At 32.2% G+C, this 72089-nt stretch overlaps 6 protein-coding genes and 1 pseudogene across 7 annotated transcripts in view; 4 read left to right on the top strand and 3 right to left on the bottom strand.

The window, feature by feature from the left end:
• Positions 1-620: 620 nt before the first annotated feature.
• On the top strand, positions 621-4944 carry LOC128174905 (uncharacterized). The gene is made up of 5 exons (XM_052840331.1): positions 621-633; positions 3110-3247; positions 3765-4000; positions 4567-4722; positions 4933-4944. The coding sequence occupies exons 1-5, from the start codon at positions 621-623 to the stop codon at positions 4942-4944; spliced, it is 555 nt and encodes a 184-aa protein (XP_052696291.1).
• A 7745-nt stretch (positions 4945-12689) lies between these two features.
• On the top strand, positions 12690-15915 carry LOC128174906 (uncharacterized). The gene is made up of 4 exons (XM_052840332.1): positions 12690-12750; positions 14878-15090; positions 15329-15574; positions 15767-15915. The coding sequence occupies exons 1-4, from the start codon at positions 12690-12692 to the stop codon at positions 15913-15915; spliced, it is 669 nt and encodes a 222-aa protein (XP_052696292.1).
• Positions 15916-18125: 2210 nt separating this feature from the next.
• Positions 18126-19335, top strand: LOC128171845 (uncharacterized). Its single transcript, XM_052837618.1, has 4 exons — positions 18126-18258; positions 18417-18655; positions 18977-19132; positions 19309-19335. Exons 1-4 carry the CDS (start codon positions 18210-18212, stop codon positions 19333-19335), a joined length of 471 nt encoding a protein of 156 aa, XP_052693578.1. The 5' UTR covers positions 18126-18209.
• A 4117-nt stretch (positions 19336-23452) lies between these two features.
• LOC128174907 (uncharacterized) lies at positions 23453-30833 on the bottom strand. The gene is made up of 13 exons (XM_052840333.1): positions 30830-30833; positions 30402-30623; positions 30004-30255; positions 29608-29751; positions 29193-29417; positions 28434-28688; positions 28258-28323; positions 27756-27986; positions 27220-27474; positions 26599-26730; positions 24674-24693; positions 23849-24004; positions 23453-23543 (listed from the first exon to the last, which is right to left on the bottom strand). The coding sequence occupies exons 1-13, from the start codon at positions 30831-30833 to the stop codon at positions 23532-23534; spliced, it is 1974 nt and encodes a 657-aa protein (XP_052696293.1). The 3' UTR covers positions 23453-23531.
• Positions 30834-35294: 4461 nt separating this feature from the next.
• LOC128171843 (uncharacterized) lies at positions 35295-41518 on the bottom strand. Its single transcript, XM_052837617.1, has 11 exons — positions 41392-41518; positions 40404-40547; positions 39658-39882; positions 39065-39319; positions 38498-38563; positions 38083-38310; positions 37529-37783; positions 36953-37084; positions 36159-36397; positions 35539-35694; positions 35295-35381 (listed from the first exon to the last, which is right to left on the bottom strand). The coding sequence occupies exons 1-11, from the start codon at positions 41516-41518 to the stop codon at positions 35358-35360; spliced, it is 1851 nt and encodes a 616-aa protein (XP_052693577.1). The 3' UTR covers positions 35295-35357.
• Positions 41519-46260: 4742 nt separating this feature from the next.
• On the top strand, positions 46261-55350 carry LOC128171844 (uncharacterized; annotated as a pseudogene).
• A 9240-nt stretch (positions 55351-64590) lies between these two features.
• The window catches only part of LOC128171842 (multiple epidermal growth factor-like domains protein 10), an 11737-nt gene continuing 4238 nt past the window's right edge, over positions 64591-72089 (bottom strand). Inside the window, exons 4-16 of one of the 2 annotated variants that reach the window (XM_052837615.1) lie at positions 72001-72089; positions 71555-71692; positions 70825-70962; positions 70360-70497; positions 69625-69762; positions 69178-69315; positions 68448-68585; positions 68022-68159; positions 67769-67906; positions 66198-66257; positions 65932-66047; positions 65754-65807; positions 64591-65389 (exon numbers count right to left, since the gene is read on the bottom strand). The exon at positions 72001-72089 is cut by the window's right edge and continues 40 nt beyond it. In XM_052837615.1, the coding sequence (XP_052693575.1) occupies positions 66031-66047; positions 66198-66257; positions 67769-67906; positions 68022-68159; positions 68448-68585; positions 69178-69315; positions 69625-69762; positions 70360-70497; positions 70825-70962; positions 71555-71692; positions 72001-72089 (1270 nt within the window). In that variant the 3' untranslated portion in view covers positions 64591-65389; positions 65754-65807; positions 65932-66030. The remainder of the gene's footprint in view (positions 65390-65753; positions 65808-65931; positions 66048-66197; positions 66258-67768; positions 67907-68021; positions 68160-68447; positions 68586-69177; positions 69316-69624; positions 69763-70359; positions 70498-70824; positions 70963-71554; positions 71693-72000) is intronic. The other variant, XM_052837616.1, reaches the window with a different exon arrangement.

Below are 72089 nucleotides of genomic sequence, written 5' to 3' on the forward strand. Positions count from 1 at the left end.
GTACTTCAACTGGCAGTGGACATGAATTAGCATTGTGGCGAGTTGATCTAGAACAGATTCAATGGATTGAACGCATCATTGTTTACGCTAGAACGGAAAATAAGGAATGGGGTATTATCACGTTACCAATTCGATTGTTTCCTAATGATCAAATTTAATAATAAACCCATTTCTTATAAAAAGCTCTTGTTGACTTTGTAGATGGAAACTATTTAAGCAAACGGTTTCTTGGATTTTCAATCATTGTTTCGAATACCACCGATCACAAAAAAGGTGTTTTGTGTTTTCATGATAAAAAATACAACATAACAACCATACCTCCAGTGGTGGATATACTTTGTTCTGTGGTTGGTCGATATGTAACTTATTACAATGAGAGGTTGCCTCTACAGACCTACCCGAAGAACTACAGTAGATACGCTTATGTTGATCTGTGTGAAATAGAAGTTTACGGTGAGTGTTTTCTTTAAATATCACATTAACAGATAATACTGAACTGAGCAGGAATCAATCACCTGTTTGCTCTGCGATCTGTTCAAAGTCTGTGATTCATTTGTTAAGGATGTCCTCTATCGGAGTTTGGATATGATGATCCCGGGTGCAAAGTTCCATGCCACGAAATGTGCAAAACAAGTGAGTAAATTAGTTTTAGGATCTATTTTCGATTTTATAAAAGATGATCAAACCCCTGTAAAACTTAACAATGTCTGTTCACGCATTGTTGAATTAAAAGATGACACGCAATAGAAATTATAGTTTCTGAAATCGTCACAGTAAATGTGCATTTTCGTGTTTAGATTAATGTATATGTGTGTGTGTGTGTTTAGAACCGTCATGTTTTCAGGTGTTATATAACTTCCTTGATAGAAAACAATATGGCATACTAATAGAATTAGCAGCTTTCAATGAAGAAAACAACTATACTTATTATAAAAACGAAAAGTAAAGATGTGCCATATTACAAAGATTCAGAAAGAAACATTGCTAATTTAAGAAAATACTAGATTTTGACTCCTGCGATCATGGGTTGACAAAGCATATGATATCGGACGTTTACGAAATAGATACATCGACACACCGTATATTGTTGACATTTGCATAACCAAGCTTTAAGCCTACAATAATGCCATTAATTTCACACCTCACTGCTGAGTTAATAATGTAAACTGTGCTTGTGGTTAGGCCTTTACAACAGTTTATTAAAATACCTCCCATATACCCGTAATGTAGCAGAAAATTACAGAATCGCTCCAAAACGGTTTTGGAGAAAATTTATAAAGTTGCATTAAAAATAACAGTTATATTGTTCAAAACAAACCATTTGAAACTGTAAATAACTTACTTCTATAATTGCAGAATTCAACATTTCTTCAAAAACGTTTTTAACACAACATTTTGACATTCCAAATTCTCGGGATTTTTTTAATTGTAAATGCACTGTGTTAGAGTTATATCCCGTATTTGTTTTTAATGAACAGAAAAAAAAATCAATAAATATTTACACGCATTTGTTTTTATCATCTTTGAGTTTATCCATGCAAATGTGATATTGTGGAAACATAAAATGAAGAGCCTTCGTGATTTTGTGTGTATGTAATGCGCAACTGCAAGATTGTAAAATCCAGAAAATTCAGATGATTTCCGAAATTGTTTAAGGAATTTTCGATAATCATTAATAAGCAAAGCTTGATTGAAAAAACAATGAAAACAAATTAGTTATCTTCAAGTAAAAATGATGTTTAAAATATATAAAACAAACAACAGCACTCTTCCGATTAATCGGTATTAAACCCAAAAATTCGAGTCTATTATTTTCATACAGTAGTATAGATCAAGCATATCAGTGGCCCTTTATTTATTTTTACACAGGTATTACGCTCAATTATAGTATCAATGCCAAAGCTAACTTGAGTTAGTACTTATAGGAGGGCAGTGAGCTCATTTTTTAGATTAGAAAAATAATGATAGAGTTTTCAAGAGGTACGTATTTTTATTAATAAATGATTTGGACAATATCATGTTTATCAATCTTTCCAATACTTTTGATATTTACACTAAACAATAGAGGAAACACATGGCCCAAAGGTCACGGACGTTATATAGGCCAGGAACGGAAATGTTGATGCTTCAAACCAAAAGGAGTCACTCGACCTTGTTAAGTCAAGGTGTAAAGATGTATACTTCTAATAAAATCCGTCTAATTAATTATTACTTTCATTATTTTAAACCGGATTTTCAACGGAAAAATTCGGTTAATGAAATGGTGAAAATGGTGATCGGGCGGCTCCCAGAGGGGAACCTTTATAGTATGGATAACTTCTCCTACAGTTTTTAAGCTAGGAAGTGCAGATTATTTGTACATATATTAAGGTGTGCAGTTTCCTAGATGTTTGATTTCTGATAATTTATGACAAAAATACCAGCTTTTGAACTTCGTTATTTAGGAGAAAATATAACCTATAGGGTACCCTTATTGTACGAGTAAACCCTCCTATAATTTTCAAAATAAGAAGTTCTTCTTTGCAGATTAATTGTACATATATCAGAGGCGTGTATATTGCAAGGAATTTGATTTACTATTATGTATGAAAAATAACAGCTTTTGAATATTGGAAAATATTGCATATAGGGTACTCCATTTCACTTGATACGGTAAGTAATGTTTATCAATTAAGGGTTGACATGGATTATGAATACAGTTCATATAAAAAAAATCCCGGTTTGCTGTCACATTAACTGCTTTAAACTTGTTGATATTGTTGATAGAGTTTAGGTTTAATAAAGAGTTGTTTGTAATAACTTACACTGTTCCTGAATTCCAGGGTTGAATGTACAAGGTCATATATGTTAAATTCATAGAAATATTTCTAAGGTATAACATTTTCATTAAAGTAAATATAAATACATTGCATTGGGATTTCATGCTTGTTTTAAAATGTATATTAAATACATATTTAATAAACTATGTATTTTTTTAAAAAAGTAGAAGTCAATACTAAACAATTTTAAACGCATGCTGAAACGCTAACATTCTTTCAGAGGAGACTTATAACGTTGTGTAGAAGTCTTTGATGTGACACGATACAGATTAAGTTTTATGTCAATAAAGTTTCAGGCTGTCCATCGGATGTGGATGAATTGCCACAATGTTCAAAACCTTGTCCTTCTAACTGTGAGCAATGTTACCCCAAAACAGGGATATGTGCAAATTGCCAACACGGTTATAAAGGATATGCCTGTGAATTAAGTGAGTATTATTAATTAAATATTGAGATTATTACATTTAAAAAGCATTTTGAAATTTAAAAAAATATGCATTTTCCTGATTTTACGTAGCGTTCATTTTTCTCGTTAGCTGTGATTTGAAATACACTCCCTTTATAAAAATTACCGATAAAACACATGCTTCTGGTAGTCTTTAGCTGATCTTTAACACGCAGAGATAATAAGAAGTAATAAAGCAAGCAATTAACCAAAGAGTACAACTATTGTACGAATTAAGTTATAAATATGCAGGTCCCCAGACTCTTAAATTCTTTTTTATCAAATGTTAATCAACATTTAGTACCACATACATATATTCAAAATCAACACATACAGATGTTCATTTCTGTTGATGTAATATTTGAGGAAAATCAATGTTTACTATTTTTAATTATTTTTTTAAGAATATACATGTACATAGTTGATCTGCTAGTTTTTCCTAAAAATGCCAAATACTCACAATTTTGGCTGCAGTATATATAGTAATATCTTTTTTGCAGTGTGTATCGCTGTTGCAAATGTCATTGTAACCCCAGCAAGCGCTATAAATAGTTCTTACGATGCGATGTTTTCATCCAGTGGTCTGACATTTCCGTCATCTGGAGATGTTGAAGTTGTGGATATCTACATGACCTTATCCGACCAGTTTAATGATATTTCAAATATGTCTGTCAGAGTTGACAATGCAATGAATTTCGATGTTGTTCTGTTGGAAAATGATATACAATCAACAAAGGTAGATTACCTTTTAACAGTCATTTTTAATCGTTAGGCTGGAAAACATTATTAACCCCTTCACGGTAACTGCGGAACTGCTCTTTTGCAGGGCAAAATGACATAGTTTGGTGAAAAAATGACGTAACGTCAATTGTTTCATTTACGTCATTTAATTATCTACCTACTAAAACTTCGGCAAAGTATATCACTTTGCCCTGTAAGAGAGCAGTGCAACAGTTATCGTCAAGGGGTCTATTATTCTTGGGTAAAAAGAAGTGACAGGTTTATTTTCACTTTCATTATTAGTTTTGTTCTAATTATTCCACTTCTGTTGTTTACAACAGCCCCCCCCCCTTTGAAATTACTTAATTGATCCTGTTATTCAGCTTGAAAGGTTATTTTCGCTTATTCTTTAGGCTTCACTGTAGCTGCTATTTAGTTTAATTATTTTGGTGAATCATGTAATAAACTTTTGCAATGTTGACTCCAGTGTATCATAGAATGCACAACGATAAATAAGATAAAAATAAAAAGAGATAAGACCGTGTAAGTTTATGTTAAGCTTATTCTGACTGTCTTTACAAGTTCCACGTTCCGAACTATGGTCCACCACAAGGGATATTGACTGTTCAGAATAGTATGAACACCAAAGTGTATGCCATACAGATAAGTGTTTTGTTCCAAAAACCATTCACAATCTCAAATGTTAAAATGCCTTTGAGGAAGTGCGTAAAGAGAATTGTAAGTATTTTAACAAATTAGAAGCTCATTATTTATATGTTAAAAAAAGCGCATGAAAAAAATATTACCGAAAAAATTATATAAATTAATACAATATCTGTACTGCTATGTTAGAGTCAAACATGTATATACCTACTTTCTTTCAATTAACGCATATTTATAAAAAGGGGAAAAACATTTTTCAAGTCTAATGTTTGTTTTTATTTTCAGACAAAAGCTTGAAAACCCTATAAATGGAAAAGAAGAATTTGGAAACATCATTATGATAACAATGAACACGATTTAATTGTAAAAGAATAAAAATATACATTGGATTTGTACTTATTATTATTGGACAAGTCTACACTAACATCGTTTAACTACAAATAAAAATGAATTTTCCGTTGTTTATCGGATACCATGTGTCTACATTTGATTTAATATTCAAAACAGTGAGTAGTTGTATTCTTGAACATATAGGATAAAAACTTAAACAGCTAAGTTATAAAGAGACAAATATGGAATGTTTATTCAAAGTTATATTGCTATTTTATTTAGCTTTTTGAATGCTTATTTTTGGATGTCGTCGGTCCTATGACACACAACGCGTTGCAGACATAATGAATACCGCGCGATAGATAATTTGTCTGCACTGCTTGGGGTGTTACAGGATATCCAAATAAGCATTCAAAGCTTCATTCTAATGTATATTGGTATAAATTATTTTTATCGCCGCTATACAGCTATTAATTACGGATATTCCAGGATATGAAAGAAACATGAAACACCCATATCAACATCTTTTTTAGTTTTTCTTCTACGACAAAAAAAAAACACTTTGTGCAGAAAACCCCTTTTTAAGGAGTTGATATATAATAATGATTGTATTTCAAAAATACAATTCAAATTAGTTAGGTAGGATTGAAAATTTCATAAAATCTTGCAAAAATAAGCATACTCAAAACACATGAGGGTGTTTATATTTGTGCCCAGAGTGCATAAATTAGCAAAGTGTATTCACAAAAAATGAGCGTCGCAGATCTCCAATACAAACATAAGGGGAAATATACACTGAATGTAAATAAAAAACTATATTTGCATATGCATTGTTCTTTCCCAATGTGAGCCCATACGGAGGAACTGCAATTATTTGTATATAATCGCAATTGCTCGCTCTGTATACTGTGACGTCATAAAGGTATACTTTTCCATGACGTTATTGATTTAAACCATTATACGATACATCATGTGTTTTTCTCTAACTCCATGAAATTTATGTATTTAATTAAAACATGTCTTATTATAACATTTAATTTTTAAAGGAATTACTGTTATAACATATCATTGACTCTGTTAACAAAAATAAATGTGAATTAAAAGCATGCATTACAGTTTGAATTTTTTTTTGATACATTAGCTAAATGCCAAGGTCTAGGCTAATACAGGGTATTTGCGAGTGGTAAAATGCAAATATAAATAATAAACAACGATTATTTAGTGAACATGGCGTTATGAATAGCAACTGCTCTGCTAGCGCGCATCATAGAATATGCCAACAGAGCAAATGCTATTCATAACACCACGTTCACTATATTAACGTTGTTTATTTCTTAAATGATTAACTGATTAAGCAAATTGAATTTCAAGTAAGGTTGTTCTATGCTAGTTTATACAATAAAAGGTCACACATCTTTATTTGGATAAGCATTGATAATCCTTTCAATTTGTAAAAATACACAGGTTTTGTATATATGAAAAATTATACATTTAAATGTCTCCTTAACGCACACTGATTTTTTTTTTATTTCAAGCATTTATCCTTCACAAAACATTTAGTACAGATTTGAAAAGCTAAACACTTTTTATCAATGGTTGATTCATTAAAAGGAGATTATTGAAAGCAGTCTATTAACGAACAATTTGTTTTTCTGTTGAATAATATGAAAATATTATCACTTAATAAGTTTTGTTTTATGAATTTACTGTCTACAAAAATATATTAAAGTGTTAAAGTTAATAAAAGGCCAGGAATGGCTAACTTTAATCACTTTACGTGTTTCGTATTGCTTGCTTACACTTGGACACTGATTTTCAATTTGGTCTTCATCTGTTTGCTAATGTTACACCACATGACATAGCTAATGTATCTAAGTAACTGCAAGACCATATAAAAGACCTGGGTTGCTTTATATTCTTGTTATTCATTTTTAAAAGGAAAATTTTAGTTTGTTAAATTTTCATGGAATGCACATAAAAAATGCGTGTCAAAAGCCATTTGTCATCCACAAGTGTACAAGAGGATTGTTTTCGCTACATTAAAAAAACTAGTTAAACTTAACTAACGTTTAACTTTGAACAGTTAAAAGAGGTGGATCGGCAGCAGAATGTTATTATCAGAATTCAAGCCATTGTCATCAGCAATTATACGAAAAAGGATTGTTTTTGCTACATTAAAAAAAACTAGTTAAACTTAACTAACGTTTAACCTTATACAGCTTAAAGAGGTGGACCGGCGGCAGAATGTAATCATCAGAATTCAAGCCATTTTTATCAACATTTATACAAAAGATATCGTTTACCGCTACTTAAAAAAAAAAAAAAACTTGACAAACGTTTAACCTTAAACAGTTAAACTTGTTGTGAGAAGTAGATCGGCAGCCGAATGTTATTGTCAGATTTCAAGTCACGGGGCGTGACCAATAGGTAACGAGTTTATTATTGCATAATTTAAGCTCCCAATAAGTAACAGGTTTAAAAGGGCATAACTTAAGCTCCCAAAAGGTAATGGGTGCATTAGTGCAAAACTTAAGCTCTCACCAATTAGTAACCTGTTTATCAGTGTATAACTTATGCTCCAACCGATAGGTAACAGATTTATTAGAGCATAGCTCAAGTTCCCAAGGCACTGGGCGTGAGCAATACGTATTGGGTGTATCAGTTTTTAACTCAAGCTAAAGTTTTGTTTTTTCCTATAAATTTAACACGTTATGAAAAGTACAAAGGGCAATTTAATTTTCAAGTATAATGGTAGAAATACATTAACTTTGGCAAAATTACATGTCATCTTCGAATCAATTAACCACCTGTCATCTCAAGTTAGCATTGTTGCGAGAAATTTCAATCATAATTTTCATTTCAATTTTCGCCTGTACAACTGTACGTCCTCTCTTGTAATTATCTCAAAATAAGCACTGTCGTTCGGATTTTTTACGAACTGTCAGTACTGAAGAAAATGAATAAATGTTCAGGTTTTTTTTTCAGACATGCTTATAATCCATACTCCTTATGAATTATATTATTTTTAGAGTTTTTAATTCAATTCCGTAACTGTATTATTCCTTTCATTGTTCATATTTACACTTAGAACTTCTCTGTTTATGAGCATAAAATTAAACAATCTTTGTTGTCTTGTTGATCAGCGTTTGTATTTGTTAAAGGATTAAATAGTCATTTTGCATGACTGAAGTTGTTCGCCATATTGATGCCAAATGAAGTGGCAGTATATGATATGTACACTGTCGCAAACTGCATTGAGAAATTGTTTCCCAATCGGGTTTATATGATAAAACTCAAATAGCGTAATATCTGTTAAGCAATGAAGTTTTGTTATGATCTATGATGATATGGTAATGATTTGTCAAAGTTCTTTTCCAAACAATATTAACGAGGCTGGGTCTAATTTGTTCTGGCCTGGATTTTTAAAGACATTTTTTGCATTAATTTGTTCTGATATAATTCTTATTTTAATATGAACAAAATAAGACATTTCTACACCGTTTGTTTAAGGTAATTTTTAAAATAGGACCCTGTGGGATTTTGCTTCAAATGTATCAATTTTGCACATTTTTTTTTTTTTTCAAACTTCTGCCCCAGGGATTTCTCGTTTTTGTTTTACATATTAAAGTTATTGCTAAATGGCATTGAATGGTCAAATAAAAAAAAAAAAACTTGTACCTCCTATTTGTTCCAGGGGTCTTATCAAAGTTGTTTTTGTATGCCTAATTTCCAAGATTTGTCAGATAATGGCTATTTTTTATTTGACAAAAGCGGAGATTGTGATCTTTTTAGTATTATTAAAATATTTAGACATATTTAAGTAAAAAAAAAGATATCACATCACAAATTAAGGGTCATTAATATAAAATACATGGTTACTGTTTTGAAATATATGAATTAAGCTATTTTTAGCCGGATTAAGAAAACGTGACAGAAGTCTAGGCTTGCTGAACCCTTTTCACGTTTATAGCAAAGGGGTAGATACATTTGTTTGTTATCATTTTGAACTGAGCATTAATTCTTAAAGTAATTGAATACTTAGTAACGAAAATTAAAATCATAATTTATTGCGCATTCAGAGCAAGTGTATTTACTAAAAGTCGATTTAACTCGTGCTTTATCTTTTATTGCAAGATTTTGTTGTTTTCACAAGTTTATATAAACTAACGTAATTTTGTAAATAACAAGTCTTAGTTATTTTGTACATATTTCTCTATAAAATCAACAAAAACGTCTACAGATGATAAGCAAAACCCATAGATATTTTTGTTTTTATACATGTGTTTCTTTATGTAGGATTACAAATTGATATTGTCATGACCGAAACTGGATTTCTGGAATTTTTTGTAAATTTGGCCGGGACGCACTGTAAACAGATTTGAAACATCAGTATTTCATTAGCTTTTTATTTTGAATTCTTGAGAAACAAATGGATGCTGCAAGAACTGTTAAAGGACTTACATGTATAGGCTTCTTGGTGAAAGTTCTGCAATAAATCAAACTATTCTATATTACTTCAAGAAATTGATTTACGGAATGAGTGTTACTCAAAAATTAAAAAAAAAACTATTTGGGGTAAATCACCGATTAAAATTGTGAAAATTTGACGAATATTCCTGGACAAAATGTTCACTGCAGAATTCATACCCAGTACATACTTTTGGGCTAGAGATAGACACCAAACGTTGATGAAAGGTAGATTAACATCGCCTTGCTGTAGCATACTGCTATGGAGAGTAGATGACAGAGGGTGTCGAAGATCCTTACAGTGGAACTTTGTCAAACATCTGCTAATGGAGATACTAGTAACTGGCTACTAGGAGTAAGGAAACTTAGCTACTAGTAACTGGCTACTAGGAGTAAGGAAACCTAGCTACTAGTAACTGGCTAGGAGAAGAAACAAAAGATAGCTACTAGTAACTGGTTACAAAATGTAATCAAAGCTAGTAACTCTCAATTAATGACTACGAGATGATAAAAAACTTGGCTACTAGTAACTGGCTATTAATACCCGGCTACTAGTAGTAAGAAAAGCTAGCTTCTAGTTATTGGATAGAAGATAAAAGAAAACTCGGCTATATACCAGTTACTGTCCAACTGACAAACCATACTTGCAATTTCTACTTGTGTTGTTAATATGTACATTGCACTATAGCATCTACATTACTTATCAACTTTTGTGATATAGTACGCTACAGAATGTCCTTAGGCTATAAATATCACATTTTTAACTTCCTGTCAAAACATTTTCAAATAGTTGCATTATAAATAGCGCCATATACATATTAACAACACAGGTAGAAATCGCAGGTATGGTTTGTCAATGGGACAGTAACTAGTAACTAGTACCCAAGATTTCTTTCATCTTGTAGCCAGTTACAAGTAGTTAGCTGTCTTTACACCTCGTAACTATTTACTAGTAGACAAGTTTTCTTTCATTCCATAGCCAGTTACTAGTAGTTAGCTGTTCTCACTTCTCGTAGCCAATAACTAGTACCCATTTACTAGTAGCTACAATGTAACTTTATCTATCTGCTAAAAGGTATGTAATTATGATTAAATATCTTGTGAAGGCTTTTCTCTCTCTTGTTATCAATAAAAAACGCCCAGTAAGAACAGCACTACCTAGTTTATTTTGAACTTTATACATTATAATGGATCAATATTTTAAACGCTTAACTTAAATGATTCTGGACTTTTTTCTCGGTTGATTTTGTGCAATATACAGTTATCCTTGCAAGCTATAAAATTGGTTATGTTTTTCGTTTTTATATAATTGGCGAATCAATTATTAGCTAATCTAAATGTGTGATTTTATTTTCTTTAGAACTGACATGCTTTGCCCTTATTTGATTTCAAGAATACTCTTTGGAAACCGTTTGTGGGTGTTGTTCTGTCTCATCGTTTACTAAGGAATATATGTATGCGATTTAAAGATTCCATGTGACAATTTACCGATATAGTAATGTCGCTCTAATTTTTATTTAGCATTGATATCTATTCAGATTTATATAGTAGCATAATAATAAACAATTTTGTATATTGTAGTCAAAATAAAGCGCTGATTTACCAATGTGGGGTTTTAACCTATCCTAGCAGATGTAATTTATTTAACAATTTTTTTAACGATTACAAAATTCAAGCAAAGTTGACGAATGTTATTTTTATCCAGTGTATTTTCTCAATTCAGTATTTCTAAATCACTAATTCTCTCCAAGCCATGTAAATGGCAGTAGAGGTATATTTTGTATATATCATATTTACAATCGGACTGTTAGAAGAGATCTGGCTTGTTTTGCTTATGGAGAACGAATCTCATTAATTTTGTTTTCTTTCATTTGTTTTAGATAATTAGTTGGAATTCGTCAATAGATAAGAAAACTTTATAATATTTGGTTGGACATCGTATTTTTTAAATGTCGGTTACACATTAACGCATGCAAAATCTAATAATTTAATAGTTCAATATATTTATTTTCCATCATATATACGGGACGTCATTTCATACATATTTTTTACTACTTTATACTATGCTATGATATACATTTTTAATGTTCTGATACAAGATTTTAATACAATTCTATGCGATTTTTACGCTTGGCTTTGAGATATTAAGATTATCATCTCATTGTCTTACCATCGAAATTGGCAGATATAACAATGTTCCATTACAAAGACGTTTATGTCCTCTTTGTACTTTAGATAAAGAAGATGAATATCATTTTATATTGAAATGTCTCTATTACTGTAACTTAAGAGAAAAATTCCTTAAGAAGTTTTATTATATTAAACCCTCTGTCTTTAAATTAATTTCTATTAGTGTCAACACAAAATGTAATGGATTTGTGCAATTTAGGTAAATATATTAAGAATGCTTTTGTAATCAGAAAACTTCATGTATAAACTTGATTTTTTTTCAAGTGACCAGTATATGTATTGTAACATGTGTATATTAATTGTATATGTATATGAGCTGTACAGCTGTTGACCAATAAACAATACAATTTGAGATATTAAAATGAAGGGCTTTTTGACTTGATAAACAACATTTCTTGAATCATCAAGCAAAACCATTGATATGAAACAAACACGTAAGCATGTTACATGAAATAAAATACTCTATGTACCTATGAAATTGCGTCACAAATTTTTTTTTTGGGATAATTTGTGTTTATTTGTTTGAACGAAATACGGAACTGATAGATAAAGTGTTTTTGAACTTGTTTATATTTTCTTGCTGTTTTATTATGTCTGTACTTCATCTGTAAATTGCAATACACTCAGCAGATGTTGACATCCAATGTTGACATCCAATAATAGATTGAATATATTCATGAGTAAACAAAAAAAAACCAGCGAGTACCTAACCATTCAATACCTACTTATGTGCCACCACAAACAAATATTCGAAAGTGTACTTTTGGATATATTTTAAAAAGTAGTAGTAAAAGTATTAAAAAACACTCGGTATCTTCATGTTGATCAATTTCTTTCCATAAAGTACTGAACAAATATTTTGATCATTATTTATGACGGCTCCGAAAATGGGCTTCTGTATAATTTGTTTTCAGCAGTTAAAAACAACATAAACACTCGGAATTTTCCTATTGCCTATCTCCTTTCAATAAAGTACTGAACAAATTGGATAACTAGCTATGACAGCTTTATAGAAAAATGGTTAGAGCTGAAGAATTCTTAAGTGAGGGAAGGACATGGCACGACTTCTTATAGTGGCCCTGCTGTTAAGTTTTTGTTTTGGTCAAGTCGAGGGTTGTGAGTATATGTATAATCTATGTTTTGATTGATTCATATAAATCAGCGTGATTATAGTTTTATAAGTTAATAAATGTACCTAAAAAAATGGAGTGATCATATTTGTATTCTTTTAATTTTGCTTGATAATCAAAAGATAATTAATAAATTGCTAATTTAAATTTATCATGAATGCGACAATCGTTCATTTCAAGTTGTTATTTACATGACCAAACTACTAGTGTATTTTTGTGATAAAATTTACATATACGATTTATAACATATTTTCTCTGTTTACTCTCTGAAATACTTCAAAATCATCATAAGACTAGCAAAACATGACACTAGACTTATAATACAATTACATTCCTATCTTTCCAAAAATACGCGGGTATGATAAGGCAACTCTCAGCGATCAAATTCCTCTGATCGATATGACGTCACAATAAGCAGCATGATGTCATATTTTACTCAGAAACATGTCGATTTTAACTTTATCTCTGGTTTAAATCATAAAAACTACAGGTATAAAATATCACTAGAAACTTTTCTAACTGAATATAGCTTTGATTTCTCTCTACTATGTATAATTATCATTGATGACGTCACAAGCATGTTTAAAAGAGAAGATCATGTCGGGAGACAAATCATCGGAATGCAGTGTAAACAATGCCGAAATAAGACTTATTTAATACAGATACCTAAGATTTAGATGAGTGTCGGTTAGGATATAATCAGGATAATATAGGCATGGATATTTTGTTTTATCAGCGAATGTTTTAAGGTAAGCAGATCGACATTTATATGGCTTGACCATCCTTTCCTCTGTCAGTGTGTACAAAGAAAGGCAAAAGTGTAACACTACCCCGGATATTATGAAAGATGACTTTAGTGAATATTAACGGTATATGACCCAAACTACTTGAAAAGTGCTGCTAGAATCCTGTGCTTCGTTGTTTTAAATGAAAAATACGTAGTATTTTCAATGAAATTATAGAAGTTGAGAGGGTTTACGATAAATATTTACAATATCTTTTTTATGCGATTAACAATAGGATTCTAGCAGCAATACCAATAAACATGAACTAATTGCCGATCGAATTATAGTAGCAAACATACAAATAAACTTCGGGGTAGTGTTACACTTTTTCATTTTTTGTTAAGGTAAAAAAGTGATCTATTTTTAACTGTCACGTGATACCATGGCTCGGTAGCTTCAAGGATCGAGTCGATTCCGAAGTAGAAAAATGATATCTTTGGGAACACATTCACTTGGTATTCATATTCAGCACTGTTTTCATAAAAATGAACAGTTTTTAAATTGATCATAGTTTTGACGGTCATTAAACTCGCAGTTGCCTTAACCTACCCGCGTAAATGTAGTTCATTATTGTCACAAAAATGCTGTGCTAACAGTCGTTAAATTTGGCCAGAGAACAATACTTAAAAACCTAGGATAAGAAAAAAGATAAAACAATCCGCAATATGTTAATTGGATGAAGGAAACGTGACGTTATAGTATAAACATATGACCAAGGACCACTTCGCCCGTGTATCTCTGTCAAAGAATTAAATTATAGACCCTTCAGGAATATTGTAAAACTCTTAAGTTTCGATATGTCACAATGCATTGAAACAATATGTAAAAAGACGGTAATCGAAGCATATATTTGGTTTAAGGTTACATCAACTAAACAATATTGTTTTTATTATTATTCTTCGGCTCAACATACAAATCATAAAAACATCGGAAATCAAAACTGGATCAGATCAGAAGAGTAGATAATTGTGTCGTATTTCTTAAGAATTGTGTAGTAAGGACGTTAGGTATATTATAGTAAAAATTATGATAATTATTTTTATACAATGTGTTTTTTTTTCAAATTTTATTAGAATTTATTTTAAATACCAAAACGTAGGCAGCTTAATTTCAACAACTTAAAATGCCATTTGTAAAAGGCTGTTCGATACCAGGTTTTGCCAACTTCACCAATTAGAGAGGATCTATATGATAATTTAAAGTCTACAGAAAACTGACAGACAGACCAACAGACGAATTGACACAGAAACAGACGATATATGTAATGTCGTAGAAAAACAAGCGATGAAAGGGGAATTGCTTTTAATCTTTTAAACTTTCTTTTTTAGTAAACCTTGCGTATAAAAAACCAACCTGGCAATCTTCTGAAAAGTATTCCTCTGACAACGCCGTTGATGGTTTTATAAATCGCACAGCAGTGAGCAACCAGTGCGCTATATCTGAAGCCTCACCTATTGATATCACGTGGATGGTTGACCTTGAGGCCATACAAAGTATAATTTATATAATTATACATTACAGAACTGAAGACGTACCATTTGGTAAGACACATTCTTGATTTGTAATAACGATTTAGAACAAAAACCAATTGGTTTAACGTTTTCTCGATGCAACATTTTAACGTGTGGGTGTTCTTAAATATGCAAATGCACTAAAAAAAAAAAACCTGCCATTTATCAAATTTGAAGTGTTTTATTTAAATGACCTTCTGAATTTCAATAAGTATTGTTTACACAGATATATATTAGTATACTATTTTTTTTTAATTCTTATAAAAAGCCAATAGTATCTATGCAAGCAGATTCCTCGGGTTCTCTGTCTATGTGTCAAATACAACGAACAAAGACGATGGGCAATTATGCTACCATGAATCAAACCAAACAAATATATTTGAGATTATGAAGCTTACGTGTGAAGTACAGGGCCGTTACGTGATATACTACAACACACGAAGAGGGAATGAACACAAAAAACCAGGCTTTTCATCGATGGCTTACGTTGAATTGTGTGAAGTACAAGTAATTGGTAAAAATCAGAATTAAAAAAAATCATATTAAAAATATTTGCAATTTCGTTCTGCAAGGCTATTTACTTTACATGTATAATTTTAATGTCGTCTACATCATTTTATAGCAAACAGGTTCATACAAAAAATAGGTATTTTTCTTAGCCATTTTAAGAAAATAAAAACTTGTTCTTTACATTGCTCTGGAACAGGTTGTCCCCTAGGATTTTACTCAATGGATTGTGCTAAACCGTGTCCTCATGGTTGCCGCCACTGTAGCTTTCTTTACGGGACATGTCTTGGAGGATGCAACCCGGGATTTGAGGGTCATCACTGTGATATTTATAGACGGAGTGAGTAGTGGTTTACATTAATTGCAGATAACTTCATCTAACTATCTGTCTGTCTGTCTGTCTGTCTCTCCGTCTGTCTGTCTGTCTGTCTGCCTTCCTGTCTGTCTGTCGCTATTTTTTTTGTCTGTTTCTCTGTCTTGCTATTAGCTCTCATCTATGTTTTTTTTTTAGAAATATTATAATGAATTAAATGAGGCATGTTTGGTTTTTAATGAATGATATCATTTTCATTGATGATGAAATGATGGTCCAATCCTGTTTTCCCATTTTTATCTTCTTTTTAGTTAATTTAGCCCTGCATCGTCCGACTTATCAAATCTCCACAGGACTCTTTAGTCACCCTAGTTCTCAACTTGTCGATGGTAGAAAAAGTTCCTTAGCAATAAGGGGCGGTCAATGTTCAGTCACCACGCCTGGTCAGACATTTGCCTTGTGGAGGGTAGATCTCCAATCTGTTCGACGGATTGAACGTGTCACTATTTACTCGTTAACGGAAAACAAACCATGGGGTAAAATATCATCAATTTCTTGAGAGGTGGCGCTCGAAAAGCAAATAGGTAACTTGACTGTATAAACCTTAATGCTGATATAATTTGCGGTTTTTTTTTCAGATTTAAACAACCCTTACATTGCAAGATTACTCGGGTTTTCAATTATTGTTTCGAACACAACGGATCTAATAGATGGCGTTGTTTGTTTTCATGATGAGATATACACCAAATACACAGTTCCATCTGTTTTGGATGTATTCTGTTCTGCGATTGGTCGATATGTCATATATTACAATGAGAGACTCCCGGGAATCAGCTATCCAAAGGATTACAGTCAATACGCTCACATTGATCTATGTGAAATAGAAGTTTACGGTAACTCATTTTAAGGAGGCCGATTTGGGTTTTTATGCGGAAAAACTACAATAGCTTAACTCTTTATTTTTTAACCATATGTAATTTAAACCAACTCTAGTTTATTTGTGAAGGTTCATGAAAATCGACCGTCTGGTTCTTTTTTGGGACCATCTCAAAATAGAGGTACATTTACTATAGGATTAAATAGGAAACTGCATTTTCCGCACATAAAAGCAGTTTGAAAAATACTACAATAGCTTCTGTTCTGAAATTGTTATATATGATTAGTAAAAGCTTTTCCTACCTTATATGTAAATAACACAAAATTCTACCGTCTGGTTTTTAGTGGGGGCCATCTCAAAATATTAAAATGCACCAAATTCTGCTATATATTTTTATCATCACGAATGATGATTGGTGTAATGGATTCATTCCAAAAATAAGGAAAATGTCCTCGAGGATAGTATCATTCTGTATATAAAATTTCAAGAGCGTACAATTTTTACTTTTTCTTTTATGTTATTTCTTATAACGTACTCCTACAAAGCTTCATTTTATCTTAACGTCATAAAAGCGCAATGACAATGCTCCCCTACCGCACAACGTAAAAATCGTGTTAAAAATTAAAATTTTCTTTAACAATCTAAATATTTTTATCTGTATTTTGTTTAATGTGTTTAATTTCATAAATGATATCGAAAAAAAATCATAAGAAGTATAAATCAACTGTATTATATTAGAATGCGCAAAAACATGCGCAATGCAAACTAAAGTCGGCCTCCTTAAATATTAAATAAAAATTAAACTTGAAATTTTGTACAGATTACAACGTATAACGTAGTACCTGGAATAGAAGAACATAACTGGTTGGCATAACAAATGTTGTCGTAAGGCTAGATTTTGCTCTTTAAAAGGTTTTTTTTTAGGTTGCCCATTTCCAGAATTTGGATACGATGATCCAAAATGCACGGTTCCATGCGACGAAATGTGCAAACCATGTGAGTATTTTGTATGACATTGGTCCAGTTCCCTTTTTTTAACTTATCAAGCCGTTCATTCATGATAAAGTCCAACCGAATTATTTTTCAACAAATTTCTGAAAATTGCATCCCACTTACTTTACTTGGACTGATTTCATCAGTTGCTTCACAAGCAAATATTGAAGAACTTTCACATCATAATACATCTTTATTCTTTTGAGCATAAGCATCCGTTGTTTAGTCTAAAAACAATCCATGGACTTTAAATATTTATTGTTAATATCATATTTTTAAAGTCAAAACTTCAATTTAAACTTAGATGATTTGGGGTTTTTAAATAGTTAATATTACAAACACTCACACACAAACATTACGATAATAGATGTTTCAGGATGCCCTTACCCTGTGGCGGGGTTGCCACAATGTACCAAACCCTGTCCGCCTAACTGCGAGCAATGTTACCCAGGCACCGGGATGTGTAAGACGTGTAAGATTGGTTACAAAGGATATGCCTGTGAATTAAGTGAGTAATAAGTGTCATTCAATCAAATTTACACTAAAACTAATTGCTATTCACGCCGTACAATTTCTTGTAAAATTGTGTTTATTATCATAGTATATTATTACTAGTTTTTCGACTTTTATAGGTTTTGTTTATGCAGTATGTTTCATCGTTTGTAGTTTGTCATGCAGTTGTTAATATAACGGTGAATCCAAAAAGTGCGACCAATTCCTCCAACTACACGACAATGTTTACTCCTGATGGACTCACATTTCCGTCGCCCGGAGATGTCCAAACTCTGTACATCTACATATCTTTGTCAGATCAGTCTTCGGATCTATTAAATATGTCAATCAAAATTGACAATGCAATCAACTTCAATGTCGTATTAATAGCGAACAATATGCAGTCGAAAAAGGTATTTAAACTTTTCTGGATCTGAATTTACTTTTCACTTCAAAGTCATTAAACATCAAGAAATGATAATAATAAAGTTATTCACTTGAGAAAACACTTAATGTTACCAGGAAAATATAACTTGTTGAGTTGAATATTTTCAATATGTACTATAACTGCTCATTTATCATCTTTTGTTTAATGTGTATATCTCATGTAGTTTTGTACAGTAAGTGTGCAGTAAGTGTGCGATAATGTTAAGAACACACAAAAAAATAATAATAATGAGAAAATACTAAGATATGAATTGATTTAAAGTTCCTAAGTTATATTGTCTTTATAGTACGATGGTCCTAAATATGGACCGCCGCAAAAAGAGTTTACAATTCAAAACGGATTAAACACAAAAGTGTTTGCCATACGTGTAACTGTGGTCTATATGAAGCCAATCAGGATCTCGAATTTGAAACTTCCCCTGAGGAATTGTTTCAATGATACTGTAAGTAGTAGATAATACACATCTAAGTTGTATAGTTTGAATGTGTCTAAAAAGACACCAACGTGAATGAATTGTTTGTTCAATGTAAAAAAGAAGAATGTGTTGTTTTTCTTTTTAATCTGAAAAGGACAATAATGATTATTTTGGGTTATTATATACCATTCTTCCCATTTCAGACAAATGCCTCAACACGATCAAATTGAACCGATGGAAATCATTAAAACCAGAGATCTTGTTTGTATTTTGATTTGGAATAAACAGCTTGTGTTTTGATCTTTCAAATTGTCTTTTTGAAACAGAAAATGATACAATCTGATGCTTGAATCATTTCAGGAAGAACGTTATTACGGACGAAACCATAGTTAAATTATTATTGAAGAAAAATGATGCATTATCTGCCCACAAATTGCTCATAAGGAATTTAAAATACATCACACGGTATAAACATTGTCTTTAGGGTTTCTTTAAACACATTTTAGCTTTCAATAAAGAACAAATGTCCGTGTTTGTGTGACATGCGACTTATCAATGTTATGAACAGTATCAATTGTTATTTTAGAGTCATATATTGGAGGGAAAGGTTTAATGTTTTAATAAAAAAACAACAAGAACAAACTATCAATCAACACAAAAAATTTATATAACGAAATACAAATTTCAAGAAGAGCAAACACGGACCTCTAAAAAATAGAGATGAGAGCAGGTGCCTTTGAGGAGTTAACATCCCCTGTCGACAGGTTGTATCTGCAGTGTATTTATTGCCATGATCATGTTAAGATACAATTTGCCCTTTTATTTTTTATCCTAGGATGTCATCACTTCCGAACAATTCTTTAAAGTTCAATGACATCATACAACTTGCTGAAGACCAACGATTGCTCATTAGACATTATATCTATTTGTTCTCAATATTTCGATTGTTTTATTATCATGTTGAATTTTCAAAAATAGTCTTTATTTACACACCGTCAACATGTGAGCTTTTTCTTGCCATCGGGAGATTGTCAGGATGATGAAAGAAAAACAAATTCAAACCTTACTAAAACAAGTTATTATCATTCTTATTGTGCATTGTTTGATTCTGCTTTTATATTTTTAATTTAAAAGAAAATTAAACCATAGCGTCAAAAGAAATCGGAATTGAATCACTTCAATTTTTGGATCCATATAAATCTCTATTCTTCGCTAGTAGGTTAGGAAAGCACATTGGCAACCTGCGATCTTATCTTGACAGAAATATACACAATTGTAAGATGAATTTATTTTTTTAAACCAGACCAACAATTTGGTATTTTCCTCAAGATATATGTATATATAATTGCTTTAAATTAACGTATTACATTTATACTACTTCGGTGCATTATCACGTGATAAATGAATAGCTTACGTATATTTCTCGACACAAAATGAGATAGAACAACACTACCCTGAGGTTTTATAAAACAATAAACATATCAAGTAAAGATAAAACATTTAAGTAAAAAAATACAGCTTAAATCCTTTATTTTCCTCGGTCAAAATTTATTCAGCCGGTTCTTTTGTGACGTCATATGTACTTTAAGATCATGTGACGGGCAAATCCGAATGTTGCAAATGATCTTTTTAGATTGTATCGGCGCAGGTAATTAATGACATTAAATCATAAATATTTTTAAGAAAAATCCTCTATCATGTCATATACTTTGAAGTTGTTGCTTGGGTTTGAAAAAGATATTTCGTTTATAAAGGTATTGTTGAAACATTCCACCACATCATCACAATAATGCACATTTTTACTAATCAAACGCGGTTTACAAAAAATTGGGATAAATGGGTAGGTTTCCCAAGCACGATTCACATTGGTACTTCTGTTCTCTACCTGTAACAGAGACACTTATGGCCTCTGCTGGGGTTTGAACCCAGGTCCTCTGGCACGCCAGTCCAGCAATCTACCGATCGAGCTAAAGGGTTAACCCACTCGCCAGAGTTAGTAGGAATGCCATATACCTGACTCTACCACATTGTCCCCCTCCAAGGAAAGAGGCGTCCCCGACTCTCCTGGAGTGCCAGCACCTATGGGGCGAAGTACTAGAGACAATCTCTCTCACCCGACAGAGAGTACCCAGGTCCCGACATGGGCGCCAAATGTAACAGAGACACTTATGGCCTCTGCTGGGGTTTGAACCCAGGTCTTCTGGCACGCCAGTCCAGCACTCTACCGATCGAGCTAAAGGGTTAACCCACTAGCCAGAGCTAGTAGGAATGCCATATACCTGACTCTACCACATACCAATTTTACGTAAAATATTCCAAAATTGTATTGATCTTTCACCTGCGCCAAGTTGGTTTTTACATGCAGTAACATTTCTTCATTCAGTTGTTTACACTTAGCAGGGAAAGTCCCCAAACCACTATATTATAAAAAGTCTTTTACTTAAAACGAAGCTTTAAAACTGCCGATTTTTTAAAAACTGGTTTTTAATATAAATGATTTCTGTAAGTCTAGCATTAACGGCAGCATCTATGTAAAGGAAGCATGCGGTTTTATACTGGTTTGATATAATTCACTTATAACGTTAAGATACATTCCCTGAGAACTATCGACAAGTATGCAGATCATGACGTCAAAGTAAATTATGACGTCATATCGTATGAAGTACAGACAAGTGACATTCTACACATCTCTGTAAAATCAATCGGGAAGCCTTAACATGCCCGCGCATCTATTTCATGATTCACTTGCTCAATTCCCAATAAATCTTTTTATTAAAATTCTCAGATTTCCTATATTTTAAATCTGCCTGTATAATGCTTACGGGTCAATTTTACATGACATTCAAGTCTCATGACATCATCTATGCGATAATGAACATAATGCAATCTAATTTATGAGAGAAACTGTTCAACTGTTGACTTTTTATGGGTAGTTGGTTAACGTCTACTTTTCGTTGTCATACTTTTTATAAAGCTATACAGTAACTACGTTTTGTTATTGTGCAGAATGACATCTAACTTAAACACAGCATGCTTCAGTAACACCCCTACGTTTGTAATTGTGTGGTATTTTTCTATTATTCATTGACGTATCATCCATACCCCTAAGTTTATCTACAGAACATGTGTTAAATTTTCTTCAAAGAATATATAAAAAAATATTTCTTATATTCAGTAGTGTATTCTCACTATATAACTCTGTATAGACGATTAATCAATAATTGTAATATTAGCTCGTCCAAAAAGTATTGACCGGTTAGGAATAATATTTAGGGAATAATCCTTCTATTCCAATTAATCGCTTCTGATTTGTTTAATTCCTAAATGATGACTTAAAAGAACTCTTCGCGACTCCAAAACAAGGTGACGTCAGAATAGACAGCCAGTCAATGCAAGTTAACAATGGACGCGCAATGCAACAGTGTGCTATCATAACGGATATAAAGATTTGCGAATTACTGTGAATTAAAATCCGGTAGAACATCTGTATGTTAATTCTCAGGGGCGGCTTAATATCACCAGTGACCGTTTAATGCTGAGGATATTTTGTATATGGACTTTGCACGAAATTGATTTTGTGAATTCTTTGTTGAGCTGAGAAAATCACGGAGATCTGTTTCGAAATTTCTTTCTTAAATTTTGGTTTGTTTCTTCATGTAAAAAAAACCAATTGTTGACTGTGTTTTCGGGTCGGGTTCCTCGGGGGCTAATATAATCAATGTTGCCCTCAACACCAGTCAACATTTTTATATATACTTTTTGGAGCAAATTTTCCTTTTGCTTCACACAGGACATGAAATTGTTATTTTCTAAGCAACTCTCTTTAACGTTGCTGGTTTGTACAGATTACAACACAGGACAAATCGGAGGATTTCATATAGCACTTGCTTGTTTATGTTGGCATTTTGGTGGTGTAGAAAAGAAATCCTTTTATGAAATTTATATAAAATTGTTCGAATTATCACTATTCGTTAGTAATTTTGCAAGCAAATAATTCAAGAAAAAAAAATGAATTCTTGATTTTAATACAAAACAATTCAAAATTGGAAAAGTAATAAAACCAGCCCAAAAAGAAATACATATGTAATTTATATTATGTTACATAATAGCATGTTGTTATCAATACGGGACGAAATTCCCTTTTTAATTGCTAGAGAACTTTTACATTATAAAAAAGGAAAGTACAGTCCTGCTCTAGTGTTTTTGTACCAAGATTAATGTACACACATATGAAGAAGAAAAAATGCACACACATGTTGATATACATTTTCTTTGAATAAAATGCCAAGCATATAATATAGACATATACGCAAAACAACAATTTTATTTAACGACTCATATTTAAAAGCCGTTTCCTGTTAATTGGAAAAAAGTATGTTGCGTGGTGTTTTAGTTCTTTGTTTTTTCTTTGGTTCTTTTCCTTGGTTTATGTGTGCATCTGTAATCAAAGTGAAATAATTTTATGCAAACAAATTATTTATATTTTGTTCCTTGCTCTCTTTCTCTCTTTTTCTCTCTTTCCATCTTTTTGTTTCTCTTTTTGTTTCTCTTTCTCTCTCTCTCTCTCTCTCTCTCTATTTGTCTCTGTCGTCTGACTCTTTTTTCTTTCGTTCTTTTTTTTCTCTCTCTAATATATTAGTTTTGCACATTTAACACTTTTTGTCTCCATTATTCTTTTTCTGTAAAGAATGTTGAAAAAATTAAAAAAATATATATTTTCCTCTTCCTGCTTGTATCACTTACCGCAAAACTGTTACATGTCTTCAGAGGAAGTTTTAGATTTGATATGGTGAACGTTTCCCTATATCGTACTTTAATGCGGATAGCCTCAGTTACAGAGCCATAGTTGGTACGTGCATATATGCGGCCATGAAAAGGACCAACGACATCTTGATTATACTGCAAAGTAAGAAACAGATAATTCGAATAATTAAATACATTAAATTAGATTGATATGCTTATTACCCATGAACAATTTATAACATTTTACTGAACTTGTTTTAAAATTAGTATGATTTTATGCATATATTTAACTAGTAATGTGTATGTTATAAAAAAGAATAAACTCCAAACTTCGTATGTATATATATTTTGCAAAATTCGATGCATTAAATTTTAGAATGTCTTTTTTTCTTACAGAAAATAATATTTTGTTATATTCCAATTTATAATCTGAAAATTAAATTGGTAAACGTTGCATTTTGATTGGTGCGTTCTATTTTGTAGGATACTGTACACAGGCAACACGCAATGCTGAATATACCATCGAACGTTTCACATACACGTACTAAAATTATCGTCTTGCTCAATAATATGCACCATTGACTATTTTCATCAATAAATATATATGTATATATACATAGATTTGTGATATTCAACATATATATCTGCGCGTATAATATGGTTTACGCAGCCCATGCACAAAAAAGATAATAAAATCAAGAAACAGGGAAAAATCTAACAAAAAGCAAACAGACATTAAGAAGGATTTTTTCAGTGAACAAGCAAAAACAACAAAATCACATATCACTTAAGCATAATACTAATTAGTTCTTGTGTAAAACTTACCTCAGTCTTTTCCATTTTGTCTGAGAGAAACAATACATCGAAATGTTCAGCTTTAACAATGGACATATGCAAGTAAGCTAGGTCGGATGCCTGCTTTGGCAACGCGATGTATATATACACCACCCGGAGTCGTCCTTTGGAAGGAAACGTGAGTCCGTCCGCCAAATATATAGCACTGTAGTCAGTACTAATAATTGTACTGTTTGGTGAAATACTAATTGATGCAGAAGCACTACAAACGACTGTCAAAGAAAAAAAAACAGTGTATGTATATTATATCTATACACCGACATAAAGTAAACACTTTTAAATTCGTTACAATGACCTAAAAACAAGTAATATAATAAGAAAAAGTTCAGATTATATTTTTCAACGTCCATTAGCATACATTAATTCTTTTAGTTTTAACGACTTTATCAAAACAAATAAATATGAATTTGATTTAAATAAATTTATAGAAGAACGTTGCATTATCTAACCAATATCAACAAAGAACTATCAGGAAAGGAACAGCTTAAATAATATCGCCAATATAATCAAAATAATATCAAGAAGGTAGGGCCTTGATAAATGATGAATCTAACCAATATCATCAAAATACTATCAGGAAGGTAGAGCCTTGATAAATCTTACCGATATAAACAAACTAGTATCCGAATGGTAGAACCTTACGAATCTTAACAATATAAACAAAATACTATCCGGAAAGTAGAGCCTTGATGAATCTTACCAATATTAACAAAATACTATCAGGAAGGTAGAGCCTTGATGAATCTTACCAATATAAAGAAAATACTATCAGGATGGTAGACCCTTGATGAATTTAACCAATCAAATCAAAATATTATCAGGAAGGTAGAACCTTAATGAATCTTACCAATCAAATCAAAATACTATCAGGAAGGTAGAGCCTTGATGAATCTAACCAATATGATAAAAATACTATCAGAAAAATAGAGTCCTGTCTTATAAATCCAATAAAAAAAGCTATGATTAAATGGAGCTGTTATCATCTAGCATCTTGAAATATCTTACCAATATAATCAAAATACTATCAGGAAGGTAGAGCCTTGATGAATCTAACCAATATAAACAAACACCATGGGGGAAAAAGAGCCTTAAATTAATAAACCAAAAAAAAAAATATCATGAAAAGAGAGTCTTAAATTTTCTAGCCAATAAAAACCAAAGATATCTTTAAATTGGATCCTTGAATCATTAAGCTTGTATAAAACAATAGATAAAGTAGAGTCTCCAATTATCTAACCAACATAAACAAAAAGAGGAAAGTAGTCGTCAATTAGCTAACAAATATAAACAAAGAGTTACAGGAAAAGTAAAACTTTGAATTATCCAACAAATATTTACTTAATAATATCAGTAAAAAGAGCTTTAAAGAATCTAATCAATATAAAACACATAAATAAAAAGCAGAAAAAACTAAAATCATCTAATCTATATAAAAAAATCGTTCAGGAAAGTAGAGCCTTGGATTTACAAATATAAAAAAGGACTATCATAAAAATATAACCATGAATAATCTAAATAATTTAAACTTAATACTATTAGGGGTAAAAATACACTTAAGGTTCACCTTAATTATAAAACCTTGATTTATTTAACTAACATCTCAAAGGACTATCAGAAAAGGAAAACCCTCATGCTAGATTTACCTTAGCTATGAACCTTTTTAACCGGTATCAGTAATATCTACAAGGGAAGTAACGTACGCTTGGTATATCTGTCCTGATTATGAACTATGTATTATCTAACCAATATAATTAAGCATTAATCAAGAAACTGAACTACACGAGGCATGTTTACCCAGACTATGAACCCTCTATCATCTAATAATCTAGATTATTATTGTCAAACTTGAATTTAAATAAATATTAAACTATCAGGAAACTGACATCTGCTCTTACCAGGCTCACATTCAGTCCCTTGGTAGCCATGTTTGCATTTTTGACAGACCCCTGTACCTGGGTAACATTGTTCACAGTTAGTTGGGCAGGGACGAGTACACTGTGGCTCGGCTTTCAAAGGGGCAGGGCAACCTGGGATAAAATTTATTAAAATAACATATATTTGTATTTTAGTAAATAAATTCTGATTTCTTTCTCAACGTTTTCATCTCCACTACGTTTTATAAGATAACGACTAAATGATAACTTCAGGTAGGGGACAAATAGTTGAGAAGTCCACTCTTAAAAAGAAAATCAAAGCTTATTCACCTTAACTAGATGAAATAGACGGCTCAAAATCCTATAGAGGTAACACATTGTCACTAATTTTCTTTTTATTTTAGATGGTCTACGGTTTGTTATGATTATTTTTTCATTGACAGAAATAAAATATGTTTCTCATTTTTTTTTTTTATCAAAGACAACTATAGGCTGTACTTGTACGTAATTTAATATCGCTTTACAAAACAAAAAAAGAAAAAATAAAGAGCACGGGCATCATCAACAGTCCATATTCCTAATAAAACCATGAACCGTACTAAGTTAATGTTCCTTTTTAATCCAAATGTAATGCAAACATACCGTAAACTTCAACTTCACACAAATCAGCAAAGGCATATCGGGAATAATTTGCAGGGTAGGCAACTCCTTCTTTTCGTTCATTGTAGTAGGTGACGTGTCGTCCTTTAAATGGGCAGCTGATGTTTATCACGTCAGGGAGATTGTAGATTGTGTGCGCATGCTCGTGATAACAAAGGACGCCGTCGTGTTTATCCGTTGTGTTAGAAATATATAAGTAGAACCCAAGAGGCGACGATTTTTGAGGGTTGTGCTCATCTGTACAATATTATTTCAAATAGTCACAAAAGATGTCGGTATTAATGTCGAATGTTAAATATATGATTTGAAATATAATGACCAGCTTTCTCAGATGTGAGAAAAGCAAACTATGTTTGAAAACTGTTTGAGCAAATTACTTGCATCTTTTTGTACTGTGTTTTAAAAAAATGACGTTCGTGGGATAGTTTTTACATTCTTTTTTAAAGTCAAGACGATCGAAATTAACAAAATAAGACAATTTAATTTTCAGAATAGAAAACATCGCTAACTCATCTTACTCCATGTTTGGTTCTCTGTCCTGAAATATATCGTGATGTGATCTATCCAGTAAAGATTTTTTAAATCAACTCGCCAATATGCTTGAGTTTTGTTGTTTAAAGTAGCTGAACATTGACCACCGCGAAACGTCCGATCAGATTTCTGGTTATCAACTGCCTTCTCTGAAGCGGAAGCGCCGGATCGCGTGGAAGACTGAAATGTTGGTTTCCAGAGAGCTAGATTTTCCAGATCTAACGAGAAAGACAAACATCAATTATCATATTGAATAAGACTTTGTTGAGAATAATAGAGCATTTGTTTGATATGCAATCAGCCACTGTTTTTGAGAGAAAATAGTAATCAACACAAAATGACAATCACAAAGAACAAATCAATTGACTAAATAAGACCAATAGTAGGCTTATTTATTTAATACCAGTTGGATGAACATATAAGTTAAATGTTAGAGAAAAAAGTAAATAGCAATAAATTGAAAAAAAAATCAATTCTAAAAGATCTTACAATTTTTGCAGATTGAGAGGCAAGGGACAGCACAATGCGGACCGTCAAATCCCGGAATAGGACAACCTGGATACAGAGAAAGACAAAGTATCGCTAGTTTCATATGCCACTTGTTCGACAACGTAAGAAAAATTGAAAATGATGCTACAAAAAACGAAAATTTAAACAATACCTACCATACACTTCGACTTCACACAGAGCTGGCTGGGCGTATTGACTGTACCCAGCTGGGTAGGTAGTGTTTGGGAGTCTTTCATTGTAATACGAGACATATTGACCAATCACAGGGCAGCTTATATCGAATGAGGGAGGTATAGTTGACCTTGTATGGTTTGTGTCTTTGTAGCAGACGACGCCCTCATTTTGGTTGGTTGTGTTAGAAACTTTTAATGAAAAGCCTAAAAGTATCCCTGTAAAATTGCTGTTCTCATCTACAAATAAATAAAGAACCATTCTTAGTTAACACTATTTCGTTCTGTTTACAAGACTACAATTGAATAATCCTATAGGCAAAAAGTGAATATTCCAAACAAAGTACTGGTTGATTTATTGAAATCAAAAGCAAAGAAGGTATTTTCTAAATGATCACTAGAACATGACTAAATGACTTCAAAAACATGAGTAACTGAGTACTAAACATGACGGCATTATCACTAGAACATGACTAAATATATGCATTGAATTTATGATCCAAGAACAAAACTTATATTATTGGTTGAAAAAATTATAAGGAGTTATTCGTACATCTAAACAAAAACTAATGTTCATCTCAATAAAACTCAAATTATTTTAAAGAGAAAAAAAACTGTATACATACGTATAGTATTGTGGCGTATGACAGTTATGTGGTGCACATATGAGTTTGTTAAGTTAATCATATCGCGTAACTAAATTAGGGACATATATAAAAAACCATGGTACACAAAATCACTAACCCCATATCGAACTAGAAGTCAAGGCGTATACGGTTAACCTTTCAATTTTTCGCTTTTGTAAGAGGTCGACTCTCCACAGAGCGTAGTTTTTGTGTTCTGCAGTCACAGCGCATTGACCCGAATACAAATTAAGGTCAGCCCTTTGACCATCAACAGCCTTCTTACTTTCGATAGAAATGAAAAATTGCGATGATTGAAAGGTCGGTTTCTGCAGCGCCATATTTCCTAAAAGCAATTTGTAAAGATATATCAAAATAGTTTTGAATAAAAATTGTTTGAAAACAATAGAGTTAAATTACTGATCTTTTCTCCACTTTATTCTATGAGTAAGGGTATAACATACATGGAATCAAATTCTGTGAATGTTACAAGCAATCATAAACAAAAAAATAAAACTTTGTAGCAAAAGAAATACTTCTATCGTAATATTTGCACTTGTCTCCATAATATCCCGGGTTACAGGCTCCAATACATTCCCCGGTCTGCGGGTTACAGTAATGACATTTTTTCGGACATGGTTCGTTACATTTCCGTCCTTTGAAGCCAAGTTTTGGACATCCTTATTGAAATTAAGAATACATTTTCATATTTACTATTAATTTGATAAATGAGCAATATGTTTTGATTTTACTTAATACCATGAACGGTAAGTTTAAATGAAATATGGTGCATTTTTCACGCATGTTAATGACAAATATTTTCACCCCAATTTATATGTAGTTAACACATTTTTGCAAAAGTCAGATATGATTATATACAAAAATGTTCGGTTATGAAAAAACTTGACATTTTTATGTGTATATCAACTTACCAAACACCTCAACTTCACACAGTTCAATATATGCTTCTTTTGAATAAGTGGGCTTCTGGGAGAGCTTGCCCTCTCTCGTGTTGTAATATATCACGTACCGGCCTACAACTTGACAAGTGATGTTTATCACGCTTTGTATGGAGCTGGCATCATTGTTTGCATCATGATAACAGAGAAACCCGCTTCCTTTGTTTGTTGTGTTGGATACGTAAACAGAAAAACCCAGGAATCTGCTCGCATACTTGCTGGATTCTAGATCAATCAATTAAATATGTTTAACATAATTATTTGAACACCTTGTTTTTATTATAAGTACATACGCGATCTTATGTATCTAATAATACTTATGCTATTACAACTGATAATGATAACAATAATTATAACATCAGAAAACTCACTCCACGTTTTACCCTCTGTCCTGTAATATATCACGATGTTGTGTATAACTTGAATAGATTGGAGATCCACCATCCAAGTGGCGCCGTGTGGTGTCCCGTCAGAAATAGCACATTGGTTACCCTCCGCCGAGCGGTTGGACTTTAAATTATCTACCGCCCTCTCTGGAGGATAAATGCTGATGCTTGGTATTTGCCAGGTTGGTTTTTTGTAGGCCAGGTTATCTACAATGATAAAAAGCAAAAATCGTGCATCTTAAAAACTAACTGTTGTTTTTTAACTTGATTGATTATATCAAAAACTGTCGGTAAAAACACTAAACTGATTTCGTGTGAATGTAGAATTTCAAGCAATAAGTAATACTTACAAATGCATTCTGTCAATGAAATCAATGTTAGAACGAGGGTGAAAGATACAGTTGTCCGTGTACCCATCGTGTGATATATTCAAAGAAAATGGCAAAACATCGACATTTACCTCAATCTTTCTAAATACATTTTTTTTTTCGTTATGAATATGGATGCAAAATATGTCTTGCTAGCTAAAATTTTGTGAATTAAATTCTGATGTTTACCGTTTGAAGTTGTTTATTTCATTTTAACCAGTACGTGTTTACAACCTCCGAATTTAACGAACAATTTTATGAAAACCCTTCTCTTGTTTATGTTGTATTGATGTTGTTTTTACAGTTATTTTATTTCTATCTTTATATTCTAGGTGTCTTCGAGGCGCCACTATTTAATTTTGAAACCATAATACCTAAAAATATTTTTTTGCCAACGCACTTCTTTTATTTCTATTTGAAATAAAAAAAAAACATTTCTTTAATCAAAAAATTTTCTTTTCACAATACATTAAACAAAAAGTGACAAAACAAAGTTCTGGGTTTTTTTCAAAGATGAAATATGCAAGATTCTGTTTAATATCAATATATGAATATTGCTGCATACCTAAATATACCATTAGCTAACAGATATAATAATCAAGGAATAAAGAACACTATGTTTGTTATGTTCTATCTAAAATGAATTAAACAAATAAAAGCTGTGTACAGGCGAGATTTGTAAACAAAATAAAAATAATACTTCATAAAGCCTAACAGCACGTTTTGACAACATCACAATCATTGAATTAACACTGTCAGAAATATATTTGAAAAGGTAAATATCAATCTAATCCCAAAAACTGTCTATCTTAACCTATTGTCCATTTTTTTTTCAATATAATTGAAATACTTTTATTTTTCTACCATAATGTAGCATTATTTTTTTTGGGGGGGGGGGGAAATATCTGGATTATTTTCACGAAAACTATTGAAAACTATTTCAGTTTCAGTTTTCTATGTCGAAATGAAATTATACAATCTTTTTTTCTCTTACGTTTCTTGATAAAACACTAAATTACTGTACCATTTTAAAGACTTTTTCTTTTATATAGGTACCACATACCAACATAGTTTATAACAATATTTTTATTAGTAAACAACATCTGAAAACAAACTACATGTATTTAAAATCATAGTTGTTTCGAATTTTAAAAAAATTGACATGATACGGACGCATGCTTTTTGAATATTCATGTGCACTTTAAAATTAAACTTTCACGTAAACAACAACTCAGAACAAAAAAGCAATAAATTATAAATGTTCTTTTAACATATAATTGATGTCTGTTTTCATGGTTTTTCTACCATTTTTTTATTGAAAAATAAAAAAGCAAATAGTAAACAAAATACTGATTTTGCACAATTTGAGAAAAAAAAGTACAAAACAACAAAGAACAACACTTGAAATTTGATAATAAATTAGCTGATCTTCTTGTATGTTATGGAAGATTATTTCTATTTTTTTTTGTTATAATGAGGTATATGCAAGTGCAATGTAGCACATTATTTCTTCTAATTGTTGTTTTGAAAAAAAAATATAATAAGGACACTTGCAAAACAAAATCATTGATCATCGATTTGCCAAAATAATTTTCATGAAAAAATCTATGCAAGAGGCAATTCACATTCGAAAAGTTGTGATAATGAATCCATTGTGATTTTTAAAAAAAATTACACAAATTTTACCGGAGATGATTGCTTGATCAAATTCATTGAAAGGGCATGGTCAGGATTTTTGTAAAACATTATTTTTACTATTCTAATGTTTAGAATGCTTCACTAAGGCATATTTCATAGTCAACCAGAATTTAAGTGTATTTCGTTGGTTATAAGCGAGTTACAGAGCTTAAAGTTCTTTGCTATATAAAGAAAGCTTTTGTTGACCTTTTGAGTGTTGAAGTGAAATTTCCAGTTTTAGACTAAAATAAATGTGCTAAACATTACAAACTGTTCATTTATGCTCAAATTGAATAAAACGATATACAAAACAGCCTCAATAGATTTTTACTGGTATATTTAACATAATTTAACAAAAACAGGACACGAGCCTTCGCGGGCATGTCAAGGCTTCCCGATGGATTTTACAGCGATATGTAGAAAGTCACTTGTCTGTACTTGATACGATATGAAGTCATAATTAACTTTGACGTCACGATCTGCATTCCTGTCGATAGTTCTCAGAGAATGTATCTTAACATAAAAAGTGAATTGTATCAAACCAGTATAATACTGCATGTTCCCTTAACATAGATGATACCGTTAATGCTAGACGTGCAAAATTCATACATATTAAAAACCAGTATCAAATAATCGGAAGTTTTAAAGCTTCGTCTTAAGTAAATGACTATCTATAAACTAGTGGTTTGGAGACTCCCCCTGGTACATGTAAACAACTGAATGAATAAATTTAAATGCACGTAAAACCAGCTTGGCACAGGTGAAAGATCAATACAATGTTAGAATATTTTACGCAAAATTGGTAGAGAAGATAAGAACCAATGTGAATCGTGCTTAGGAAACCTACGGATTAACCCCAATGTTCTGTAAATCGCTTTTGATTAGTAAAAATGTACATTATTTTGATGATTTTGTGGAATGTTTCAACAATATCTTCCATAAACAAAATATATATTTTTTTCCCAAGCAAGAACTTCAAAGTATATAACTTAACAAAGGATTTTTCTTAAAATTATGTATGATTTAATGTCATTAATCACCTGCGCCGATGCGATTTAAATAGATCATTTGCAATATTAGGATTCGCCCGTCATGTGATTAAAAAGTACACATGGCGTCACAAAAATGCATCAAATGTTATGCTTAACATCGGTGTCAATAAATGTCACACAAATTTTAAGAAATACTCCCGGTCCAAGTATTTTTGCAATGATTCAAATAGTATCGTTTTCCAGCAGTATTTTAGCATCGGGACGCCTTAACATTGCTGCGTTGTTTACATGACAAAGAATTATGCTCTTTGTATATTGTATATAACTCTACGACTGACTCTCAAATTTAATTTGATCATTAGAAATGCATTCCTAAGACATTGTAGATAATAAAAACAGAAAATAAGAATTTGACCAAAATTTTATTTTATATATTTTGGAGATTGTGTTTAGTATGATTTATTGTTTTTTACTTATAAAGTAAAGACGATACAACAAATTGCGTATCATAATTTACAAATACCACAATGGGCAAAAATTGCTATTGTATCTACATTCTGAGCGTTACTGTAATTTACGCATAATTTATATTGTTGTTTCTTCATCAAAGCTCAAATATAGACGAGACCTGTTGCATACTAGTATATCAAATTGCTAATTGGTCTCGATGCATGCATGCTATTAGACGTTTTGTGTGTATTTCAAAAAGACAACATCAATGATTTATTGAATAAAATGAAATATTTAACATTAATCTTCCTTCCTGATTATGTGTATGTGTTATATAATTGATCTCCTGCGTATAGTTTTATTCTGAAATATCACATGCCCAACCCTCTATTTGTTAAAATTCATAATTTTTTGATTTAAGTGGTATACTCAACCTGATATATTGATATCATAGTCCAAGGTCTACGCTTAAATGTGTCTCGCTTCCATTTTATGAAAGGGGTGTGCATTCCAATTTAAATGATGAAAATCTCAATTCTACACAAATACCAATTATTGTGTTACATACATTTCTATTTTTATTAAATTTGTTTTACATAATATACCATCAAGTTTGTTATGATTTTTAACAGATGGAGGGTTGGGCATGTGATATTTCAGTGTGTTAAAAATCTTAAATATCTTTTATTCGGAGGATAAATGTACTGTCTTTCAAATATAAAGACTCTTTACGGAACATTTTTGGTGAAAAAAGGATGTAAGAATAAAAAAATAGTATGCACAAATAAACAGACGCTGGCAAAAATGCTCAGACCCGCTGCTTTGTAGAGATCACTCAACTCAGTTTCCAATTCAAATTATTTAAAGAAAAATGAATAACTTTAATGGCAACACAACACTTGGGGATAAGGATTGACTTTATGAAACTTGTTGACATCGGGACAAGGTAAGCTAAAAACCATAAAGAGGAGTACTTTTCTTATCTGCACTTTTTAATGGAGTGTTTATCCATAAATATTGACTAAGGTGTATATTATACACTGTATATTAACAGAAGAGTGATAAAATATATAGCAGTGCAACTTTGTGCAATTTGAAAGCACTTTATAATAATATTGAACAATTACAAAAAACACATTAAAAATTATAAACTAATTTATATTTTTCTGATGATCAGTAAGGTTAATTTACCATAACTGCCATTTCAAACTATTTTATGTTAACCTTTTAAGTACGCTGAAAAATATAGAAATGTAACTTGTCAATGTTAAACACAACACTTTTGTCTCTAAGGACACATGTTATCAATTGATGATAAATTGGTGCAATGCATAACAGACATAAAAAAATGACTGAAGAGCTTAATTCATTAAATGTTATTTTTAATAATTCTTCACAGCGTATTTCCAGATAACGTAGTTGCTGTTCTCCATATTATGTTGTCGATTTTCTCCTTAATTCAGCCCATGGCTGTTCGTCTGTAACACAAAGAAACAGACATATTAGAATACATTTCTGTATCTTTCCAATTGGTTTTCTTAAATACTCTTTTTTCTTTTTCTATATTTTTTACTTTTGCTCTTGGTTTACAATTCTGAATCACCGATATATTGATCGTTTGGTTCATATACTTACCGTATTTAGATAACATGTTCGTAAAGGAAGTTTCAGATCGGATATGGTTAACGACTGTTTGTATTGAACTTTTATGCGGATTGCGTGAGTTTTAGAGTTGAATTTAGCACGTGCAGTGAACCGTTCACGGAAAGGACCTACGACCGCCCGATCAAACTGCAAATAAGACAGAAATTAACGGTTAATATTTCAGAAGGCATTACTAACAAATTATGTACATATTACGAAATAAACTCATAAAACTACGCATGCAGTTCTGTTGCGTGGGGTAATATACACAAAATATGTGATTAAAAATTCTGCTAGGTAAAGGTGTAAAGACAAATAATTAATGGTTTCAAATTAATTGTATATGTTCATAAAACAACCCGTAACTTTTTTTTGGCATAGAATCAATCGTTCTATTTAAAAAAACCTATAATTGTGTTTATTACATATAATTAATCGTCACGTCACCATAAATGGGTTCTATTAGGTTCACAAGAATGTGAGGGAGTATATTGAAAACTTGATATATCCAACTAATTGAAGTCATAAACTAAAACACGATATCTACTGGTAATAATAGCTCACAAAATCGAAAGGTAAAACAATAAACAACAAGGTGTATATAACCCTACCTCAGTATACCCCGTCTCGTCCGACAAAAACAGCACACTGAATTTTACAGCATTAACAATGGACATATACAAGTAGGACAAATCTGAAGATTGTTCTGACAAAGAAAGATAGATAGACGCCACATGGAGCTCTCCGTCAGACGGTAGTGTTAGCCCTCCGGCTGAATATATGGCTCCGTTATTAGTACCAGTAACTGCAGAGTTTGGGGATACTGTTATGGTCGCAGCAGCATGACACACTATTAAAAAATGTTTTCATTTGTCAGTGTCTTTTTCTGTGATAACACTATGAATAGATTTTGTAATATTCAGTCCAATAAATTTAAATGACGTATTATCGGTTTGCAATTGGACTATTGCATATTAAAAATAAATGAAAATCACATTAATATGCAATAGTCCAATATTTAATCATATAAATGCTTAATTTTAAAACATAAAAAAGGAATCATTCTTTGAATAATATTATAACCTCATAGTGCTCAAAAAAGATTCTTCATTCCTTAAATACAGTTATTTATTTTACATAAGACTATCAAGGTTTGCTTGTTGTTTCCTGAATTAATAGCACTTTTTGGGATTGTAAACTGAAAAAAAAACTGGAGTTTTTTGTTTATGTGTTAAAAATATTGCTTTCTAGCCTAAGGTTTGTTCATTCAAAAGTTGTTTTTTAAACCAAGCACCATGCAGAGCATCTGTATAGTTATAGCATACGCTGGAAATCATGTTTGCACAGTCAGTTTTGCTCGACAAACAAAGTAAGAGATACATCAAAGATATCGGGTTTTACTTACCAAGTTCACACGCCATGCCTTTGTACCCTTCATGACATTTTTTGCAGACCCCTGTTTCTGGATAGCACTGTTCACAGTTTTCAGGACAATTACGACTGCATTGCGGAAATTCGACAACCGGGACAGGACAGCCTGATATTGAACAAAGTACATGTAAGAGTGGCTTTTTTTATCTTTCATCTTTATTTTTTTTTCTATGAAATATGAAGTTTTTATATAGAAATAGTTTAATTATACTGTCTACCTTCACTATATTGTGGTTTGTTTTATATGGACTTAATTTTCATTAAAATACAGTTTTTCAAATGCACTCTGTCATTTGTAACAATAACTGAATCTTTTCGGTCCAAGTCTTTGTCTAATCACCTAATCAGGTCTACTATAGAAACGATGGGTCACCGGTCAAGGTAATATAATACAATGTGTGCGGGCTTTTTATAAGAGACTGCAAAGTTTGAAATAACAAAAAAGTTTTCATTTCAAGACAATGTTTTTTGTAGGTTCTGCGAAATTGACATTGACTAACCATGCCATATGTTGTTACCTACTTCGATTAATCACAAATATATCCCTTACCGTAAACTTCCACTTCACACAAGTCTGCAAGTGCATGCTCGGAGTAACTTGTAGGATAGGTAACCCCTGCTTTCCGTTCAACACGATAGATGATATATTGTCCATAGTACGGGCAGCTTACATTCATCACATCAGGAAGAGTGAGAATTGTGTGTGCATGTTCGTGGAAACATAGGACAGCGTTAAGTGTGCTGGAAGTGTTTGAGATGTATAAGTAGAAGCCAAGTGGCATACCTCGGAGTTCGTTGTGTTCATCTACAAAAGTGACACCCATTTCTATATGAATGCCGCATATTACATCCACCTCAGTCCTGTATGTATTGATAAATTGTTACTATATTTCAAGTTTTCCTTAATTTAATCCTAACAATCACAATTACCTGCTACATTCATATTTGGTCAATAGTGTATTTGTTTTGGGACTTATAAAATCATACAATAAATTGAATCTATAGCTTTTAATGTACATGTATTCCACGGGTCATTGCAATTGATATTAAGTCGGAAATTGGTAAGTTGTAATGTTTGTTACAAATCTTTACATAACAACTAACCCCAAGGCTTGTCATCTGTCCTAAAATAGATGAGAATGTGATCTATCCAATGCATTCCTCCCAGATTGACGCCCCACGAGGCTTCAGTCGACGGTAGAGTTGATGTACACTGGCCTCCTTCAGCGGTCCGTATAGTCTTCTTGTTATCAACCGCATTGCCTGACACTGAAGTAGGCGATTTTGTTGAAGACTGCCACGTGGGTTTTAAGACGGCAAGATTTTCCAGATCTTAATATCAAAAACTAGTCTCAGTATTATACTGGATTGTAATGTAGGTTAACAACTAATCAACCCCTCTGAAACATGTCATCTTTTCGCAATAACATGTTGCATAGCTAGGGTAGAACCATTTTTTTTTTCATCCGAGGAAGAATAAATAATGTAAAAGACACTTATATGTAGAATATCAACTTACAATTTCGGCATATCGTCAAGCAAGGCACATTACAACTCAGGCCGGTAAACTCGGGTATTGGACAACCTCCAAACAGAAGTAAATAACCAGTCATATTATGCAAAGTTAGAAATAATGTGGCTGTACATTACCGCAATTTTTAATCATAAATTTTGTTACAGTTATTGGGGTTATTTTATCACGGTTTTTTGTTTGTTTGTTTGTTTGGTTTTTTGGTAGTTTTTTTTTTCATAACCTGTAGTGTCATATTCATAATTCTTAATGCAATTGTTTTGCATTTTCAGTATTTTAAATAAAAAGACATAGCATTTTTTAAAAATTTCCATTAATCAACCGAACGCAGCCAATGGGGCATTTGAAAACAGAAAATATGGATTATAAACGCAGCTTAAAAGTATTTATATTTATCGAGATATTGGACAAAACGCGGAGAAAGCATAAGCATAGTTTTTGGTTAAATTGTAGACTCTGTGTCATTTTTACATGCAATGAATTAAAAAAAAAAAAAATTGAGTACTGAGAAAAACAAAAAGAGCTCCTGTTTAAAATAATTAAAATGAAATTTACCATAAACTTCGATCTCACATACAGCAAACTGGGCATGCTGGCTGTAACCTGCTGGATATGTAGATCCTGGGAGTCGTTCGTTGTAGTACATAACATATTGACCAATCACAGGACACCTTATATCGAACGAAGCCGGTATTGTCCATTTTGTATGGTGCGTGTCTTTGTAGCAGACGACACCTTTGTTACGGTCTGTTGTGTTTGAAACTACCAAGGAGAATCCAAGAAGTTTCTCCGTGTTCGGGTTACTTTCAGCTATGATAAAACAAAGGAACAATAAGTTGTATGTTCATAATATACTCTTTCTTTATCAGTACATTTTTCATTTTTCGTTTCTAGTTTTGTATTATATAATTTGTATTTTTTTGTTTTATTACAACGTATGGTTGTAAAATATTTCATCGAATTTATTAACTTTAGTCTTTTGAAATACACTGTATTGTTTTTCTTTAAAATAATGTATTTAAAACAAAAGGTATGGTTTTGTTTACTACAACTTGTTTTAATCGGCTTAAATTTTTATTCGAATTTATTTTTCAAAAATTGTAATTAACACTCATTGTTCGTATTTGTTTTATATTCAGTTTGCTAACTCCAATTTAGGTTTGAAGTCATGGGGTAGAGGGTTATCCTCTCGATGTAACGTTGCTGCATTAAATCTACTCTCCATAAAGCGTAGGGTTGTAACAATGCGGTGTACGAACAGTGGCCTGAATCAGTGCTGGAGTCACTTTTGAGTCCGTCAACAGCGTTTTCACTTTTAGTTGAATGCTCATAAGTCGACGATTGGTATGTTGGTTTATTAAGTGCCAGGTTTTCTAAGCAAAAAAAAGTCAGAAACAAACAAAATAAATCCTTAGGGCGGATCAGGTTAGGACGCAAGCGTTCTTAAATCAAATGAGAATTATGAATATCTTAATGAATTATTATCGTTTAGTGAGTGACAATGTATAGTCAGTTCTTTAAGGAAGAGAAGTGCATATCTTAAAATAAAGCATGTTTACGATTTTGTGCAAAATTCATTTATTTTTTATTAATGTTTACAACGCTTGATTGATTAGTAAAAATGCATTACTAAAGCATTGTACGTAATAAAAATAGAAGAAAAAAAAAACAACCGTGAACTTTCCCCTTTAAGAATACACTTCTTTCAAAAAATATCTACTATATATGGTTCACACATTATCTACATTGTAAAGAATAATCTTGTTAAACTAATATTAACTAGAAGAAACATGTAAACAGTTAAGATATTAAACAGTGCCTTTTACCGCTTTTATTTAACAAGTGTACAGTACCATTTGATATATATTTTTTAAAAAGTGAAGATAAAGCTTACTTCTATTGTAGAATTTGCATTGGTTTCCATAAAAGCCTGGGTTGCAGGCTCCAAGACATTCCCCGCTATATAGGTGACAGTGTTGGCAGTTTTCTGGACAAGGTTCATTACAAAATTGACCTTTGTAACCGAGAACCGGCCAACCTTATAGGATGAAAACAAATAAATAATTTTCCAAACAATACAGAGGTATCGAGGATCAATATCATTTCTATGTTGTTTTGATCTCAATTGTAAGAGGAGCTTTGTATCTTCACCTTATTGTAAAATCGTTATTGTTGACAGCTATGTTCAAGGTCGTGATAATGTATTTTAAATTTTCCATCAAAATTGTTTTATTTATATAAAATAATGACCTAGTGCATTAGAAAAAAATCTTGTAAATATCATGGTAACTTAGGCTTTTTAGATATTATCTGTGTATGGATGAAAGAAGTAGACGACTTAACTTGAGTAATTGTGAATATGAACAATAAACAAACATATACCATGTTTTCGAAAACAATATCGTGTCATATCCTTTAAGAAAGAATTATTTATAGAAGTATTACGACAAATAGATTTGGTTTTTTCTCCTTCTTATTATTGAGAAATTGTTTTGCAATCATTTAATAGGGGTAAATTTAAACAGAAGTTTTTGAAAATTGAATGGGTTCATGAACATTTTAAAAGGTTTTTGTACTATTAAATATTCAGGTAGATTTTATGCTTATTGCCTTATTACATCACAGGTTAGAAAAAATATATACATAACAAACTTTGCGTAAATGAAATTTCTTTTACATCTGTTGTTTATGTAGTAATTTTTCAGTTAAAACACTGGAAACTGCTAATTAATTAGGGACCGTAAAATATCTACGCATGTATTAGTAAACTTGGTACAATTATAAAATAATAGTTGTCACTTCAGCTGAGCCTGATTTACAGCATATTCATATGTGCCACGAACTCTTAGTTAGAAAACAACATTTTACATACATGGGCTTACCATATACCTCCACCTCACAGAGTTCTATGTACGCCTCTGAGGAATAGGTCGGGATATGAGATATATTACCCTCCCTTGTGTTGTAGTATATCACGTAGCGCCCACTAACTGGACCACTGATATTCATAGAACTTGGTATAGATCCGGCATTATAAGCAGTATCATGGAAACAGAGGATTCCATCTCCTTTTTTTGTTGTGTTGGAGACATAGAGAGAAAACCCCAAGAATCTGCTTGCATAAACGCTGTTTTCTAAAAATAGAATTAGCACATTTAAACAAAATTTCACATAAACGATATTTTTTATGCTTAATGATATTAATACAAACTGTTCGCACTACAAATTATTCCTAAAACGAAAGGAAAAACAGTTGCTGAAATTTTCACTTTGAAGGGGATCGAGTGTCACCACCTTAAGGGAATAGATCTCTTCAAACATATCTCGTCGTTTGGTTAAAATATATACGATCAAATTAAGAATAAACGAAGTCTTACTCCACGTATTGTCTTCTGTCCTATAATAAATTATTACGTTGTTTATAACTTGAATAGACTGGAGGTCCACCATCCAAGTGGCGCCGTGTGGTGTCCCGTCAGAAATAGCACATTGGTTACCGGCCGCCGAGCGGTTAGACCTCTGATTATCTACGACTCTCTCTGAAGGATAGATGCTGATGCTTGGCATTTGCCATGTTGGTCTCTTGGAGGTGAGATTATCTGGATAAATAAAAAACAGACAAGCATATGTATTAAATGACGAGAATTATATTTCCTGTTGATGATGAGAGAATAAACTCATAAATCATTGTGAGTCGATGCGTACTGAAAATATTTTGCTCATGTGACGATGAAGTTGGAAAATGTGTATAAATCAAGCTCCACAGAACAACGCTAGCAGCTTTTTAACCGGTTGCAACTGCATTATTTTGTTTTCAAACGGGTCTTTTATGCGATATTTTTTTGAGTACGTTATATAACAAGAATATCTTGTGGAGTATACTGTGTTGTGTTTATTCACGACCGTTCATGTGGAATGTTTTGTATTGGAAGCACTTATGCTTTTGTTTATCATCTGTAAATAATATGGTAACGATACAATTCTTTCGGCCAATGATCAAATTTTGCAAAAATTACAACCGTTTGCCTGTAGTTAAAAGAAACAGGTTTGTAAATCTAAAAGTTCTAAACACTATCTAGTACATTACTATTACACTGTCGTTATTCAATAAAAAATTCCAACAAAAATGTTCTTTAGTTTACCATTTAAATTCTTTAAATTTAAAATCACTCAAATTCAGCCTGACTAGGTGTCGATGGGAACATAATCTTTATATTTATAAATGTCTGATGGACTACTACTTGTTTTTACACCGTTGGGTGAGAAATTGTGCTATCCTACGAGAAAAAGCAGCTCAGACAAAACTGATACTTACATATGCACTCGGTCATCGAGATCAATGGATTAACAAGGGAGAAAAACAGGGTCCCTTGGACTCCATTCATTTCGACTGCTTTCAAGAAATGTGCTATAATAAATTTCGCCTCTCCTTATGTACCAAACACTTTGTCATAAAACGTATCAATATTATTAGTTGCAATAAAGCAAGAATAATTTGTTGTTTAATATATATATATATATATATATATATATATATATATATATATATATATATATATATATATACATATATATATACCTGACTTATGCATTTGGTAGACCGATTGTATTATTTTATCTTTATTAGGGAGACCAGTAGATTAGGGAGACATATTTAGGTCTCCGTATTATTTTGACCTTGCCTAAAATGTAATTGGCTTATCTTTAAATGAATGAACGGTGTGTCTTTGCCTAAAATGCATCAATGTGTCTATTATTTGACATCCAATAGTTGCCTTTTGTCTATATTTTTTCGTAAAAAGGAATTCAATTTGCCCCCATCGTATAATTAGCAATGACTATTTTTCTGCATTTAGGAGACCAACGAAAACTTGCAATATTGCAAAAAATCTAACATATATAATTTGTTTAGCCTTTAATTATTCTAAATGAACTTGTTTTCAAAATACTTTTTCACTTTTTATGTATAAAGCCTAACTAGAAAAAAAGTCGTTAATTTCTTGACCATGTTTGAACATTTGGCAAGTGCTCTCCGCCATTTGTTCCGAGTATTCTCGGAACGTCTCGGGTTAAAACATTGGACCTTTTAACGCCAGCGTGATGCCTTTTAGGAATCAAAGCCATTTTATGGTAAGTACTTTTGATAATCTTACTACAATTGAACAAAGTAATGTTTTTATGAAGTTTTTTTTTTAAATATTCAAATTAAATAGGGCGATAATGTGTGCAACTTGACTATTTTACACCAAATGTTGATTAATCTTCGAGGACATTCGAAACGAAGTTAACAATAAAAGCATGATTTTCATTTCCACTGTACGTTTGATGTAATATGTAATTCAAGGATTTATCAATACCTTCTCCAGAGCAAAAGTCTTCCCCATTCCCAATTGGAAATAAGTCACTTCAGCAGCTGTCCAAATTATGATCCCAATTAGTATAGCAGTATTTTTCCCCAACTGGTAAATAGTTCTTATGTTTATTTCTTATCAAAAAATACTTCGTAAAATAACCAGAATGTCCATAAATGTTCAGTATTAACAAATGATTAAACCCATTTAGCAAAACTGCAGTCATAAAAGTTTCCAAACACGCTGTAAACATCGCCAACTTTTAATCCGATTTTCCTCTGTTTTTCTAAAACATCGTTATTTTGTGGTATACAGTACAGTACTGTAAATGGTACATGTTGTTTTTTTTTACACACACTAGACTGATATAAAAGTAAAAGGTAAATGTTATGAAATATTTCAAACAGAAAAATACATTCTCAATTTAAAAGGGGATTTTGATAAATTCTTAATAATGTAATACTTTTATGACCAGTGTTGAAGGTGTTTATTTCAGGGAAAAAGACTTGTTCTAATAACTAAATATAGGAATATTATACATATATCTATATTGTGAAGTTAATTAGATTCTATTCAATTAAAGTCTAGCTCTTTGATTTTCCATTATGATAATAAATTCAGAAATCATGATGTATGCAACATATGATTTCTCCCAACTGCATGAAATTGTCGATACAATTTTCCCAATTCCAAAAAAATTGGCATTTTCAAAATAAAAAAAGGCTGAAAAATCCCTGTAATTATATAGCTAGTTTATTGAAAATGGACAGAAAAGTTAACCGAAGAATGTCGCTTTATGTAAATAGATCGACATGAAGAATTTTTTATATTACAGTTATATGTACCAGTAATATTGTTTTAAATTAATTATGTACGTAATGTAGATATATGTACATGTACCCCTTGTTACCTAAATGAATTAAAAGCAAATTAAGATCAGTTGCTCTTTTTCACTTGTATAGTGGAAAGATAGCCGACTATTCTATGTACGAATTGACTTATTATAGGTAAGATAGTCAGGCCTCCATGTTTACAACCGGGATGCTCACCCCACATTTACAATTGTGACCCACATTTACAAATGTGACATCATAGTATCACTCTCATTTGGCTTTTCGGATATTATCAGGTTTGTAAAATTTTTGGCTTTTGATGATTAATAATAATGTAAACAATGTGTCTGCAGATTCCCGTTGGGCTGAGTGTGATCTGTTGACCAGGCAAAACATGTATGTCTTGATTACACAGCATTGTGCACAATGTGCTCTCAAGAACATTCAATCCAGAAGCATGACCAATGTAGCAACACTTTTAAAACTACTTTTTGATACTTGTATTAATTTTAATGTTTATGCGCACCCGGGGCGCCCTTCCCCCTGTAATTGTTGATTTATTAGAATAACATGACATGTTTCATACATGATAGCATTAGAAATGGTCGATGGTTGTAAATATTTTGTTGTTTACCAATTTAATGTATGTTCTCACTAGAACATGCACATATGATATATGGTAGACTATTATCACATTCAACTCTCTCTCTCTCTCTCTCTCTCTCTCTCTCTCTCTCTCTACAGCAGCGATTCATCTTATGACCTTTAAAAATCATGCACCTGCACTCTTGCGAGTATACAAAATGTTGTAAAATGTTCGTACTATATATTGTTCGTGCATTGCACTGCGATGATTTGGATCGCATTCAGCCGCGTCTGAATAGTGTGCATGTCCACAATTTTTAAGGAGACTTGATGCAAGCACTAAAACGCATGCAACAAATGCGAGACCTCATGCAATATATGAGAGAGCTCGTGCGAATCTAAAACATTCCGATCGCAAAGAGTTGTAAAGTGCTCGTACGCCAATTGTGAATGGGGCTTAATGTAGATGTTTATGAATCCAAAAGTTTTCTTTGCATATAAACAATGCTTTCACACAGGTGCTTGTGGTTTTAATGTAGGTTTTGGAGTTATTAGCACAACCAGTCATGTCAGTGGAGATTTTCTCCTGCAGGAGAAACATTAAAAGGACAGGATGGGGAGGAGAGATTGAAGACAAGCACAGAAAACAAAATATTTATCTATAAATATAATGGAAAAGAACTTTGGTAATACGATTTATACATATTTACATGAAACTGGAGGTATGTAGCTCCTGATGTGAAAAAAAAAATTGAAGCAACGTTTATCCAAATTTTTTTTTCAGACCAGGAGATACAGACCTGCAGCTAAATGTAATACTTTAACATTTATGTATGGCAGTAATGTTTCTAGAAATAACTATAAACAATTCTAATTAAGTCAAGCAAAAATACCAGTAATTATATGCTTCTTATTTAAGGTTTGGTTTCTTTTTATGTACACTGTAGTATTGATGCTGTCAGGAGTGAACAACCATACATGTATCTGCCAGTTTGTAAATGATGGCAAGGACGATGCAAACTCCACCATAAACTCAGAGTGTTTAATGGAAGGGAATACCTATGATTGTTTGCTAAGAGAGACATTGTGGTTGGGGAAGAGATACTTCATGTATATGACTATGGTTGTGATGGGAAAAGCTTGCGGTGGCGCAGCAAGGTAGGAGAATGGTTGGATTAATTATACACAAAAAATAATTATTAAGAGAGAGTTTAATGATTTACAATCAGGCTTTGGATATCTTGTTATCTGGCTTTGGTTTTGTTTTTGCAATTTTTCGTACATTGATTTGTTTTAAACTAATCTAAAAAATAGGTTTTTCTCAAGAATTTAAAAAGTATCAGAATAGATAATTTATATGTTTTTATTGAAAAACAAGCCTAAAACTTCTGTTAGTGTTGTTAAATAGGTTAAAAATCGTGATCAATTAATCAGCAGAATTGGTTGTCTCTTGCCATCTGATGATCGGTCAATAATCGAATCGGTAACAAATTATATTAAATTCAATAATATGGGGCACTAAATTTTATGCTATGTATAATCTAAAATATATACAAGTGCTATTTTCACTTCCTTTTAAAAGCTTATAAGACTTTTGCTGTATTTCTATTAGGTAGAATGTTACACATCTTTTGAGATTGAAGAAAACCCCCAGCTCACAACAGTTTTCATTTCATTCAATACAGATTAGAAAACAAAATGATAGGTATAATATTAATGTAATAAACCCAGACTGAGTATAATTGATTATAAAATCTAAAATCGATTATGATAAATCGACAACCTTTTCAACTGATCATTGATTGAAATTCAATCATCGTGACAACACTAGCCCCTGTTCATGTACATGTTTTTACCGGTACTAGTTTTGATTGATTTCAGAAAAGGCTGTGATCCTTTTGATTTTGGTAATGGTTTTGTTAGGTTTTATTTCACTTTATTTTGTTTATAGTTGTTTGATTTTCTTTCAATTTTAACATTATATACGGTTCTTGTGCTGACCTGAATAGATTTATTTTGTTTTCATTATCAAGCACTATTAAATTAAAAGCTTGAAAGAGGTGTCCAGTTGTGCAGTGGACAATGCACCTGCTTATCACCACTGCGACCCAAATTTAATCCCCATGATCGACAGTTGTTGTATATGATAGGGTACATTGGTCGCCTGCTTGGACACGTGGGTTTTCTCCAGTCACCCCAACTTCTTCTCACATCATGACCCACTTGCGCTAACATCCATGCCAACACAAAGCTATTAATATAAGTCAGTGTGCATTGTGAATCTGTCACTAATGTGGAGAGTCTCCTTTGCAGAACAAAATTGTTTTTTGTTAGATAAATTACAAAATCTGTTTCTGTAGTAAATATGTATATTTTGCAAATTGTTTACAGAATGTACTTCTTGAAAAATATACATTTACATAGAATTATCAGATTTGGTAGGTTAGTTAATTTAATCATCAATCTGAATTGGAATTCATTTTTCACTGAATATTGGTACAGTCTTGTTTTTGTACCATGGCTGAAAAGTTTGATTTAGTCAGTGGTCTGTTGTCAGATTTATAAAAAAGAAACATCAATTACCAAATGTGGTAAACTAAAAATTGATGAATGTTTATGAAAGAAAATTTTTATATTGTTTTAATTTCTTTCAGTTCCCTCTGATGTGGATTCTGACCCATTTAGTGTATCAAACTACTCGCCAAGTTCTGATTCTGAATCAGATGAAAATAAGAAGGTTTTGGGTAATGTTATTATTTAAAGAATAATTTTGCATCTGCAGTCCATTTTCACTTTGCAAAAAATACCTGAGAAAACAAGAGGCTGAGAGCCCAGTCATTTTAATTCAGACTAAAGTAAATCCATTTATATTAACTAGATATACTTTGAAATGTAGTTGTGTATAACAATCTACATGTTGATCTGGTCTCCCTAATGCTGTGATAATGCATTAGATTTACATGATATGAGTGGAATGTACTGGATGTAATATATTTGTAACAGTTATATTTATTTTGTTTAATCATTAGGAATAAAATTGCAATGATTTAAAAAAGTAAACGTAGAAGCTTGTATTTACAATACAATATATTGGTATTTTTACAGAGTCCACCCCAAATTCATTGAGAGCTAGCCGCAACACAATGGAAAAACAGGGCATCTTGACCCTCAGAGAAAACAGTGAGCATTTTGAAGCAGGTAAATGAATTAAATTCAATGTTGCAATGTTATTATGTTTTTAAGCAAGAAACATTAATACAGTCAGTTGGGTAGCTAGACCTGAAACGAAGTGCATGCTTAAAATGGCAGGGGGTGTGGGGGCCACCATGAGGCCCCCAGTGGGTCCAGGACAAAGCCCAGGGGGCGAAAGCCCCTGGAAGCTTATGGATTCTGACGATTTTTAACACCAAAAATTAAAGCAGAAATTGAAAGGAATGCTTACTATTTAAGCCTATTTTTAGGCAGTTAAAATTGTTTTGGCTATAGTTTAGGCATAAAATAAAATCACAAAACTTATTAAAAGTTAAAAGAAGAATTTTTTTTTGACATTTGCCTTTGACCCACTCAAAGCTTTTATTCTTTAGTTCATTTTCACATAGTTTATGGTAATGAATATCTCAATAAAGCTGTGATATTCTATCGGGGAAATTTAAAATGTGTAAAACTAAGTTCAACTGCAAAATAAATAGTTGCCTTTTTAGGTACATGCATTGTGTACTGTTTCTTTAATATGGTACTTTAAGACCATATTGTGTGGCTATATTTGGTGCTTAATACGTCTTTGTTTAGCATTGATTTCGGATAAAGTAGGACCGAGTGACGGAAACGGGCTGATGGAATAACTAAGTATGGACCTTAATACTTGAATTCTTTTTTTATATTTTTTTTTCTTTATTTTTTTTACTGATTTTTCTCCCAAATGATGTGCATGCTCAGGCATATAAGCATACGTGGTAGCTACGCCACTGGCAGTGTACAATTTACTACTCAAGTCTAAGATTGCTCGTGATCTTGGGGCTTGGTCTCCCTAATGCTGTGATAATGCATTTGATTTCCATGATATGAGTGGAATGTAATGGATGTAATATATTTGTTATACTTATAAGTACATGTATAAGTCATTAGGAATAAGTTTTGCAAAGAGATAAAGAAGTAAACTTAGAAGCATGTATTTATGATACAATATATTGGTACTTTTTTACAGAGCCCACCCCAGTTTCATTGAGATCTAGCTGCAACACAATGGAAAAACAGGACAGCTTGACCCTAAGGTAAAGCAGTGAGCGGAGGTTGACAATGGTTTTCGAGGGGTGTCAATTTCAATAGATACCCTCCCAAACAGGCACTATTCATTTTATTTTACTGAATGTCTTATTTCTAAAGAAAATTTTACTGCTTTTATTTAGAAATGAAGCTAATTCTACGACAAACCGTACGCTCATAATTTAAGCGCATGTAACAGTTCGCTGTGTTACCAATTGCCAAGTGTGTTGCTAACGCTGAGGGTAATAGAACGGATTACCAACTGCGTCTAAACCAATCAGATTTCAGTATTTAACATTTAACATGAAAGTATAATAAAATTGTTTGTCTGGTCTCCCTAATGCTGTGATAATGCATTAGATTTCCATGATATTAGTGGAATGTAATGGATGTAATATATTTGTTATATTTATTTTTATTAATCATTAGGAATAAACTTAGCAATGATATAAAGAAGTAAACTTAGAGACTTGAAATTGCAATACAATTTATTGGTACTTTTTACAGAGTCCACCCCAAATTCATTGAGATCTAGCCGCAACACAATGGGAAAATGGGACATCTTGACCCACAGAGAAAACACTGAGTATTTTGAACAAGGTAAATGAATTGAACTAAATGTTGCAATGTTATTATGTGATCCTGGGGCTTGGTCTCCTTAATGCTGGGATAATGTATTTGATTTCCATGATATGAGTGGAATGTAATGGATGTACCGGTAATATATTTGTAATATTTATTTTAATTAAGGAATAAAATTTGCAATGATTTAAAAAGTAAATGTTGAAGCTTGTATCTACAATACAATATATTAGTACTTTTATACAGAGTCCACCACAGATTTATTGAGAGCTAGCCGCAACGCAATGGAAAAACAGGACATCTTGAACCTCAGAGAAAACAGTGAGCATTTTGAACAAAGTAAATGAATTAGAATCAAAGTTGCAACGTTATTATGTATAACAATTAACATGTTTGTCTGGTCTCCCTAATGCTGTGATAATGCATTTGATTTCCATGATATGAGTGGAATGTAATGGATGTAATAAATTCTCCTATATGTAATAATATTCCTAAATATAAATACACTGTGTTAGAGTAAAATCCCAAGAGATCCGAATATCAACATGGTGTGTAATTTTGAAGCGAGCAAAAAAGTGTTGAATCCTTCAATAATATGAATTAAATATTTAGATGAAAAGTATTTACAGCCTCAGAATGGTTTGTTATGAATAATTTGACTGTTATTTTCAATACAACTTCATTATTTTTCTCAAAAATCGATTCGGAGCGATTCTGCAATTTTCTGCTACATTACGGGTATATGGGAGGCATTCCTGTCAGATTATTATAACTAAGCAGAGTGTAGTGAAATTAATAGCATTATTGTAGGCTTAAAGCTTGGTTATGTAATTGAAACAATACGGTGCGTCGATGTAGTGAATGTCCGATATCATATGCAATGTCAACCCGTGCACGCACGGGTCAAAGTCTAGTAAGAATAATTAATTTTGACTTGTGAAAGAAAGTAATCATTTTAAGATTGATAAAGCCACAAAAGGGGCAACTGTTTCTTTAAAAGATTTCTTGTTTTAAACTTTATTTATGCAATAACGATTCTTTGATCTTTTGCAGTTCCATACCATTGTTTTCCCTCTCTCAGTTCCTGTGATGAAAGAAGTCAACTTGATAGGTTTGTTTCAATCTATTTTGTGAATGTTTTTCTTGTTTAATAATAGGATAGTCATACATATGTAGCTGCAACAATGTAGCCCTCTCCGATTTTTTATAACTGATGTTTACCCCCCCCCCCCTCCCCCCCCAAAAAAAAAAAAAAAAAAAAAACAGGAGAGGGCTACATTATTGCAGCTAGGTGTTAGGCTTCTGGCTTTTGAATGACAATGTATAGATGGAGTTATTTCCTTGTGACTTGTGACAGAGGCTGTAGTGCACAATTCCATTTGACTTTCAAGAAATGTTCAGATAGTAATGAAAATGTAAAGTGTTTAATAAAATTTGCTGAGTACCACTTTCAATACTGTAAAAGGGATTATTTACATGTAAGGGAAAATTTACACTTAAGCTTAAAACTGGGTAAAATACCCCCACATTTGCATATGGGCAGTGCTTTAGTGTGGTAAATCACTGTGTATGTATTTCTTTTCTTTTTTTTCTTCATTAAATAATTAGCTCACCTGAGCTGAAAGCTCAAGTGAGCTATTCTGATCACATTTTGTCCGTCGTCCGTCTGTCCGTCTGTCTGTCCGTCCGTCCGTCCGTCTGTAAACTTTTTACATTTTGAACTTCTTCTCTAAAACCGCTTATCCAATTTCAACCAAATTTGGCACAAAGCATCCTTAAGGGATGGCAAATATAAATTGCAGAAATAAAAGTCCGATCTGTATTCAAAGCGGAGAAAACCTTGAAACTGTAGAAAAAGGGGGGTGCATTTTTAAAAATCTTCTTCTCAAGAACTACTGATTTCAATTCAACGTAGTTTAGCATAAATTATCCTTATGGGAAGGAAAATATAAATTGCAAAAATTAAGGTCTAATTCTGTTTCAAATATGAGTTATTACGAAATTAATAATAAAGGAAAGGCGTGTTTCAGCTTCGCGTTCGGCATCCGGTAAAATGGGTAGGCAAGACTTGGCCTGGGCAAAACAAAAGATTGGCAGTTATTAATCTGCCAATCTCATTAAAATTTCAGGATATTTGATGGACCAGTAATATTTGTATTCGCTGTAAATATGCCGCAAAATAATGCGTATTTGGAACTGACGATTGCCGATCTGCCCCGGCTTTTATTTTGCCACGGCCCGGGTTTGCATACCCATTTTACCAAGACTCGTATTCCATACTTCTAAAACGAGGCTCTTTGTTTAAAGCAGCTATGACATTATACGAAAAAGGGTCGACCTGACTATGATGAATTTGCTTGTTATGCAACAGTTCGCGTATGAAGGGAAATTTTTGAAACATGCAAAATATATTGGTGCCGATTTTGTGAAGTAAATTGAGGCTAAATATTTCAATGCGTTGACAGTTTTCACACATGACGTTGGTGTTAGCTTGTTCTGATTTTCGTTTCGTTTTCATTATTTATGCTTTGTAACTTGGAGACTATCGTCTGTATTTCGTGATTTTTACGTATCAAATCAAACAGATACTTCGGTAAATCAAACAGTTAACTGTTTACCTGCGCAAATTAAGCAAAATCTGATGTATCAAAAAAGTACTGAAATACAATTCATTTTATCGGTAATTCGGCATTATCTTTTGCGTAATGGTAGATTACAATGCAATAGGTTTTGTTGAGTCGCTCGGCATTTTCTCGAGTTTATTCAGTTTAAATAGAGTTTGATATCGCTGACGGAAATATGTAGGTATATATATATATATGATTCATTTCGAAAAAATAAATTGTGTTCTTTATTTGTTATAGTGCATGTTTCTTGTGTTTAATTGTTTACAATTTCTATTTACTAACCATATTTGAGTGTTACGCTTCGATTTATAAGCAAGATACAGAGATTTGCTCACAATTCTATGTTTGTACACAGATCTTAAAAACTAAAGATTAAAAAAGTAAAGAAATTGTCAATATTTATTAAGAAAATTTTCAAAGTCTGTTCTTCCAGAAACCAACTTTAACAATTATTGTATTGTAAACTTAACCTTTAAAGCTCACCTGAGGGTGGGGCCACAATGGGGGGGGGGGGGGGGGTCGAAGTTTAACAAATAAATATATAGAGTAAATCTTTAAAAATCTTCTTCTCAGAAACTAATCAGACATGAAAGCTGAAACTTGTGTGAAAGCATCATCAGGTAATGTACATTCATAGTTGTGAAAATCATGACCCCCGGGGGTAGGGTGGGGCCACAATGGGAGATCGAAGTTTTACATAGGAATATATACAGTAAATCTTTAAAAATCTTCTTCTCAGAAACTAATCGGTCAGAAAAAGCTGACACTTGTGTGGAAGTATGCTCAGGTAGTGTAAATTCAAAGTTGAAAAAATCATGACCCCCGGGGGTAGGGCCACAATGGGGGGTCGAAGTTTAACATATGAATATATAAAGTAAATCTTTAAAAATCTTCTTCTCAGAAACTAATCGGCCAGGAAAGCTGACACTTGTGTGGAAGCATCCTCAGGTAGTGTAGATTGAAAGTTGTGAGAATCATGACCCCCGGGGTAGAGTGGGGCCACAATGGTGGGTCGAAGTTTTACATAGGAATATATAGAGTAAATCTTTAAAAATCTTCTTCTCAGAAACTAATCAGCCAGGAAAGCTGAAACTTGTGTGAAAGCATCCTCAGGTAGTGTAGATTCATAGTTGTGAAAGTCATGACCCCCGGGGGTAGGGTGGGGCCACAATGGGGGGTCGAAGTTTAACATAGGAATATATACAGTAAATCTTTAAAAATCTTTTTCTCAGAAACTATTCAGCCAGGAAAGCTGACACTTGTGTGGATGCATCCTCAGGTAGTGTAAATTCAAGGTTGTGAAAATAATAACCCCTGGGGGTAGGTTGGGGCTACAATGGGGGGTCGAAGTTTAACATATGATTATATAAAGTAAATCTTTAAAAATCTTCTTTTCTCAGCCAGGAAAGCTGAAACTTGTGTGGAAGCATCCTCAGGTAGTGTAGATTCAAGGTTGTGAAAATAATGACCCCTGGGGGTAGGTTTGGGCCACAATGGGAGGTCGATGTTTTACATAGGAATAAACATAGTAAACCATTAAAAATCTACTTCTCAGAAACTAATCAGCTAGGAAAGCTGAAACTTGTGTGAAAGCATCCTCAGGTAGTGTAGATTCAAGGTTGTGAAAATCATGATCCCCAGGGGTAGGGTGGGGCCACAATGGGGGGGGTCAAAGTTTAACAAAGGAATATATAGGGTAGATCTTTAAAAATCTTCTCAGAAACTAATCAGCTAGATGATTCTTTACAATTGTTAAGACTTTGGCCCCAGGACAATTCTTAGGCCTCACGAGAAGGTTCAGAGTTTGATGTACGTTTATATCCCATATATAAACTATTGTTAAGGATCTTTTTGAGAACTGCAATACTCAACATATGATATGACTATAAAATCATCCTGTTAGAAAAGGGACTAATGATTATAAACATAAGAATGTCCAGGGGAAAATGGATTTTATTTATACAGGATCTACATGTATTATTGTACATTGTCCAGATAGTTTGTATTATGACTCCATTAAGCTGATTTTATCATACCTATTGTTCCTCAGGTGAGCGATGTGGCCCATGGGCCTCTTGTTTTTGTATTTGTATACATTTTTGAAATTTTATCTAAAAGGGTGAGTGTCGGAGTTACACGTGCACAATCCTAAAGGTCCAAGTACAGCACCTGAATCACTTGTGACTGAAGAAGATTTGATGTCCAAACCCTGCGAGAGTGGAAATGCAAATGCATCGGATGTTACACCACAAGGTGATCAGTCTTTTTTTTTATTTGTGTGAATCTGTGTGTGGTAGTGGTGGGGGGGGGGGGGGGGTAATAGAAGTCATATTATTGAAATGATAAAAACTTTTCTCAATAATTTTCTTTCTTTATTTAAGATGACAATGGTACATTGATTTGCATCGTTTAATAATTAAAACCCATCCATAATGTTTTCTCTTTTCATTACGTTTTATGCATGCCTGTCCTTAGTATTTGCAAAGTAAGATATTCATGATATTGTTATTACAGAGTGCTTCTTTGAGATCGAAGATGATAATGGAACTAAAGTTCTTGCAAGCCCAGTTGCAGCCAAGAAGACTAAAAGCAGCTCAGGTGATATATCTTTGTTGCTTGGTCTATCTATCCACAATTTGATGAATTAGCAATTTTTAGGTCACCTGAGTTTATTGCAATCCGTTTTCGTCCGTTATCGTGCATCGTGCCTTAACACTTTTACATTTTTAACTTCTTCTTAAAAACTACAGGGCTGATTATTACCATTTTTGATGTGAGGCATCTCTATGGTGAGAGGAATCTAAATTGTAAAATTCATGGCTCTACTACCCCCGGGGCTCCACATGTGGGGCCAAATTTGCAAAAAAAGAGCCAAATTTTAAAAAAATATTCTTCTCTATTCCCACACATGTTAGGAAAAAACTGGTTGCATAGTTATAATGTCCATGAAGCCCTCTACATAAATTGTGAAATTCATGGCCCCTGGGTCAGGGGTTCAGGCTCTAGAATGGGGCCAGTATGGCCATATAGTATATATGTATTTAATCTTAGAAAATCTTCTTCTCTACCCCATATATATTTGTTAAAACTAAATGCATGATTATGATGTCCATATTGTGAAATTCATGACCCCTGGGTCAGTGGTTCAGGCTCTAGGGTGGGGCCAATATGGCCATATAGTAAAAATGTATTAAATCTTAGAAAATCTTCTTTTCTACTCCCATATAAATATATATATATATATATCTGGTTATAAAGTCCAAGAAGCCCTCTACCAAAATTGTGAAATTTATGACCCCTGGGTCAGGGGTTCAGGCTCTAGGGTGGGGCCAATATGGCCATATAGTAAAATGTTTTAAATCTTAAAAAATCTTCTTCTCTACTCCCACACATGTGGGCAAAAAACTGAATACATGGTTACGATGTCCACTAACTCCTCTACCTAAATTGTAAAATTCATGGCCCCTGGGTCAGGGGTTCAGGACATGAGGGGGGAGGCAATATAGTGTTAATGCATATAATGTTATAACATTTTCTTCTCTATTCTCACACATCTGTATAAAAAACTGACCTATTATAATTATGTTTACCAGGAAGTCCTCTACTGAAATTTTAATTTTCATGTCCCCTGGAGTATGGGTTTTAACTCTAGGGCAGGGCCAAAATGGATGTATAGGTGTTATTGCATATAATGTTAAAAAATTATCCTTTTACTCCCACACACCTGAAAGGAAACTGAATTCATGATTTTGTAGACCCGATCTTTTAAGTTTTTTGCCAAAATTGTAGGTTTCACAGTTCTTTTTGAAAGATTTCAGGCAGGGAGGTGGCCGTCATTACTAATTTATAATTTTTCTACTCCAGAATAAAACCTAATTAATTAAATGCATATATGAGACTCCTCGACAAGTTTGTGTATGGGTTATATGCTACTCAGGTGACCGTTACAGGAATAGAAACAAATTTCTCATGGAGATTTATAATGTGAAATGTTTACATCTTTTCACCATTCGGAACCCACTTGAAATACCTCATACAATTTTTCAATTATGTAATCCAGGCTATTTCATGGCCGATGCAATGCAAAATCCCTATAGGCTTTCTATTTTGGGTTGTGTATTGAAGCCTAAAGCGGTAGAGGGGGCATTTCAAAACAGATAATCTTGACATATAAGTGGATGAATGTAGTTCGAGCATGAATGTATTTATGAAAATCAAAATATTCAGCAAGAAGTAGTGGAAGCAAAAACCATACAGAGTATGGTATGCCTTGAATCTATACATAGGTATTATCCTTTTTACATGAATATGTAACAATATAATAATTCTGATTGTTCATATTATTTTTAAAATCTTTTCAAGGTAAAAGAGAAATCCAGGAGTTTTTGAAAAAACATGAAATGTATTCATTGGAACGGCTTGATGAGAGGACCAAATTTTTGAAGATTAGATCTAAAATCTTCAACGAGAGAAAAACAACAAGACTTAGGACATTTAAAAAATTAAATGAAATGAAATCAATGAAAAAGCAAACATGAATCTCATCATTTTACATATAATGTAACTGTAATGTAACAACAAGACGTAGGGCATGTATGATAATTTATTTTTAGCTCACCGAGACGAAGTTCAGGGGAACTTATGCTATACTGCTAGCGATGGCGTCTGGACCTGGTAAAAGTTTTTGTTGCAGGTCCTTTATCTTAGTTATTTCTTGTCCTATCTTCACCAAACTTGCATGGATGATGCATCTGGATCTTTTTATGAACTTGAAAAACTTGGATGCTGAATCTGGGCAATGAATTTTAGATGCTGGAGGTTAAGGTTTTTGGAACAGGTTAAAGTTTTTGGTGCAGGTGGCCTTTGATAGCAATTTCTAAATTACTACTGATCCAAACTTACATGGATGATGCATCTTAAGATACTGATGCACCTGAAAGGCTTTTATGCTGAATCTTAGCCATAGGTTTCGGATGCTGGATGAGGTTATGTTTTTTGGAACAGGTCATATATTAAATTTATTTAGTACTATTTCAAACTTGCATAGTTGATTTAACTATAATATAAATGAATTGCAAAGGTAGCTTCAGATGCGGAGCCTGATCTTTATAATCAAGGATGCTAACTTAGTAAAGACTGGTCCTAACTTAACCAAACTTGAATTGATGATGCGTCTTATGATACTGATGCATCTGGCAGGCTTGAATGCCGAATCTGAGTCATAGGTTTTGGATGCTGGATGAGGTTTAGTTATTTTGGAACAGGTCACATGATTTATAGACAATAGCTTGCATAGTTAATTTAACTATAATATAAATGAATCATAAAGGTTGCTTCTGTTTCAGATCCTGATCTCTATTATCAAGGATGTTTAAAAAGAATATCCTACCTCACTCTAACCTGATTGATAGATGTGTTTGTTGTTAAATGATATAACATGATTCATATGATATAGTATTGTCAGATTTGATACACTATTGTTTTATATGATACAATGTTATATCATATATTATATTATAAAAAGTTAGTAGGATATTGTATCAATATTTTTTGCATTGTGATATGATATTGTATCATTATATTGTAATGTAAAGTATTTTTTATTATGATGCAATGTTGTATAAAATGATAATGTATTATATACTATTTTATCACATGCTATTGTTTCATATTATATTGCCATATTTAATATGGTATAATATGATACAATATTGTATTGTAATATATAATATCTTATCACATGATATGATATTGTATAAAATGATATTGGTTTATATAATATATTATTTTATCACATGAAATAGTATTATTTGATATTGGAATATATAATATTGTAACATATGATACGATATTGTATAAAGTGATATTGTATTATATAATATATTACTGTATCACATGATATTGTATCATATGATTTGATACAATGTTGAATCAAGTTATATTGTATCTTATGATACAATATCATATTATGTATCAAATATGATATAATATCATACAATATCATACTTAAGTATACAATATAATATAATGTGTTACAAAATTGTGATGTATTATGTGATATGACATTGTATCATATATTATGATATTGTATTATGTGATCAAATGCAATAGTGTATTTAACATGACACTATGTCATATCATATGTTACAATATCATATTGCATCATTATTTATTACAGTATTTTATTTTTATTATTATATGTATGTATCTTATATTAATATATGAAATGAACATATGATTATTATCCAATTTTTTAACATATGATATAGTAATATGATATTGTTTCGAAACAGTATCCATAGATATCCAAGATCATTAACTATGATTTTCAAGTAATATGATAAAGGTGGTCTCGTAAAGGTGATGCTTTATAAAGGTGATGCCTCGCCTCCGTGCTTTGTAATCTGTGATTACCTTTGTTTCTTATAAGGCAAGAAAGTGGCCCCTAAACGTGATATGTATTGCAGACGACATCCTAATGTCTTTATGTTTGAAAATTTTGAATTTTTTTTAGCTGCATAATCCTGTTCGTCCTTTAATATTTTTTATGCCGTGCATTTGATCAGTCATTTTTGCTCCCAGAGTAACTTTTAAACTTTGTCAATTTCTTACATGTGTACTTATTATCAATGTTATTCATTAACATTTATTGATGAATGGTTCATTCAATACGTGATCTTTGATCACCTTTTTTTATTGTTATATATGAATTATGAAGAATATTAAGTAAATCAATTTTAAAAGCTTTATTTTCTTGAAATGTATGAAATTTGAAATATGAAGGTTGAAAATAGATTATGAATATTTTGATTTCATAAATTTACAGATCCTTACATACATGATTTTGTTGCACATAAAAAAATGAAACTGTTGTAATTGAACTGCAAGTTCACCAAAATAATGGACATGTTATGTACACTGAATTTTGAATGGAAATGATTGCTCTATTAATAAATTTGAAATGATTAATTGTTTAAACTTTCAAAATTGAACTAATGTTTACACCCTGGTCCATAAATTATAAATGAAATCTATTTGAAATTAGTTTTGATGATTAGTAAAGTTTGTTCATGAACTTGAAATGTTTTTTTTTTTCATTTATTAATGTGAAATTCTAAAACACATTAGGATACATGTAGAATGGACTGAATTGAGAAGATAATCTTCAGTAGGGACGCAAATTTAAAATGCTAAATATTTTCCCCATTTTCGCAAATTTCGTGACATGCGAAAAAAAACCGGACAGTGAAAATTAAAGGGCTTGCAAATCGCGAATGTTATGGTTAAAAAAAAGAATGGTCTACCTAAACCCTAATTAAGTAATATTAATAAAAATGTATTATCGGTATCCCATAGCCGCATAAGACAGTAGCAAAATATTAGAGGGACAATATAGTATATTTTTAAGGGCTAATAGTAATGAAAAATTAAAACAGATGTGAGATTATTGCCATTCCACAGACCTCTAAATGACCATCTATGAATATTGAAAGTCCACACCATCAACTATGTGAGATATTAACAAAGCTTACATATACATGCACATGTACACAGTGACCTTGCATTATATCTTAATTCTGTAAGTTGCGTGGCGATAAAAAATGATAGAGCACTTGCAAATCATGAAAATTATGGGAAAAAAGAATGGTCTACTTAAGCCATAAAAAATATATATGAAAATATATGCACGGTCTCCTTAAGCCTTATGAGAGAGTAACAAAATATTAAGGAGACCATTTTTGCTGTATTTTTTTAAGGACAAGATATATTGAAAAATTAAAACACATGTAAAGTTATTTGAATCTTGAAGACCTCTAAATGACTATTTGCAATAAAAAATATGCACATGTAAAAATTTTGTATATTGTCTCCCTACACTACATTTTAGGGTATGGTCTCCTCAATGCCTAAATCAGATTTATATATATATATATATATATATATATATATATATATATATATATATATATATATATATATATATATATATATATATATATATATATATATATATATCAACAACAATAATGTTCAACTTGTAAAGATATCCAGGTTTGTTTTCAAAATTGATGAGTTTATGTTTCCAATCGATCTGTGTATTTGATATATTATAACTGTATATGGCTTTACCTTCATCAATTTTGCGCCATTTATTGAGATCAAACACGTGATGTATTTTCTACAATAAATTTTAATAGTCATTATTTGACTACCGAACATTTTATGGTTTATGTACAAGTGTACAGAGCTCCAGCAGGCCGCTGAAACGAAATGAAGTGATTTTTCAATCTTTATGAATTAAATAAGCCAAACAGTTATACAATGTGACAGCAAACCGGTTTATTTGTGTGAGCATTATCTTTAATCCATTTGTCAACCCTGAATTGATTAACACTACCTTCCAGGGAGATGGAAGTACTTAATGTGCAATACTTTGCCAAAAAATGACTAAGTTCAACAGTTAGTTTTGTTCATAAATTATCAGAAATCAAACCCTAGCAATATGCACACTTCTGACATATGTCCAATTAATCTGCAAAAGAACAACTGCCTACCTTGAAAACTGTAGGAGAATCTCATCCGCACAAAAGAGGTACCAAATATGCAATATTTCGCCAAACAATGACTAAGTTCAACAGCTGGTTTTTTTTATTTATGACTCTTCAGAAATAAAATTCCTAGCAATATGCACACCTTTGATAAGTCCAATTGATCTGCAAAGGAACAACTTTTATTTTCACCATTTTGATAACCAGATTTTTCAGTTGGAAAACCCGCTTAAAAATGACGTGTTTAAAACAAACAGCTTCGTTAAATTCATTCTATAATTTCAACAATAGACAACACATCAGTGGTAGTTCTAAGGGGCAAATACTTCGTAAAAATTGACGTTTTTTTTACAAGAAAAAAATGATTTCCCGAACTTATCTTACATTTTCAACAGTAAAAAAATCATCTCTTGGAATACGTTTAAGGAAGTCGTATAGATGTGCAATAAGTTTTTGAAATTGCAATTTTGTCCTGGGGGTCATTTAGTGGCCGAAAAATTACATTTTTAAACCCAATTTTAGGGTTAGGGTTAGGGTCAACATTTTTTTTGCAGTACCTGTATGATCTACAAAATATGATTGGGGTGTGATTTTGATGTTTTATCAAGTTTCATTTTTTTTACCACGGGGTTGGTGGTGTAAATTTAAACATAACGGAAAGATTACCATTTTATATCAACACAGCATTCAGAAAGAAAATCCACCTTTAATTTGGGAAACAAACAAGTTTAGCGACGAAACTTTTTTTTTTCGTGCAGAAGGTTTTTTATACGAAAATGACAGAAACAAGCAATTTTATGAATGTTCAATATATTTTCTTTTTATTATACTTTAATCAGTATTCACAGCGAGCCTTGCTGCCGGGTAATGCGAATACTCTAGAGCACACCATGTGTACACATCATAGGCATGTTGTATCAATAAGGAGAGGGGGGTGGTTGCCTCCCCCTATTTTATTCGCAGCAAATACTTAGGAAAATAAGGATTTCTAGTTGAATCGAATAAGGATTTTGAGAGATTTTAGAGTTCCCTTTTTTTAATTGCTTGTCAAGATGTTTTGGATAAAGCACCCCTAGCTCCCCCACACACTTTTTAGAAAACGACTGTAAGTGCTTGCATATCCTTATCTATATCCTACGGTGGGAATATTGGACTTTGATTTGCATCTTAATATACAAAAATGCAATTATTATTTAAATATGTACGTTTCGTTTATGAAATTATCAACAGCGAAAATCATATTTCATTTGTTATAAGATAGCCGAATTGATACAAACATGCTTTCATTTAATATTGTTGTTCAGTTATGAAAGCTTTTTGGAAGCTATTACTTATCAATTATACACTGTAAGATTTGACCATTAAGCGGAGGTTTAATGACGCAGAAACCTTGAAGTGTTATCAGGTTGTCCCTGATATGCCCTTGCTCTGTCCATCGCCATGGTTACAGAGGTTGTCCTTGATATGCCCTTACTCTGTACATCGCCCTGATTACAGAAGATACATCACCGTGATTACAGAGATTACAGCACCGTGAACACAGAGGGTACATCACCGTGATTACAGAGAGTGTCATCGATATGCCCTTGTACTGTACATCGCCATGATTACAGAGTTTGTCTTTGATATGCCATTGGCTCAGTACATCGCCGTGATAACAGAGATTGTCCTTGATATGCCCTTGGTTTGTACATCGCCGTTATTAGGAAGGGTACATCACCGTGTTTACAGAGGTACATCACCGTGTTTACAGAGGGTACATCAGCGTGATTACAGAGGTTGTCCCTGATATGCCCTTGGTCTGTACATCGCCATGATTACAGAGGGTACATTACCGTGATTACAGATGGTACATCACCGTGATTACAGATGGTACATCACCGTGATTACAGAGGGACTATCACCGTGATTACAGAGAGTATATCACCATGATTACAGAGGGACCACCACCGTGATTACAGAGGGTACATCACCGTGATTACAGAGGGTACATCACTATGGTTACAGAGGGGCCATCAACGTGATTAAAGAGGGTACATCGCAGTGTTTACAGAGGGACCATTACCATCACCGTGATTACAGAGGGTGCATCACCGTGGTTACAGAGGGATCATCAACGTGATTACAGAGGGTACTCACGGTGAGTACAGAGAGTGCATCACCTTGATTACAGAGGGTACACACCCTGCTAACAGAGATTGTCCTTGATATGCCTTTGTACTGTACATCGCCATGATTATAGAGGTTGTCCTTGATATGCCCTTGCTCTGTACATCGCAATAATTACAGAGGGTACATTACCGTAGTTACAGAGAGTGTATCACTGTCATTACAGAGGGTACATCACCGTGAGGGTAAATTACCGTGGTTTCAGAGGGTATATCACCGTGTTTAAGGAGGGTATATCTACGTGTTTACATATGATACATCACTTAGATTACAAAGGAACCATCACCATGATTACAGAGGGACCATCATCGTAATTACAAAAAGACAATCACCGTGATTACACAGGATACATCACCGTGTTTACAGAAGGTAAATCACCTTGGTTACAGAGGGACCATCAACGTGATTACAGAGGGTCCCCACCATGATTACAGAGAGTACATCACCATGATTAAAAAGGTTGTCCTTCTACGACCTTGATCTGTACATCGCGATGCTTTCAGAGGTTGTCCTTAAAATGCCCTTGCTCTTTTTTATATACTGCATGTACACGTAATTGTTAGTTTAAACATCCTTAAAAGGCGTAAAAGAGTTCTGTTTGTTGATTTTTTTTTAAACAAGAAACGCAGTGATTTAGTTAGTAGTGATTTAAATGGGTCAATAGACACAGGGATATTTATTTAACCCAAAGCCAGAGGTTTTTTTTATGATCATTGTAGACATTTAATTCAAAAGGTCTGTATTTGGTTAGAACTATACACCTGTTAAATAAAATTAATCATACTCGGTAGATGGTAAATATGTGTTCATATTTTCACCCATTAATGATGATTTTCCTTGTTTCATAAGGAAGTTTATTGTAATAAATCTGTAGAAACTGAAAGGACTTAAGTTTTCACGCCCAGTTTTATCGATTGATCAAAACCTTCAGCAATCAAGCAACAATCTTGTAAGACGTAAATATTAAAAAAAAGTTCTTTGTTTTTCTAATGATTCTGTGTGGTTTCATATAAAGTACTAAAAAAGCATTTTATTGTTTAAATAATATTCGAATAATAATAATCAACGGGACGTGAAAATATTAACTTTCAATCAGTCAACAAAATAAATACCAGATCAATAGAAAGGTAAGCTTTTCATTGAAATTTAATGTAAATGTTTAAAACTCTCCAGGTAAAATATAAAACAACATTATAAAACATAATATTTGCAAACTTGTTTGTTTAAAAAAAAACAGAAAAAAAAAAACGTTGTACAATGTAATCCACTTAAAATTACAACATAGTAAAACGTTTTTGAAAAGAACTAATTTTTCATTCCATTAAATATCTATACACAAGTTATGTCAGATGCAAAAATTGTATGATGCATCCTAAACGGCGGACGGAGTTTCTCAGACACAGGTAATGTCAGGCATGTACATGTTTTTGAACACAGAAAATGGCAGACATGTATATGTTTCTTGAACGCATGTAATGGTGGACTCGTACACGTTTCTATAACACAGGTAATGACGGACATGTACAAGTTTCTTGAACACAGGTTTTGGCGTACACATACAAGTTTCTTGAACAAAGGTAATGGCGTACACATACATGTTTCTTGAACAAAGGTATTTGCTAACACGTAGACGTTTCTTGAACACAGGTAATGGCGGAAACAAGACGTTTTTTGAACACAGGTAATGACAGACACGTAGAAGTTTCTTGAACACAGGTTAATGGCGGACACGTACACGTTTCTTGAACACAGTAATGACGGACACGTACAAGTTTCATTACCACATGTCATGTCAGACACATAAAAGATAACAGTCAAATGCACTACCGGTTGTCTTATGCTGAACAAATAGGAATAGCAAATGACGATACACTAATCCAGGTCTGCTTCAGCTATCGAAAGGTTTGAATCCGTCTTATCTCTGAAATAAATTAAGTTTTCATTAGATCTAACAAATAAAATATCAATATAACAAAAATTGCATTTTAGATAATCAAAAAAGTAATTGCTAGTTATATTCTTTTATTTACATATAAAGTTTACATTTTAATAATGCATAGGTATGCATAAATAAATATTCTGCAGACTTTTAAACACATCATAAACGATGATTAAAATGTAAGCATTTCATTTCCAACAAAAAACTCAAAAATTGTTCCGAACTATTTTATTAAAGTATACGTACACACAAGTGTGATATTACTTCACCTATTACAAAATAAATGTGCATGAAATGTTATTATTTTCATTTATGCACAAATCTGTTCAGTGAAAAATAAACCAACCTACACCGTGATGAGATTTGAGGCTCACGTAGTCAAGCCTTGTTTTAGATCGATCTGTAAAGAAAATTATCTATAGTACATGTATATCATCTGTCACTTTGTCTCTTTATATTCAATACTCATCTATTTTTGCATGGTATACATGTTTCTGTTGCTTAATCATACTACGGCTACATACATACAACAAGAATAGTATGGCGTAGTATACTATTAAGGGAATCAACAGTGTCCTATATGGATAGGTAACCTCTCCATAGAATGTCGCTACTCATGTAGGTCATTTATTCCTTTTTTCTGTAACACAATTATCAAAAAAAAAATACTAAATATATGCAATATTTAAACTTTGCAAATTAAAAATGCTTGCAAATATGTATAAAATACATTATAATTTGTGAAATACATGTAAAAAAAACAGTTTGGTATTGAAGGCGATATATTTACCTGCTAAAATGTACTCACGTTTTAAACTAAACTCCGTTGAGCAGGGGTTGTTAAACTGGTCTATTAGAAATAAATACAAATATAAAAAGTAGAAAAAACCCTGAAGTTATACAAAAAACAAACAATGGCGTAGGTAATACATGATAACAAATTATTATAAGCAAACAGTGTTCTTAAAACAAGCAAAATTAAAAAAAATATCATTCTTACAAATAATCTAACACATATATTCTGCACCATCGAAGCATGATGACCTGGCTCTACGTCTGTTAACCGTTAAAGTGTTTAACTTAACTTATGGGCACGCCACATTTAAACTCAAGATTTTAAGGTTTAGTGAACATATGTTTCAAAAAAATATAATTATTGTTTTATTTCTTGAAGAAAATAATTATATAGCATATTGCTTTAGAAACTAAAACATCGGGCTTATATTTTATTATAACTTTTTTAATGAGTGTTCCAACGGTTAATGTCCCTGAATATAGGAGATATTAATCTTCAAATTAATTTACATTTTTTGTTTTTCTTTTTGTTGTTTTTTTTTTTTCAAACCATTATCACAATCATTTTTTTCAAGATTTGAACAGCAATTCAAATGTCTGAAAATTCGTAAAAGAGAAAAAAAATTATTTTAAAATTATTAGGAACACTTAAGGTTTAACAATCACGATACAGATTTAATTCTTCAACATTGACCAAGTTTCTTAAATAGATAATTGCAAGCTGAATAGTTACATATATTAAAACTGTAGGATTTTTAAATTTGAGAGATGAAACATTTACTTTAGAACTAAATACGAATAATTCAGAAAAAATGGTCTTGGTTCATATATTCCACAGACAAAGTTTCAACACTTACCCATGATGCATCGCGTGTATTATTTCCTGTTGTTTCATACATACCAGAACTCTCCATAAAATAACGCGATGTCGCACATAAAAATGCGCATGCAATGCGCATACATATAAGTTTCAAAATTATAAATGGTTATTCGAATTTTTCGTCTAATATTCGTTTTCATATTTTTGAAAAAGCTGCTGCAGATGTATACACCTACTTAATATTTCAAGGTCATGTAATGCATCATACATAAAAATAAAAACTCCACCACACTGGCATTGTTTTATTATAACATTTTAGCCCGATAAATATTTATTTTCACGCAAATTCAGAGTGTGTTCCTTGAATGTTATATGATTATAATAATGTATCGTTTGTAATTTGTTAGTCTGTTTGTGTTTGTCTCCCTTGTAAAATAAAATAAAATGTAAACACTTACCTAAGAACATATTATTGGCTTCTGATGTACTCAATTCACTAACGTCTAGGTACAGTTGTTTTTAATTTAACCATTAGCATTTTTAAACAATATAAATAACCTATTAAAGTTTGTCCCCCCCAAAAATTAATAAAAAAATAACAAATAATACAATAAAAAAACAAATCTTAGTTTTTTCGTCTTCTATGAAATTCATGTTTTCCTATCTGTTAAAAAAAATAATGGATGATATTCTTTTTTTCCAATCTCAAAATTAAATGAAAATATGTATGTATGTAAGATTCCTACTTTTTTGACAGAAGTATCCTATCCAGCCAGGACGGCAGCCATAATCACATGAACCACTGACATCGTTACATCCATCACATGTGTAACTGTTGATACATGTCTCCGAACAGTCTTCTCCAAAATATCCAACGGGGCAAGCTGACATGGACAGAATTTATAATATCAGTACCTACTATATCATTTTAATTACATGTAAAATACAGGTTTTATATATCTATTTTTTCTATGCTATATTTAATACATATCTACTCACGAGTTTTACACAAGTCTCCTTGATAGACAGCATCACATCCAGTCAAACACGTCCCATTAATATTGGAACAATGGTCCACGTCACGACAATGTCCACATGTTTCATTGCATTCAGAACCATACGACCCTCTGTCACATGCTGCAAAAAGCATTCAATCTCAAAAGGTTTATGGGTTAAGAATTGCTATTCAATTTAAATGTTTTAAAATCATAAAAGCATATTTGCTTTCCAAACACAGTAAAAAAAAAAACAAACAAACAAACGTCTTCTTCTTTAGTTCGATAAAACAGCAGTAATATGTATTCAGAAAATTTATAGTGTTGATCTAGAAATCAGATTACACGGCAACATTATTATTATTATGTTAAGGTAATGACAGCTATGTTTTTCTTTATTTAAATGTATATCATACGACAAAACACGTACATGTTTTACAAAAGTCTCCTTGATAACCAGGGTCACATCCCGTCAGACACCATCCATTGATGTTGGAACACTGGCTTACGTCACGACAATGTCCACATGTTTCTTTGCAGGAGTAGCCATACGACCCTCTGTCACAAGCTAAACAATCAATTCAGTTTAATATGTAAAAATAATTGTATTAAAACAGTTTTTCTAATGTGAAGTTAAAGAGTTTTTAAACTTATAAACATATCATTTGATACAACTTCGTGTGGTTAATTTATTAGAACAATAATCTCATCCAAATAGCTAGGACATGTCAAATTGACAGAATCATTTAATCCATCCATTTTTTAAAATGAGGCACCCGTTCCCTTTTTCTGGACACAAAAATATAGTTGCATGAAATGGAAATAACCAAAACAAAACCTTTCACTTTAGCTTTAATTATTAAAGGAATTATACAAAAACAGCTGGTATGTTATGCACAGTTTTCTTTCAAAAGTGTTGAAAGGTATAGGTCGTGAGTTTAAAAGCTCTATGTAAAAAAATCGACATGATAATTCTTATGTGATTTCAATATCATTCTGATATGAAAAGCACTTAATATGAGTTTGATATGTGGCGAGATCGCCTATGAAGTTGACAAAAGTGCATCTTATGTGCAGTTCCTGCTACGCTCTCCCTATCAGTCTACTACTCTTTAAAACACATTTGTTTACTACATGTGTTTATCTATCCTAACACGTACTAGTTTTACACAAGTCTCCTTTAAAACCAGCATCACACCCAGTTAAGCAAGTCCCATTGTTGATGGAGCACTTGTTTACGTCACGACAATGTCCACATGTTTCCTTGCATTCAGAACCATACGACCCTTTGTCACATGCTGCGAAGAAAACATTCAATTTCAAAAGGTTAATGTGCTAAGAATTGCTATTTAATTTTAATGTTTTAAAATCAATTGTAGATAAGCATATTAAGACAGCAGATTGTTTGCTTTCCTAACACAGTAAAAAAAACCATCAAACAAACGTCTTCTCCATTAGCTCGATAGAACAGCAGTAATATGTATTCAGAAAATTTATAGTGTTGATCTAGAAATCAGATTACACGGCAACATTATTATTATTATGATAAAGTTATGGTAGCTATATTGTTCTTTATTGAAATGTATATCATCCGACAAAACACTTACATGTTTTACACAGGTCTCCTTGATAACCAGGGTCACATCCCGTCAGACACCATCCATTGATGTTGGAACACTGGCTTACGTCACGACAATGTCCACATGTTTCTTTGCAGGAGTAGCCATACGACCCTCTGTCACAAGCTAAACAATCAATTCAGTTTAATATGTAAAAATAATTATATTAATACAGTTTTTCTAATGTGAAGTTAAATAGTTTTTAAACTTATAAACATATCATTTGATACAACTTTGTGTGGTTAATTTATTAGAACAATAATCTCATCCAAATAGCTAGGACATGTCAAATTGACAGAATCATTTAATCCATCCATTTTTCAAAATGAGGCACCCGGTCTCTTTTTCTGGACACAAAAAGATAGTTGCATGAAATGGAAATAACTAAAAAAAAAAAAAACTTTCACTTTAGCTTTAGTTATTAAAGGAATTATGCAAAAACAGCTGGTATGTTATGCACAGTTTTCTTTCAAAAGTGTTGAAAGGTGTAGGTCGTGAGTTTAATAGCTCTATGTAAAAATAATCGACATGATAATTCTTATGTGATTTCAATATCATTCTGATATGAAAAGCACTTAATATGAGTTTGATATGTGGCGAGATCGCCTATGAAGTTGAAAATAGTGCATCTTATGTGCAGTTCCTGCTACGCTCTCCCTATCAGTCTACGACTCCTTAAAACACATTTGTTTACCTAATGTGTTTATCTATCCTAACACTTACTAGTTTTACACAAGTCTCCTTTAAAACCAGCATCACACCCAGTTAAGCAAGTCCCATTGTTGATGGAGCACTTGTTTACGTCACGACAATGTCCACATGTTTCCTTGCATTCAGAACCATACGACCCTTTGTCACATGCTGCAAAGAAAACATTCAATCTCAAAAGGTTAATTTAATTTAATGCTATTTAATTTTAATGTTTTAAAATCAATTGTACGCAAGCATATTTAGACAGCAGATTGTTTGCTTCCCAAACACAGTAAAATAAAACAAACAAACAAACAAACAAACAAGCAAACGTCTTCTTCATTAGTTCGATAGAACAGCAGTGTGATGTATTCAGAAAATGTATAGAGTTGATCTAGAAATCAGATTACACGGTAACATTAATATCATTATTATGATAAAGTAATGATAACTATATTTTTCTTAATTTAAATATATTTCATCCGACAAAACACTTACATGTTTTACACAAGTCTCCTTGATAACCAGGGTCACATCCCGTCAGACACCATCCATTGATGTTGGAACACTGGCTTACGTCACGACAATGTCCACATGTTTCGTTGCAGGCGTAGCCATACGACCCTCTGTCACAAGCTATACAATCAATTCAGTTTAATATATAAAAATAAATGTATTATTATAGTTTGTCTAATGTGAAGTTAAAGAGTTTTTAAACTTATAAACATATCATTTTATACAACTTTGTGTGGTTAATTTATTAGAACAATAATCTCATCCAAATAGCTAGGACATGTCAAATTGACAGAATCATTTAATCAATTCATTTTTAAAAATGAGGCACCCGGTCCCTTTTTCTGGACACAAAAAGATAGTTGCATGAAATGGAAATAACCAAGACAAAACCTTTCACTTTAGCTTTAATTATTAAAGGAATTATACAAAAACAGCTGGTATGTTATGCACAGTTTTCTTTCAAAAGTGTTGAAAGGTATAGGTCGTGAGTTTAATAGCTCTATGTATATAAATCGACATGATAGTTCTTATGTGATTTCAATATCATTCTAATATGAAAAGCACTTACTATGAGTTTGATATGTGGCGAGATCGCCTATGAAGTTGACAATAGTGCATCTTATGTGCAGTTCCTGCTACGCTCTCCCTATCAGTCTACAACTCCTTAAAACACATTTGTTTACTTAATGTGTTTATCTATCTTCACACTTACTAGTTTTACACAGGTCTCCTTTAAAACCAGCATCACACCCAGTTAAGCAAGTCCCATTGTTGATGGAACACTTGTTTACGTCACGACAATGTCCACATATTTCATTGCATTCAGAACCATACGACCCTTTGTCACATGCTGCGAAGAAAACATTCAATCTCAAAAGGTTAATTTAATTTAGTGCTATTTAATTTTAATGTTTTAAAATCAATTCTACATAAGCGTATTAAGACAGCAGATTGTTTGCTTTGCAAACACAGTAAAAAACAATAAAACAAACGTCTACTCCATTAGTTCGATAGAACAGCAGTAATATGTATTCAGAAAATGTATAGTGTTGATCTAGAAATAAGGTTACACGGTTACACTGATATCATTATTATGATAAAGTAATGATAGCTATATTTTTCTTTATTTGAATGTATATCATACGACAAAACACTTACATGTTTTACACAAGTCTCCTTGATAACCAGGGTCACATCCAGTCAGACACGATCCATTGATGTTGGAGCACTTGTTTACGTCACGACAA

The sequence above is a fragment of the Crassostrea angulata genome, chromosome 2 (assembly GCF_025612915.1).
Source record: "Crassostrea angulata isolate pt1a10 chromosome 2, ASM2561291v2, whole genome shotgun sequence".
NCBI lineage: Eukaryota > Metazoa > Mollusca > Bivalvia > Ostreida > Ostreidae > Magallana > Magallana angulata.

Bases quoted from the DNA above. Each gene is read 5' to 3' on its own strand.
- LOC128174905 (XM_052840331.1), top strand. The intron at 3,248-3,764 runs GTGAGTATTATT...TCTTTTTTGCAG, and splicing joins AGGATATGCCTGTGAATTAA to TGTGTATCGCTGTTGCAAAT. The intron at 4,001-4,566 runs GTAGATTACCTT...TGTCTTTACAAG, and splicing joins ATGATATACAATCAACAAAG to TTCCACGTTCCGAACTATGG.
- LOC128174906 (XM_052840332.1), top strand. From the start codon at position 12,690: ATGGCACGACTTCTTATAGTGGCCCTGCTGTTAAGTTTTTGTTTTGGT. The intron at 15,091-15,328 runs GTAAGACACATT...TCTTATAAAAAG, and splicing joins AACTGAAGACGTACCATTTG to CCAATAGTATCTATGCAAGC. The intron at 15,575-15,766 runs GTAAAAATCAGA...GCTCTGGAACAG, and splicing joins GTGTGAAGTACAAGTAATTG to GTTGTCCCCTAGGATTTTAC.
- LOC128171845 (XM_052837618.1), top strand. From the start codon at position 18,210: ATGTGTAAGACGTGTAAGATTGGTTACAAAGGATATGCCTGTGAATTA. The intron at 18,656-18,976 runs GTATTTAAACTT...TTGTCTTTATAG, and splicing joins ACAATATGCAGTCGAAAAAG to TACGATGGTCCTAAATATGG. The intron at 19,133-19,308 runs GTAAGTAGTAGA...TTCCCATTTCAG, and splicing joins GGAATTGTTTCAATGATACT to ACAAATGCCTCAACACGATC.
- LOC128174907 (XM_052840333.1), bottom strand. The intron at 28,689-29,192 runs GTTAGTGATTTT...ATTTATTTGTAG, and splicing joins GACTTCTAGTTCGATATGGG to ATGAGAACAGCAATTTTACA. The intron at 26,731-27,219 runs GTATGTTTGCAT...ATTTTATCCCAG, and splicing joins GTGTGAAGTTGAAGTTTACG to GTTGCCCTGCCCCTTTGAAA.
- LOC128171843 (XM_052837617.1), bottom strand. From the start codon at position 41,518: ATGAATATCAGTGGTCCAGTTAGTGGGCGCTACGTGATATACTACAAC. The intron at 39,883-40,403 runs GTAAGCTTTATC...TTTTTTGCTTAG, and splicing joins ATGCAAATTCTACAATAGAA to AAAACCTGGCACTTAATAAA. The intron at 38,564-39,064 runs GTAAATTTCATT...TTCTGTTTGGAG, and splicing joins ATGTGAGATCGAAGTTTATG to GTTGTCCAATACCCGAGTTT.